This window comes from Galleria mellonella, unplaced genomic scaffold (genome assembly GCF_026898425.1).
Source record: "Galleria mellonella isolate WM207_F2 unplaced genomic scaffold, CSIRO_AGI_GalMel_v1 utg63, whole genome shotgun sequence".
In the NCBI taxonomy this organism is placed as follows: domain Eukaryota; kingdom Metazoa; phylum Arthropoda; class Insecta; order Lepidoptera; family Pyralidae; genus Galleria; species Galleria mellonella.
The window spans coordinates 12,992,034-13,064,122 of NW_026442130.1; the positions used below are offsets into that span (position 1 = coordinate 12,992,034).

General features: G+C 34.5%; 3 protein-coding genes across 3 annotated transcripts; all 3 read right to left on the bottom strand.

Moving 5' to 3' along the window:
* Positions 1-16,658: 16,658 nt before the first annotated feature.
* LOC116413062 (uncharacterized) lies at positions 16,659-21,254 on the bottom strand. Its single transcript, XM_031909894.2, has 2 exons — positions 19,385-21,254; positions 16,659-19,248 (listed from the first exon to the last, which is right to left on the bottom strand). Exons 1-2 carry the CDS (start codon positions 20,991-20,993, stop codon positions 16,697-16,699), a joined length of 4,161 nt encoding a protein of 1,386 aa, XP_031765754.2. The 5' UTR covers positions 20,994-21,254; the 3' UTR covers positions 16,659-16,696.
* An 11,315-nt stretch (positions 21,255-32,569) lies between these two features.
* On the bottom strand, positions 32,570-40,094 carry LOC113521882 (pupal cuticle protein 36a-like). The gene is made up of 4 exons (XM_031909934.2): positions 39,663-40,094; positions 37,114-37,616; positions 33,844-33,974; positions 32,570-32,910 (listed from the first exon to the last, which is right to left on the bottom strand). Exons 1-4 carry the CDS (start codon positions 39,669-39,671, stop codon positions 32,570-32,572), a joined length of 984 nt encoding a protein of 327 aa, XP_031765794.2. The 5' UTR covers positions 39,672-40,094.
* Positions 40,095-55,818: 15,724 nt separating this feature from the next.
* LOC113521883 (hornerin-like) lies at positions 55,819-60,135 on the bottom strand. The gene is made up of 3 exons (XM_026907539.3): positions 60,080-60,135; positions 58,076-58,895; positions 55,819-57,786 (listed from the first exon to the last, which is right to left on the bottom strand). Exons 1-3 carry the CDS (start codon positions 60,086-60,088, stop codon positions 56,003-56,005), a joined length of 2,613 nt encoding a protein of 870 aa, XP_026763340.2. The 5' UTR covers positions 60,089-60,135; the 3' UTR covers positions 55,819-56,002.
* Between the last annotated feature and the right edge of the window lie 11,954 nt (positions 60,136-72,089).

A 72,089-nucleotide genomic window follows, 5' to 3' on the forward strand; every position in this document is an offset into this window, starting at 1 on the left:
TCCACTATTCCATTAAAATATATAATATGTGACGATCATCATCATCATCATATCAGCCTTTAACTGTCCACTGCTGAATATAAGCCTCGCCCATAGGTTTCGCCAGTAGTTGCCACGCTTAGCAGGTGGACTAACAACCGCAGTTAGGCTTCCTAGATGTTTTAAGGAGGACGCTGCTGCCCATCCCTCGCCTTCCCGTAGTCGCCTCTTACAACACCAACGGGAAAGGAAGAGATGGCTTATTCTATGCCGGGACCACACAGCCATATTTAAGAGACATTAGAGAAAAAAATCTACATGTGTCTACAAAATATGAAGTCGATTATTGATCTGTTCACGACTGAAATAACTTTTATTTGTCTACATATCTACCTTTGTATACTTATTTACCTTTTTATTATTTTAATATTTACTATTTTTTTTTTGTAAAAATATTAAATTTCCCTCATAGATAGAACTGCTAAGTTGATGCTAACGTTTTCGATTCCACTGTAAATATTCATTAATCACATACAATTTTATAATAAACGTTTTAAATCTCTAATACTTGTAAAGGTATTGCACCTAGATGATAAATCTTGGTCCAAAGAAGATCAGGCTCAAGGTTGTACGAGAGATCGCATAAAATGAACTACAAGAACGGTCACTAATGCGATATCATTAGATAAATAGTACCTATCACATTTTGCTTTGCGGTTTTGATTTAATATAATTAAAATATATGAAAATAATCATTTTGTAAAAATAAATGTATTCAATATTCTTCTTGATATTTTTTAGTTTGCTTTTTAAATTTTAAATAAGCAATTGAATAAAAATCGTTTTTAACGACTATTCAATTTTCAGACATAGTATGTACATTTATATAAATACTTACATATAATGTTCACAGAGATTTAAAAGAGTAACAGTTCTTGCCGGCTCTTCTCAACAGATAACAACCTTCCGAACCCTGCAGTAGATTAAAAAATAAAACGATTTAAAATTGCTTATAAAAAAGTCTATTTAAATAAAGATGATTTGAATTTGAAACTTTTGTATTTATTTGTAGATATGTTAGGCTTTATGTTTTATTTTTTCTTATTTTACTAGTTTTTTTTTTTTTTTTGTTTATAATCATACCTCCTTATTCATAAAAACTAAAATCTTTCCATAAATCTATTTTTACTATTAAACTGTTTTGACGCTTTCTTTTAAATTGGGAATATAACTCAAAAGACAGGGACAAAACAGTTCAATATTTTAAAATAGGTTTGACATTTTTTATGAATATTTTTTTAGTTTTTTATAATACTGTAAAAGACCCAAACGTTTACGTTAATACAAATATAGAACAAAGGCTTTTAATTATGATTGATGTTTCTTAATAAATACTGAGCAATTTTGAATTGTGTCATGTAACTACTCAGCAATATTTACATCGTGCTTTCGAACAAACTGTTTATAATTATTCCTCTCTACTCGTAGCTTGTCTGAAAGAGATCGCTTTTAACGATAAGGCCACCCATTGTTTTCTCACTATGATCATTTCTTGTAATTGTTTGTATCTATAATAAGTTTACTATTGTAATCTTTTGGTGGAAACAATAAAAAATATCTGTCTATTTTCGAAACAGACGAACCAATATGAAATGTTAAAATTAAGAGTGTTCATAACAAAGTATGTTTAAATTTTCAAAAATAGATAAGTACTCTTTATTGTTTCCTCCATTAGATTACAATAGGAAACCTATATATTACCATTAGAGTCAACTACATATGCTTGGCTAAGGCCTGCATCTGGCTCTAAATTATGTGTGAGAATAATGATAGTGACTATAAAAGAAATTATTATTATTATATTTATTTATTTATAAGTATAAATAAATAAATAAAGTTATTATACACAACAATAATACACAAAAATATGACAGAGATAAGCAAATATACAAAGGCAAGTTTAACTCTAAAGAGTTCTCTTCCAACAAACCCAAAGTGGAAAAGATCATCAATGTTAACTTCAATACAAAAATAACTAAACAAACTTAAATTTATACATAACCAGTTATTGTTATCCCCTCGGGTGTTATTCCCCTGTACTCTGTAAATTCACGCCATATCCCACCCATCATACCGAAACACAGCCATGCAACACATGTTCACGAACCGAAGTGAAAAGCCTATGTCATTCTCCATTTTTTTTTTGGTTTTGAGTTTTCAGAATAGTTGATGTACCCAGAAAAATATTTTATAAAATGCTACCTTCCATCTTTTTGGGACATTGGCTCTACTGGAGACTCTAGTTGAAATATAAAAATGAAAATAGAAAAATTACAATAATAGCTTCATATTTTTTAAGTACGTAATTTATTGCCGTGTAGTCCCGGCATAGAATCCTTTTCTTTCCCGTGGGAATTCTAACAGATGACGAGAGGAATTTTGTGGTCGAAGGATGGGTAGCAGCGTCCCTTTTAAAACATCTCCAAAGCCTAACTGAAGTTGCCAATCCGCCTGCCAAGCATGACAAGTACTGGCAAACCTCTCCAAAGGCGTGGCCTATATTTAACAGTGGACAGTTAAAATCTGATATGATAACGATGATGTTACCCATTAGAAGTAATATTTAAAATAATTTAAATGCATCAAAATAGTGTCATTGGTATAGCTGTAGTTGGTGATAAATATTTTAATAGTCGATCGAAAAAACAATCTTTAACAGTAATGTTAGGATTTTAACTAAATTTTGTAGACGATTCCATGTTAATCTAAAACCAATGCATGAGAGCTTTGGCATACTAATTCATTGCAGGAATGCAGACGCATTCGCCTCATAAGTATATACCTATTCATGCTAAGTTAGTCACAATGAATACACTTAAAACTTAAAAGGAAGGATTCTTTAAAAGGACATAACAATATGTAAATTTGGTCAATCAAGACGATTAATTATGTCTGACTTAAGACACGCGATAGCTAATTAGACTAAGTTCATCGGTAACCCAATAACATTTAATATTTTATTTTTATGTATTTATTTATATATCTTATTTACGCATATGGGGTCAGCTAAGTCATTGCACATTGACCCATCGGGATCTTTTTTGCTCCCCCCTACCTTATACCATCATTTCATAATGGTATAAGGCAGGGGAACATAAAAATATACAATGAGAATTGAACAATTCATGTGAAATACAGTAACATAAATTAAACATTAAAATACATACATAAAGTTACAAATGGCGGTCTTATCGCTAGGGCAATCTCTCACAGACGAACTTTGGTTAAAGGAGAACAGGTAGAAGCAGATAGGTGATGTAAGAGTGACAGATATACAGTTGCACATAATATAATGCAGTAAAAGAATTTGTGATTTGACTTGTCTTTTAAACGAAGCTAAGAACTGAGCTCTCCGTATAAAGGGTGGCAACTTAGACCAACAAACAAAGTGATAGCCCTAAAAGTAGTAACCGTCACCTATGAAATAAAAAAAAAAGAGAGGAATTATTTATATTCAAGTATATAATAGTCATTTCTCACGATTTTTGGATGGAAAGTAGTAACCGTCGCCTGTAGACATGAGCAGTACCATGGACATAACAGAGTATACTGTTTCGCCCATGATATGATGATGACGCCCCATGCGTTGCCATTCCTGAGGACCCAGGTGTTATTCCTCTGTACCCTGTAAATTCACGATACATCCTACCCTTCAAACCGAAACACAGCCATCCAAATACAACAGCTTTACGGTTGAATCACGAATGGGACAGAGGTACCAAAGCAAACGACTTTTGTACAAAGTCTCCCTCTGGTAAAATATCTGGTTATATCGCGAAGATGCCTAACATGCATACAGCCTGTCTAATAATAAACAATCACTATAGCCTACGAACGTCTGCAACATGTCACGTACGCGTTACAGAACCCTCCTTTTAGGGGAGGCCCATGTTCAGCAGTGGAGTATACGTCTGATACGGTATACTATCCCACCCTTCAAACCGAAACGCAGCCATGCAAGTATAACTGTTTCATGGCAGAAACACGAGTAGTATATAGGTATTCAATTATAATATTATTATATTTAATCATTTATCTCGCTTTTTATGTATATCAATATATGTTGTAATTTGTGTACTGTAAGTAATGCAAATAAATTATCTATCTATCTATCTATCAAGCAGACGAATTTTGTACAAATTTTTCATCTTCTATATTCCATCTTCTACAGAATTTATCATAGGGAGTGTTCTGAGGAATTGTTCGCATTGATACCTGCTGCTGATTTTCACCACCGTACAACCCGCCACAAACTAAAGTTTCATCCCAAACATCTGGACGAGTGGCGGTCTTCCACCGTGCGTTTTTCAAGGCACTTTCTTCCACACACAACCATTCTTTGGAATCAACTTCCAGCAGCAGTATTTCCGAACCGATACTACAACTTAAGAAGAGAATATATTCCTTTTTAAAAGGCCGGCAGCACACCTGCAATGCCGCTGGTGTTGTGGGTGATCATGGGCGGTGGTAGACACATACCATCAGGTGAGCCGCATGCTCGTTTGCCCCCTGTGTTGTAAAAAATAATATATAGGATTGTGAACCTTGTATCGAGAACTGTTCAAGAAAAATCTTCCATCAGAACCGCACCTATGAACTCGATCGATACAAATGAAATGAAACCCAAAACCGTTCTGACCAAGACGCTACTAATCTCGCATCTTGCATAACACTTATTAGCAACCAAATATAGACAAGCCACCTCTGACCTCGTCTGTGTGTCTGTCTTTAAATACGTTTGTTCTGCATTATAAAATGTAACCTTATTAATCTTGTGTAGTTAATCGATCGAATTGTACGCTATCATACTAATCTGAGATAGTTAAATGTTTTGCAACAAAAGGTTAAATATTGATCACCATTTCGTAAATGTATTTGTGAAATTAATTATATAGATTTATAGTGTCTTATATATATATTATACTTTTATATATATATATATATATATATATATATATATATATATATATATATATATATGTAAAAGAAGAAAGAAAGAAGTGACTGAAAGAACTTAATGGTGGGATAGCAGCAGCGTCCTTCTTAAAGCATTACCATTACTAACTAACTAACTGTGATTGCTAATCCGCCTGCCAAGCAGGGCAGCTACTGGCAAAACCCCCCAATAGGGGGAGATCTATGTTCAGCAGCAGACAGTGAACGGTTGATATAATGATTTAAATGAATGTATTCGATACCTACTTAATGTAAAAAATTAATAATAATAAATACTGCAGCACATATTCTTCAAAAAGGGTATATATACTAACTTAGATAAAAATCAAATGCCGAATGTATGTAAGTACACACTTGAAAATGGCTGCATTTATTTGGCTAATAACAATTAAAAGTAATTTCCCAACGCACCACACCGAGGCAGCGTACCCAAGATACTGGCAGCATTACCTCTTTGGCTAATTCTATTTTGTTGTCTATGTAATTGTTTTAGAACAATTAATAAGTAAAGTAGTAAAGCAAAGGGAAACATTTGAAAAGTTCCCATATAATAAAGTGGGTGACAGTAACTGTAAAAGGAAGATTTGGTCTTGCTTTCTTCACTAGTGTATCCGTGCAAAGCCGGTGCGAGCAGCTTGTTTGTAATAAGGTTTCTTTAGAGTCGGCAACGCGCATATTACAACCCTGGTATTACAGGCGTCCATAGGTTATGGTAACGGTTTGCTATCAGTACCATATGCTTGTATATCACCATAGATAAACCTCAAATAATATACAAGATAACATTAAGATCATGTGTTAATGAAATTTGATATTCCAAAAAAATTCCCACACTCCACAATCCTACATTTCACGGAGCATATTAAAATATATTTTTTTCGAAAAAAAAAGTTTTATTTTTAAAACAAAATAATATGTTCGCCTATATGGGCTATACAAATGGTAACGAATAAGACGTATTGTGAGTGACACAGTATATGCTTCACTGTCGATAGATCTGTTTATTTCTGTAGATGAGAGTTGCCAGATTAGATCAGATGCCGTCAGTTTGTTACTGTCATCATTTCAGGCCGTATAACAAATAAAACTTATTATTAATACTAAAACCATAAAAATTTTTAATTATCCGCTTATTAGATATTTTTTTCTTTTAATTAACTCGGACCAGACTTCCAAAATAAAACATAACTTTTTTTTAATTGTTTATTTCTATATATAAAAAGGAATTTTATTATCTATCCATAATTATACTAAATACAAGATACTATAATAAATTAAAGGACATTTTTTGTCATATTGATTTTGGACTTGTTTATAATAAAACAGACTCGCGACATTTCAAAGACAACGCGTCAGCATCAGTCGCCTGCGGTCTTCTAAAATTTTATTGCTATAATAATCAGGAAATGAATTCGTACAAAAAATCCTTACTCGACCCGTGAGAGACTGGTAATTGTAATGTTCCGAGTACTAGCAAGGATTCGTCGGCTAATACACGAATAACTATGATCTACATAGCATGGCGTAATACTAAAAGATCGATTCATCGAAAATTTGTTCAGGTACGCGTTGCAGACTTGCGACTTTTAATTGCGAGTAAATTATACGAATAAAATAACATACTAGATTTTACTTACAACTTCGTCCATAGGACTGACATTTGATTGACCGAGATAAACGTAGCCTGCGTCATTCTCCATAAAAAATAATACCAAATTATTATGACTCAGCAACTTCAGCAGTTAAAGTTTCATGAGGTAATAAACTCAGTTTTACATTTACAATATTTAAAAGGATAATATTTTTCTTAAAAAACATACATTTTTAATATTACTAAATTAACCATATTTTTATGCGACTCAAAATGGCAAATATTCTAAGGGAATACTGGAAAGTTATCTCTTATAAATATTATAGACATCACTGGGGTACCCATGAAACCCGACATGCGTTGACATTCCCAAGAACTTTTTTTGTTCAAAAAACCTTGAACAAAATAAATCAGCTGAAATTACCTTCTTCTTTTGCTAGTTACACAGATGCTGCGATTTGTATTTCGTATTTATTGCACAAGTATGCTCATATACCTACCTGTGACGATACGTCTATCTTACCTTATAGAGTACGACGTTTTACACTATAAAAAAAAATGAATTATCAATAACTTGCAAAAAATCAAAGCAAATAGATTATATATTTCTTCATCAACATTAGAAAATAATAAAATATAGATAAATTAAATATTTTCTTCGTTCGGAAATTACTTGAAAACTATTTTTTGTATCGCGTGTACATCGCACGGCAACGCTTGCACACTACCTCAGGCGATAACAGTCCACCTTACCTTGCAGCGCACGACCTATTACGCTATAGAAAATACTTGAATTATAACTTGCGTAAAATCGAAGCTCGCTCCTATTGTGTCTTCTTTTAAGCATTTGCGAAACTATAGATAATATGAAACGATAATATCTTGATATGTTATCGGCTTTATATCTTATGTGCCCGATCCATTATTATTGTTGAGTTTATAATTTGGATCGTAAGACAATTGACTGATGAGAACTTAATGCGCAATTGAAATGAAGTGTCAATACGTAAAGTAGTAAAACAGCAAATTAACAAGCTATGTGAACTTTTTGTTGGCCCTTTGTGTTTACAATTGTTATGCATTATGAATTACAGAAGGTTTTTTGTTTTCGTGTAATAAAATAAACAAATAAACTAAATTGTGAGAAAAAAAGTCGTTAACATTATTTCAAAACAATTTCCTACTGAAGAAACTAATTAGTATATATATATATATATATATGTATATAAATTAATGCCACTCTAACTAAACTAACCAACTATTCGTTGTAATTTTATAACTCAAGAACGGGCTCACCTATCCAAACCAAATGTTTAGGCTTTGTTCGGACTATTTAGTAGATGGTTTATGTGAAATTTGCACAAAATCGGTCGAGCGGTTCTTCACTTATCACATTTTTTGTAACAAATGAATTCAATAAATGGCGGATCATTTTGTTAATGGGGATATTTGTGTCAAATTAAAATTTTTTTTTAAGATGTGGATTGTGCTGTCAAATTGAATTTTTTTTCAGTGTTGACAATTAAAATAGCTAGCAATTAATAAAATATTTTTTTGTTTGAATAAATGAATTTGATGTTAATATTTTTTTTAATATTATTATTTCACTTTATAAGTGTATATATATATGTATATATATGTGTGTATATATATATATATATATAATTAAGAAATGAAATATATAAATAAAGAAATATCTAAAGGACACTAATGACTTCTATTTTACCTTGTAGTTGTATATATTACACTGATATATTTCCTTCGGTTTGATCATTCCGCGAACGGTTAACCTCTGACCACGCATCATCAACAAACTTGACGAAATCACCTGTTGATTACTTGAACAATAACAGCTGATAGATAGAACGCATTTAAAAATCAAACATGATACAAAATTTATAGCTTGTCGAATTAAATAGATTTGGTATCACTAAAGCGTAGTCTAATGACATTCTGATATGATTACATACATTTATATCTGAATTATTTTCAGTTCGTTACACAATTGCAATATTTTTTTTTTGTTTGAACTGCAAAGTTAATGAAACATATTATAAAATACATTAGCTAAACAATTTTGATGCTTGAGTTTTACTAATGTTCGTTAAATAGTACTTAGAGTTTAGCTACAGTGCTGGAAGTCTGTGGGATAGAATCGCTTTGGATATAGAGGCATAGAAAAAGGCCTAAGCTAAGAGGCATTCAAAATAAGTTACTTTTTTGATAGATGATAATGGAATAGTAACCCCGCCTGCGCTAACGGTATACGCTGGCTGAGAACCAGTGAGAGATGATGAATGAAAAGGCAGGCCAATTAGCCCATCATGACGAGTTTTACAGGAATTAACCACATTGATCTCTAGAGAGAACTGCGTGGAGGTCGACTTGGTAGAATGTACTAATTACTAGCAATTATTAGCAATATACCCTGTCAGGTCGACCTCCACGCATGGTTCCCCCTGGAAACCATCGTGGCTAATTCTAGTAGAATTCGTCAGGATGGGCTAACTGACTTGCTTTCATCCTCATTAGTCATTCACTGGTGCCCCGCCATTGTATACTGTTAGCGCAGACGGGGTTACCATACCATTATCACCCATTAAAAAAATAGCAATGAGGTTGTTAGACCCCATTATAAATAATCCTCTTCCCCCCAACACTATGGTATTATGTCATGGTACCTTGTAACTTCAGTTTCATGTGCCTTCAAACCGAAACATAGCTATGAACGCATAGTATAGAAATACGGGGGGGAGGAAGCATTGTTAATATTGGGGATTAGTATATTAGTAGTAAATTATTGGCAGGTTGACCTCCTCGCGGTTCCCCCTGGAAACCATCATGTTCTAATTCTAAGTGAATCCATCACGATGGGTACACTGACCTGCCTTTTCATTCTCACCTATCATCCCTCACTGGTACTCCGCCAGCGTATACCGTTAGCGCAGACGGGTTTCCCATTCCATTGTCATACATTAAAATCAGCACAGAAATACGAATGTAGTAGAGGTATACATGCAGTCGACTTTTTTACAAAGTCTACCTCTTGCAATTGTAAATAATATATTTTTTTTAATGTCTAAGCTTCTTAATCATGAAAGCACCGAACATCTATTAACCTATTTTAACTATTGAACCGTTTTATCTATTTCTTTTACACTAAACAATTTGAAATGCATCGCAGGGAGTCAGTGGATGCAGATGGCTCGGGACCGTTCCATATGGCAGTTTATCGGGGAGGCCAATGTCCGGCAATGGACAGATTATGGCTGAAATGAAATAAAACAATTTGAATGAAAGTGACGATACAGTGTAATAGTTAAAACAGGTAATAAATTTTACAAAGAAGATTTTAGGTTTTATGAATATTTATTATTTATTTATATAATAAATGAACATGTTGACTCCGTGTGATTTATTTGGCATTTGCCAAAAGGAAGCCGAATGGTAGATTTTATTGGCGTTGCTACCTAATGATAATGACCTATTGAGTGTTTTTATTAATTACATGTAATTACTCAGTAATTAAGCAACTGCATAAAAATGTGGAGTGATTTTTTATTTTATATTTACTTGGCATTTGCAACGGGTTACTAATTATAATAAATTTTATACATTTGCAGACGATTAGATATGACCAATATTGGTGCCCAAAAAATGTGCACACAACGTTATGAGAGTATTATTTGTATATTTTAAAGGTAATCGCCAATCGGCGAGACATTGTGAAGGCTCGATTAATTAATTGTATCTCAGAGAATCTCATCGGAACGAGTTATTAATAATTTAGAAAAAAAATAACCGAATTTTAAACCTCCACCTTTTTTTGAAGTCGGTTAATGGATGATAATGGAATGGTAACCCCGCCTGCGCTAACAGTATACGCTGACGGGGCATCAGTGAGAGATGATAAGTAAGAATGAGAAGGCAGATCAGTTTTTTTTTATGGGTGAAAATGGTATGGTAACCCCGCCTGCGCTAACGGGATACGCTGGCGGAGCACCAGTGAAGGGTGATAGATGAGGATGAAAACAGGCCAGTTAGCCCATCATGATGAATTCATCAGGAATCAACCATGATAGTTTGCAGGGAGAACCGCGAGGAGGTCGACCTGATTGGTTATATTGCTAGCAATGGGATTCTCAGTCTCCATTACTAACAATCCCTTTCCTCCAGGCAGGTCAGTTAGCCTATCGTGATGAAAACACATGGAATTCAGCACGATAGTTCCCAGGAGAACCGCGTGGAGGTTGACTACAGAGTATATTGCTAGCAATGGGACCGGTAGACCGCATTACTTACCCCATCCCCCCCCCCATCGGTTACTAATTTTTATCAATCTATCGTGACCAGATTGTGTCTGCAAACAAAACATTACAAGACGCATGCATAAGGTTAGGGCCGTAGGGTCAAGTGCTCGTCGAAATATTTGTACAATGGCTCGTTACACCGCCAGCCTTGGCATTTCAGTGATATTTTGCTCTAATTTACTTGGAAAAAATGACATGTGATTCTGTTATCTCGACGACCAATTTGTGAAGGTGTAGGTGCAGTCTTTTATTTATTTGTTTCATTGATACGATCTTTCGTTTATGTGTTTTAGAAATAGATAGATAGATAGATAGATACTCTTTATTGTTTCCTCCAAAAGATTACAATAGTAAACTTATTATAAATATAAATAATTACAAGAAATAATCACAATGAGAAAACAATGGGCGACCTTATCGCTAAGAGCGATCTCTTCCAGGCAACCTTTGGATGGAGAGGAGTAATTATAAACAGTTTGGTGGGAGGTACAATGAAAAATTTTGTTAGTTCTAAATATGGGAGATGTGATACATATAATAATATAAATATTATCCCTACTCATTATTATATTTATATACATACACCTACACACACATATACATATATATATATACATATTATACATATACATACATGGACATAAACGCCTACACAAATACATAAAAATATATAAATACTGTTCACGAAAAGTATGCAAGTAATAAATATGTTAACCAGACATATAAACACATTAAGAAGATGACAACTTGCTCAAATAATAGTTCTTCAGTTTTGTATAATAAAAATAAATAAAAAATAATATTATAAAATTAGGTGGCTAAAAATGATATGTCTACTATTACATGTTTTATTTTTCTCTTTACAATTTCATTATTTATTTTCAAAAAAAATTTAACATCTTTTATCACGATGCAACAAACCCTTGTTAATGCAGTTAACATTTTAATCAAGTTCATATTCATTTGTCAACATAGGTAATGTTTTTTATCAAATACATGTTCACTTGTCAACAAAGTTAATATTTTCATCAATTGCGTGTTCAGTTGTCGACATAGCTAACATTTTTACAAGTTCATGTTCACTTGTCAAGAACGTTTATTATATTGTATAAAAAAAGGTAACATTTTTATTAAGTTCATTTGTACACGCAATAAATATACAGACGAATCGAGATTCACCTCAGAAATCGTTTAAAAATTAAGGACAATTCGAAATTTGAAATCGTAAATTATAAAAACAGCTTATCCACTACACCCGACATGAGAGAATGACATAGAATGTCGCAAGGGCACCATCTGTCGGCCAATTACCTCTTGGTCTCGACAAAAACTCTTATAAACGTCTAATAAGCCGTCGGACGGTACAAATCTGTCTATTGCAATATAATAGTTATTCTGAAAATCACATATTCTTACTACTTAATTCATTTTTTCTCTATTGCACAAAGCAATGTACCTTACTCAATATCTCAAGAGCATATCGCAATGGTAGAAATTCGCACGAAGGTAATTTACGAGCTACGGGTGCGTATAAGAAATTTACAAGTTTACTTGACAAGGAAATTAGTTTTCACAGTGAACATAAAAGAAAAATCAAAAGGGAAAAATAGGTAAATAAAGTATGATAGAAAAATAGAAATAAAGATGTAATAAAGAAGGAAAATATCTTTTCAAACCTCGGAATGAAATAAATGAATAAATGAAATAATAAATGAAATGAATGAATTGCGTACATATGTATATGTATGTATATATATATATATATATGTATATATTTGGATGTATGTGTTTATTTATGTATGTGTATATGACTATGCTGTCACAGATATTATTTTTTACAGATCTATTTTTTTTAACGCGCCACCTACCTATTTATGCTTTAATTCCTTCTACCCAAAGGTTGTCTGGAAGAGATTGCTTAGCAATAAGACCGCCTTTTGTACTACACTATACGTATTGAAAATTGTTCTACAAATCCTGTTATGTTGGTGCAATAAAGTGTTAAATTAATAAATAAATAAAAATAAAAATGCTATTGCCGGCTTAGAAAGTCGAAATAATTATAGACGAGATGGGATTTATTCGTAAAAAAACATAACTGTAGTTTCTTAACTAATATTTATATTACAGTTTTATAAGGGTACAGAGGTTGTGGTTTTAGAACTGGACTTCTAAGTAGGTTAATATAATAACCTGTGTTAAGAGTGTCCCACAAAAAAAAAAAAAAAAACAACTTTAATTGTGACATAACCAGTTATTTTAATTTAACTAAACTTCTAAATACTAGAGGGAGACTTTGTACAAAAGTCGATTGTTTGGGCACCTCTGTCCCATTCGTGTTTCTACTGTGTAGCAGTTGTGTTTGCATGGCTGTGTTTCGGTTTGAAGGGTGGGATATGGCGTGAATTTACAGGGTACACAGGAATAACACCTGAGTCCTCAGAAATGACAACACATGAGGGGTATCATGGGTGAAACAGTATACTCTGTTATGTCCATGGTACTGCTTATGTCTATAGGCGACGGTTACCACTTTCCATCAGGTGGGCCGTCAGCTTGTTTGCCATTATAAGTCGTATAAAAAAAAGAAAACTAAATTTATTTTGACAAAATATCTATGGGACCAATATGTAAGTATATCCTTTCAGATAAAAAAAAGTTTTTTTTTTAATCTGTCCACTACTGACAGGGTTATGAGGTAACAAACATAAAAAAAAAAACATATTTGAATTGAGAATCTTATTCATTATGAAGTCCGTTCAAAATGATTACATAATAACTACCTACTAAATATTTCTGACAAATCGTCTATTTTTAATAACTCAAAATTATTCGTAAGACAAATGGCCGGCCCATTAACTAATGGTATACGCTCGTATGGTTCGACCTTGACTTTGACACAATATCCGGATACCGAACGGACCCCTTGACCCGACTCCATTAGGGCCACACAAAAACACAGACATACAAAAAGTGCTATTATATAAACTCATACAAATGGTGAGTAACATTTGTATTGAAACGTATTGATTAGTTTTTATTTTGTAGGCTTTATTTTTAAGTGACTTCCGAAGATGATGATTCCTAATTTTTTGCAGCTATATTACTCGATTGCGTCAGCAATTTTAACATACTAAATGTATATAATAATGTGAAAAAGTGTGTTTTTTTAATGGGTGATAATGGAATGGTAACCCCACCCGCGCTATCGGTATACACCGGCGGGGCACCAGTGAAAGATGATAGGTGAGGATGAAGCAGGTCAGTTAGCCCATCGTGACAAATTCAACAAGAATTGTTCACGATGATTTCCAGGAGGAACCATGTGGAGATCGACCTAATAGGGCGTATTGCTAAAAATGGGGCTGTCAAACTCCATTGCTAACAATCTCTTTCCCCCCCTAAAAAAGGGTGTTTGTTGTTTACTTCTTAGCACCTTAATGACTGAACCAATCTCTACGAAATTTGGTATTCATGTACTATATGGAATGGATAAGGGTATAGGCTTTTGTCACATTAGGTCATGGTCTCTCGGACAAAGTCGCGGGTAAAAACTAGTATTATGGTAAATCTTTTTGTTATTGGCAGCATTTATCTATATATATTGCCCGTATGCAAAAGCTTTGAGTTACTCAGCGAGCTATGGAGACGGTTTTTTTTTTAATGGATGAAAATTGAATGGTCATCCCACCTACCGGGATACGCTAGCGGGGCACCAATGTGGAATGATTGGTGAGGATGAAAAGTTATTTCAGTTAGCCCATCGTGACGATTTCATCAAAAATTAACCACCATGGATTCCAAGGGGAACCGCAAGTAGGTCGACCTGTTAGGGTATATTGCTAGTAATGGGTCTGTTGGATCTCACTACTAACAATCCCTGTCCCCCCTATGGAGATAGTTATGCTCGGAATTTCTTTGCATGATAGAATCCGAAATGAAAATATTTATAGAAGAACCGAAGTGACTGACATAGTCCGAAGGACAAGCGAGCTGAAGTGGCAATGGGCTGGTCATATAGCTATGAAGAACGGACAACCGATGGGGAAGAAAGTTATCGACTGGCGATCCTGTACAGGCAAAACTCAGTATAGGAAGATCCTCCACTAGATGGAATGACGGCCTCAAATAACCTCAAGTCAATGGATGCAGGTGGCTTAGGACCGTTCCTTATGACAGTCTATGAGCAAGGCCCATGTTTAGCAATGGACAGATAAAAGCTGATATTATGATATGATTATGAATAATCGTCATCATCATCATCAACTTCCTACTCTTATTCCAATTATTATTTGAGGTCGGTGTAATATTAAATATTAAATGTTTTTTATCCATATTACAAAAAGATTTGGCTTTTGGTTTTACGACCGGCCGCCTGCCTGACGTCAACCCTCTTTGGGAATGAATAATATACGAGTATATATATATATATATATATATATATATATATATATATATATATATATATATATATATATATATATATATATATATATATATATATATACTTTTTAAAATTTGTATTTGTATTCATCGGAAGTTTACAATTTACTATCAGCCAATCCCTATACTTGTTTGCCACTTTATTTACATAAAAAAAACAAGAAACAGAAGGTATAGGCTTTATATTTTATTTTAAAATATAATTATATCTTTAAAATTTAAATAATAATTTTAAACCAGTATACAATAATAATAAAGCAATCATTTGCACGCCATCTATTGCGTGAGTGTAGCGTTACATTGTTTATGATTATGTGCTTATTGATCGAGAATGTTCAGGCAATTCACTAAAATCATTGATATCTAATGATTAAAAGTTTCATAGAACAATGACTAGATGGAGCTTCTCGAAATGTCAATATGTTGTTTTGTAATATCGTATTATTTTAATAGAATTTCTCTTATCCCATTAATAAATACAATACATATCATAAAATGTGAAAATTTATAAGCGATATCGAACCCTTAAATCTTAGATGAGATTTTGCCTCACTCTGGGTGTGTTATCGCTTATACAACGGACTGTGCTCAGAGGAATTGTTAAATATGATGCCCATAGCGACTTTCTACCATCGTACAGTTCGCCATGGACAAGGAGTTCATTCTCAGTTTTTCCAAGAGATTACGATATAAGGTTCTTCAAAAAAGAGGTAAAGATTTTTTTGGAAAATTCTTTTTTTTTTACTGAAAGGATATACTTTCAGATTGATCACATGGAAATCGGTACAGTAATTTAGTTATGAAATCAAAATAATTGAATTTGCCACAATAAGAGTATGTTTTGTTTTTGTCGAACACAATTTTTTATTTGATTACTTATTTGAGACAGATAATAGGGATATTATCTTAGCTATGTTAATTGAAAATCTGTTTATTATGTAAATAATTACATTTTTATTTCCACTTACGTAAATTATTTTTTTATACAACTTAGAATAGCAAACAAGCTAAAGGCCCACCTGATGGAAAGTGGTAACCGTCGCCTATAGACATATATACAATTGAAGTTAGTTTTTTTATGAGGCAAAAATCTTTAATTATAATATTATATATCTTTAATGTATAATATTATATATAATATATTTACAAAAAATAAATATTTATATATCTCTATCAGAGATTTCGTATCCATAGAACAACATCTGTTTGGTACTAGAAGACGCTGTGCAATATATTATAGAGGTATTAACTTTTTAATAATAAAAAAAAAAACTTTTAATTTCACTATTTTATTTTTATACATTTTCTTTGCTGCTAGAATAAATTAAACTATAATAAATAATATCCATTGAGACTATTAATAATAGTAACCATATTTCGGATCGAACTTTTGAGGTTGTTTGGGGCCACTGAAATCTTCGCCGATGACCTTTTGTGTTGTGGGTTGAGCTCTGTATGGTGTTGTAGTAGATAACCCTTCCTGTGTTGCGGGGAAGGTAGTTGGAGTATCAAATCTACCAAAACCTGGCTTAAATTCTGTAGACATTCTATCATCAGGAGTTTGGTAACCTGGAGTACTTGCAGCTCTGTCTTGACCAGAATACTTTGGTCGATATGTCGTAGTGCGCTCGAATCCTTGATTAGGTTGGAATTTATTTGAAACTGGTCTAAATTCATCAATTACGCTTTCTTGATCAGTATCATCTCTCAACGTAAAAGGAGGTCGATACGTAGTACTAGGAAGTTGTCCTTTAGAGTACGTACTAGGTCTACCAGGTATTTTAGACCCCGGTTTCCGAGATGTTTCAAAACCTGGAGTTCTAGAATAGTCATCTGTTTCAGAAACAGTTGGTCGATATGTGCTTTTAGGTGACTGTGATGGGATATTTCCTATTGACTGTGATTGTGAAGGCATTCTGGTGGTTGACATGTAACCATATTCTTGTGTACCAGGACGCTTACCAATTCCCTCATTATTTACCTGAAAGTCTTGCCCCGGTCTATAAACATCTGTCTTGGCAGTAGTAACAAATGTACCTTCAGCTGGCGTTGACGCAGTTGAAGGAATCAATCCAAAAGAACCACTTGGTCTATCTGGATATTTTTCATCAAAATACTTATTTTTATCTTGGCCGGGTAGTGGCTGTTTTTCAATATCTTGTGATTTTTCATGTTCTAAACCAGGTCTAAATTGTTGGTAAGGTCTACCAGTTGTCTTCGTTTCTTGATATGAAGGTCGGCGTGAAGCAACTGTTTGTGGACTAACTTGTCCAGGAAATCTATTTTGAGTATCTTCATTATCATATCGAGAAGGTGTAGTTTGTTGTACATTGTATTCTGGACCATTATACTGATTTAAATCTTTCTGTTGAGTAAATGGTGGTTGGTTTTGGTTTAAATTAGGTGTATAGCTGGGCTTGGCTGTAATGGATGTTCCGTATTGTTCATCTTCCGGAACATGTTCGTAATCATTATCTACTGTTTCATCACGAGTCACACTGGGTGTTGTGAAGGGTTTTGCATTTATTCCGTTATCTTTACTATCATAATATTTTGAAGGAATTTTTGTAGATTGTAATATTTCTTGTGATTTTGATGGAAATTTAGATGTACCCTGTTCAAATTTCTTTTGTGGCGGTAGATACTGATAACCACTTTCTTTTTGAATTGTAGGTAAGTTGGTTAATTTGTTTCCAGCAATAGGTTGTTGCTTAAATGTTGATTGCTTTCCACTTTGACTAGTATATGGAGATCCAGTAGCAAGATTTTCTTCAAATTGATCATAGGATACAGTTTCAGGTGTAAGTGTAGTCTGCGTTTGTGACTTATCTCTATTTTGATTATATCTATCAACGAAACTTGGGCGCTTCGTTGTAAATGGTGTTGTAGTCACTGTTTTCTGTGTGTATGGTTTCCTAGTCTGTGATACTGATTTATAAGTAGTATCATCGGAATCTACGAATTTATTACCTGATATTTCTGAAGGTATACGACCACGTACTATTGGAATATTTGAATTTTGAGCAGCATCACCAGAAACTTCTGTTTGATCTTCATATTCTACAGTATCGTCTTTTGGATGACTTAACGAATACTTATCAGCATTTGGATAAAATTTATCAGGTATTTGAGACTTACTTATTCCAGCTTCAATCGGTTGGGTCTTCCCTTGTTTTACATATTTCAATTCATTGTTTACTTTTATACGGTCATCTGATGTGCTAGATGGGATTTTAGTTGTAGGTCGTCTCTGACTACTGTATTTTTGGAAATTATCTTTTTCATCATCTACATCAGTACCTGGAAACTGATTAGAGGGACGCTGAAAGTTTATATTTCCAATGGATACTTTTCCATTATCTGCAAAGTCTTCTTCATAAGTAGGTGTATTAACATCAGTGGGTTGTTTCTTGAAGAAAGGTTTGGTAGGTACATTTTCAATAGGATACTTTTTACTGTCACTTCTTAAATCATCATAAAATTCCTGATTATTCTCATTATTACTATCTTCTGGTATACGATTTGCAGGATATCTTTCGGGAATTTTATTAATTGGTCGACGACGATCATATTCATTTTTAGGTAAACCTTCATAACGATCCTGATCTTCTTCATTACCATTTTCAGTCGATAATTGACCAACAGGACGTTTTGAAGAAATCATACTACCGGGTCGACGTCTGTTACCTACGGTAGTATCTTTTAAATCATCACCACTTTCTTCTTCACTAGGAATGTATTTTCCTTCACTTCCAACTGATACTATCTCGCCGTCATCATTGTAACGATTCTTAGGTAATTTGGTGACATCCCTATCTTTATTAACATCTTGGCTTGATCCTATAGGGCGGTAACCACTCATAATACCTTGATATTTCTTATGCCCATATTTATCGTCATTGTAAGTACCTGAAAGAAATTAAAATATTAAAATTGTTGCTTTCTAAGATAAACTAAAATTTTACGCCTATTAAAATTTGTTAACTTATTTATGTAACTTTGATCTAAATCTTAAAATATCTAATTATAATGTTCAAATGTTTACCATCATCAGATATACCAGCTTCTTTATCTCTGATAGCTTGTTCTATAACCTTTTGTATAGCTTCAGGTACTGGTGGAGGTGTAGGTAAATGATCTCCACGAGGTTGGAAACCATTTTCATCTGCTGAGTATACAATACTATATAGTTTGCCATCGTCACCAATATATGAATATGCTCCTTTTGCTTTCACACCGTCGACTGATGTTCCATTCTCTTCTGCATGTATGCCATTGGAAGTATCAAAACTGTATGCGAATTCTCCTTCAGGAGTTATGGTATTTTCATAATTAAGGATAACAGCATTTCTATCTGATTCTGCTTGTGGTCTTTCAGGACGATTTACTGGTCTACTTGGAATAATTCCTCGATTAATATCTGTATAAATTGGAGTTGATGCTAAAATATTCTCATCAGGCAATGCTGAAGTCTGTAAATTAGGCGTACGGGGGAAATCTGATGCCTGAATAGCAGGAGAAATAGTAGAAGATGGTGTATAAACATTTTGTGAATCTTCGAAGCCAGGTTGTCCAAATTTTGTGTCTGTTTGGGAGAGAACTTGTTGTGATGGAATCCTCCCTGCTGCATTACCTTGGTATTGCTGCTGTCCTGGTTGCTGAATAAATTGTGAACCAGGGCTAATCATATCACTTTGAGTTGTTACAGACTGCTGGTTAGGAGTCAGATTCAGTGGAGGAACATTTTTGCCAGGAAATGTTTGCCCTTGTGTGCGATCAAAATTATTAACATAAGAGGCAGTAATATCAGGCGATATAGAGGTTGGGACATTAGATGTAACAAGACCAGGCTGATCTACAGTTTGAACACTTGTCGGGAATCCTTGATATTGACCTACATTTTGTCCTTCTGATTGGGGGAACTGGGATACGAAATCAGATACTTGCATCTTAGATCCAGAGGGAACATTTGAAACTGGTTGTTGTACATGTTGGTATTGATTACGCTGTTCTACGGAATAGCCAGGACGATTCTGATCTATGGCGGATTGACTAACAGGTGTAATGGATGGAGACACAGCGTCTTTAAAAGGAGGTACCTGTCCAGGTTGTTGAATATTACCAGATGGTTGATATCCAGAAATATTTTCCTGTCCCTGTTCCAAATGAGGTGCCGTAAATAAACCAGGTGAAGTAGTTGAGAAATCAGGGAAATAGGTTGTTGGGAACCCAGAAGTTATGAGACCGAATGGGCCAACTGTATTATCTAAGCCTTCTACGGGAGGGTGCGTGGTAGTTTGAGAGAAAGCGTATGACGTCGTCGTTGTTGGTAATTTATAAATATTTTGGAAATCATATGATGGTTTAGAACTTGGGGCAAGAGGTCTATAAACTGTAGGCAGGCCTGGTCCTTCAGAAACTGGTGGTAATCCTCTGTTTATTCCAACTTCTATTTGGGAATCATCTGTATGAGTTAACCGATCGTCTGGTCGTGTTGTCGTAGGATAAGTATCTTTAGGGAACTCTAAAGGCGTCTGAATATCTCCTGGGCTTCCTCCAGAAAACTTAGCACCAGGTGGTGGTAAATACGTTCGATCCAATTTCTCCGTACTCACAAGGCCTATGGCCAAGAACAACTGAAAGAGAAATTTCATAATTAATAAACAATCCCAACTTTCACTGGCGAGCACAAGTTTAGTATCACTAAATGCCTAGAATCACTAAAGGCAAGTTAAACTGATATTTTTTTTTTTATTTTCTTTATCCTTTACGGAGCACTTTAATCGTAGCATTTGGCGTTCCATTGTTTCTGCCTACCCTAATGGGAGACAGGCGTGACAGATATGTATGTATGTATGTATATTTTTTTATTTTCTTTGTCCTTTACGGAGCACTTTTATTTAAATATTCACTTTTCACTTTATGTCACTGTATGTTAAACTATACACACCATAAACATCTTCATCTTTGATGTATCCTCTTCAGGACTCGCTTGAGATATGTGTCTTCACTAATCAAAAAATGTTATTTATACTCTAAAATTAACCTCTAATGACTATTTGGGCGTACGTGTGGACGTGACAGACGGACGTACAGCGTGACAAAACCCTAATTGTTGCTGTCAAACGCCTGAACAAGTTATTAAGAGTGTTTATTTTATTATTTCATCATTGTATTGTTGGCCATTGATCATGATATGGAAATTACAAAACCTTGACATTTTTGTATGATCTCCAAAATATAGTTAGGGGAAAACATTAAAATGATATAAAAATATATACAATATTTTCTAAAAAGCAGAAATAATTTTATTCTCTTTCTATTTGTAGATAAATGTAAGGAAATACAATAAAATTATATAATAATAATTCCAGTATTTTCTAGAAAGCATAAATAATTTCGTTTATAAGCATGGGATATGGCGTGAATTTACAGGGTACAGAGGAATAACACCTGAGTCCTCAGGAATGGCAACGCATGGGTGGTATCATGGGCGAAACAGTATACTCTGTTATGTCCATGGCACTGCTCATGTATATAGGCGACGGTTACCACTTTCCATCAGGTGGGCCGTCAGCTTGTTTGCCATTCTAAGTTGCAAAAAAAAAAAAAGTATAATATTAAAAAATAAGATCGATAAAAGATAAATAAAGAGGAAAAATTTTATTATCTTATTAATATTTTATGAATAATCATTCTAGCTCTTTTTGTTTGCTACATTATTAAAGATTAACACGTATAGTATATATATATATATATATATATATATATATATATATATATATATATATATTATATATATATATATATATATATATATATATATATATATATATATATATATATATATATATATATATATATATATATATATATATATATATATATATATATATATATATATATATATATATATATATATATACTTCTACTAATCTACCCGGGGTAGTCCTTACTAATATGGTAAAAGTGAAAGTGAGTTTATTTTCACCTCTCACCGCCTTAATAGCTGAACCAATAGTAAAGAAATTTGGTTTAAAAATGCTATATTTTTTTTTGTTAAAAGTTTCGTAAGCACACATTATATTTTAAAGTACTAACTACCGGTTTAACTTACGTGTTATAACTTATTAGATATCTCGATCTAAGTACAGTTAAGTTAAACTATAAATTATTACATTAAAATATGCTGCATGACGCTACACGATGTTATATGACAGACTACATCATCAGGGATAATAACAGAAAGCATATTTTTTTTGTATTTACATTACATTGAAATAAATCTTCCATTCCTGTGTACGTTAATGAAGGTCAAATTTTGTAATAAAATAACTTTACTTAAATAACAGGTAATGTACAAAAATGTATTTCATTAGTAATATTATACGAATGGCCGAATTCGTCTTCAACGTACTTTTACTGTGCCTCTTTTTAGAAATAATACGAGTATTTCTTTAAATAACCCTATATCGAATATGTGTAGATCATATAATGACGCTCATCAGAATGACCTTGACATATTTGGACTCGGTTGTAATCAATATCGCAGACAATTGTATAGAATAATGTAATATTTAGAAATTTTGTTTTGTTTTTTTTTTTATTTAACTTTCTTTATGTTTATATTTCTTTTTATGTTTATTTTTTTTTTCATTAATAGTTGCAACCTAATGGCTTTGTTGCAGTCGCATTTATTATTGGATCATGCTGTGTGCACATGTTTGTGGCAAGTTTACCTGATCAATACATTAATGTACTTGCATGTTAAGGTAATTTAAGTTTGTAAACTTCTGTTATGTGCGCCTAATAAATAAAATAAAATAAATAAATATTATAAATGTGAAAGTCAATTTGATTGTTGTTACCCCCTAGCAGTTTAAGGGCTTAATTTATAAGAATTTTACGTGTATATTATAGAATAGAATGCATAGAATGCGCCACCCTTTCCTTTCCCATAAGTGTCGTAAGAGGCGACTAAGGGAGGGCGAGGGATGAGCAGTAGCGTCTCTCTTAAAACATCTTCAAAGCCTAACGGAAGTTGCCAATCCGCCTGCCAAGCGTGGCAACTACTGGCAAAACCCCCTTAGAGGGAAACTTGTGCAAACTTATCCAGCAGTGGACAGTTAATGGTCGATACAATAATAATGATAATGTAGATGGTGATGATATTGCAATGAAATTACGGGGTACAGAGGTATAACACTAGTTCCCAAGAAAGGCAACGCATGAAAAGTATCACCTATGGTTGCCAACCCGCCTGCCAAGCATGGCAACTACTGATTAAACTCCGCTTATGGAAAAGACCTATATTCAGCAGTGGATAGTAATCGACGGATATAATAATAATTATTATAAAGCCTAATGTTTGTATTGTACGGGAATTGAATCCACGACCATAGGAAAGTAAAGCGTATGTATTATCCGTTAGATCACCAAGGTAGAGGACTTCTAACGGGGCAGCCTGTGGTTCCATACCTTAATCCTGTATTTAAATTTTTAAATTTAGAACTCCTCAATAAAATGCATTTTAATTTTTTAAATTTATAATCTTTCTTTTTTTAAAACGTCACTTAATCGATACTTCATTCGATGCATCGATATTCCAATTGACAATAGGGTTGGCCACGCGCGCGTAATACTGGTATTGCAGGCGTTCATAGGCTACGGTAACCGCTTACCATCAGGTAGGTCGTTGTTTACCACCTCAGTAATATAAAAAAAATACTGTCATTGTGCAAAAAATATTTATATTAAAAATTTGTCAAATATTTATATATATTCTTTATTGCACTTGTAAATTACATGTAATATAATGCATTTATAAATGTTGTAAGCAAGGGTGGACTTATCTCTGACAGAGATCTCTTCCAGTCAACCCAATACAGTGAGCAAGCATGTCGTTAGCGGGCGGCTGAAGTGCTACAACTATTAATACATAAACAAATATACAGTTGAATAAAATATTAAAATCTATAATGAAATATTATATAAATACATATACTATAAATAAATATAATACCTACCTACTTATATAATAAATGTTAAAATAAATGAATATACTACCTATATTAGAAATTATGAAGTTTTTTTTTTATTTATTTAAAACTTTTAAGGTAATTAGGCGTCCGTGTAATCTGCTAATCGATATGTCGTCCGACGCATCGATAATCGCTTCGACATCTCATTGTTATTATAAAAGAGGTCGAGTCGAACACGACTAGATTCGATATCGTCTCGATTCGAGATGACCGCCATTGTCTTTTGTAATTACTTTTAGAGGTCCCTGAACTGTGAACTTGTTTTAAGGGGCAGTGCTTAAGTGGCAATTTATAAATTATACTGATCGAATATAAAAGTTTATTATACTAGCGATCCAGCCCGGCTTCGCACGTGTAGATAGAGTTTTTAAATTAAAATATATATGTTACTAGCTGATTACTTATTTATTTATTAAACTTTAATACCTATAGATAGGGGGAAAGGGATTATTAGTAATGGGGACTATAAATCCCATTGCTAGCAATGTACCCAACCAGATCGACCTCCTCCTCCTCGTGGTTCCCCCTGAAAACTATCATGGTTAATTCCTGATGAATTCGTCATGATGGGCTAACTGGCCTGTTTTCATTCTCATCGATCACCCTTCACTGGTGCTCCGCCAGGGTATCCTATTAACGCAGGCGGGGTCACCATTACATTTTCACCCATAAAAAAAAATATTTTTAATATGTGCTCAGTAGTTTTTAAGTTTATCTATTACTAACAAACAATAATATATTTCATTTTAAAATATTAGTATAGACTATTTGTATCCCGCTACTTCACCCGTGGTCGTATCGGGATGTTAACTTAATCTTGTTGAATATTAACTATCGTGAGTCATACTGTATTACAAATAATTATTTTACTCAAGCTTTAAATTAGGGAAAGCCTAACTAGTTTTGAATTTAATAGAAGTAAAGTAGATATAAATAAATATTATACAAATTTAATCTTACAGGACTAACTAACACTGTTACAATGTTTTTTAAAAGTATTTCAAGTTACACTCACAATTTACAGAGTAGTTTATTATTAAAACATTTTTATTTTAAATAGATTAAAATACTTAAAAAAAAAAAAACAGAATTTATATTTCTTAATCAATTATATTTTTAAAAGGCAAAATTATTGTAATTGTTTTACAATTATGTTTTTAAGAATGAAACAATTATTTTTTAATTATATTTTTAAATTAACAATTGAAAAATATTAACCGTAAGAACTGCCGCTTAAATAATTTATGAATGAAACATCTTGACATTATAAAAGAATAAAGTGTCTTTACACTTGAGTCATTTGCATTCACGTGTTCGTAACAATTGTACGTTTCTGCATTTGATATGTTTTATACTAGCTTTTACCTGCGGCTTTGTCTGCATGACTGTGATAAGTCCACTGACCGGGATAAAAAATAGCCTATGTCCTTACATACTATTTGTACTGTAGTCCGGGTCAGGTAAATGGAAAAATTCTATGACAATACCAGAGGGATATACCAGAGGGAAGAGGACAATACTTTGTACAAAAGTCATTTGCTTGGGTACCTCTGTCCCACTCGTGTTTCAACCGTAAAGCAGTTGTGCATGGCTGTGTTTCGGTTTGAAGGGTAGGATATGGCGTGAATTTACAGGGTACAGAGGAATAAGACCTGAGTCTTCAGGAATGGCAACGCACGGGGGGTATCATGGGCGAAACAGTATACTCTGTTATGTCCATGGTATTGCTCATGTCTATAGGCGATGGTTACCACTTTCCATCAGGTGGGCCGTTAGCTTGTTTGTCATTCTAAGTTGTATAAAAAAAAACAAATACGCACCTGTATACCAAATCCAAATTTTATAATGATGAGGAAAAGGGATTGTTAGTAATGGAGACTGAGAATCCCATTGCTAGCAATATACCCAACCAGGTCGACCTCCTCGCGGTTCCCCCTGGAAACTATCGTGGTTAATTCCTGATGAATCCATCATGATGGGCTAACTGGCCTGTTTTGATTCTCATCTATCATCCTTCACTGGTGCTCCGCCAGCGTATCCCGTTAGCGCAGGCGGGGTTACCATACCATTTTTACCCATCAAAAAAAAACTGACCTATTTTATCCTCACCTATCTCACAGGTGTCCCCTAATGTAAACCAATAGAGTAGCAGGGGTTACCATTTCATTTTCATTGATTGAAAAAAAAAATTATAGTGAGTGGGTTAAGGTGCAAAGAGGTAACAAACAAACAAATCCACACATTGACTGAATGTAAATATTAAATTGTTTTCAAAAACAAGTTGCAGGATAGGTATTCGTGTCAATTCAGAACCTATTTTCACAATTCTTTTTGCAATCGTTTCAATCGTTGTGTTGGTCTAATTTTAATTTTGTCACGTTCGAAACTGTTTTTGTTCTACATTTGAATACGTAATTCCGCATTCTAAATTCAAATATTTGCAATGTGGGGTGTCCATGAAATATCTTGTTTATCGGTGTGTGTGTGTGTATTAGCCTAAGATCCCATCGCTGATTTTTTCTATGCAACTCAGAACTGCAAACAAACTAACGGTCTGCCTGATTTAATATGGTAACCGTCACCTATAGGAAGGGGGGAGGGGGAGAGATTGTTATCAATGGGGAGGTTAGTCCCTAATGCTATCAATATAGGATATATTCAGGTCGACCTCCAGGCGGTTCCCTTGGAAACTGTCGTGACTAATTTATCGTTGAGTTCATCACGATGGGCTAACTGACCTGCCTTTTCATCCTCACCTATCATCTCTCACTGATAATGCAGACGGGGATACCATTCCATTAGCCTTCGTTAAAAAAAACCGTCATATATAAATATAAACAGTATCGTAGACATAATCCAATATACTGTATATCTCATGATACCCTTCATGCGTTTCATTCCTGAGAACTAAGGTGTTATGTACCCTATAATTTCACTGCCATAACCCCACCCCCCGCCACCCTTAAACCGAAACACAGCCATGTAAACACAACTGCTTCACGGCAGAAACGGAATGGAACAGAGATAACCAAATTTTGTGTAGGTTTTATCAGAAACAACTAATTCCCTATACCTAATTTTCTTTCAAAAACTTTCGATTTAGACATTACTTACTTTACTTACTTACTTACTTTTTTATAGGCAACCAATGTTACCATGTATAAAAAAAATTAAACTGACTTAAAATAATAAACGAATATTAGACTTTTAATTTAAAGGCCAAAATCTTTTCATATTTTTATTATTTGCATGTACTTCATTGCCATTTACCACATTCATATGCTTTCTTTATATAACTTCATTCTACTTTCATCTATACGCAGATGACTTGCAGCTGTACAGTTTTTTTGACATTTGTGATATCGGTACTGCTATAGACTTGATTAATCATGATCTGGTAAACATTTCAAGATGGGCAAATGCATATGGTCTATTAGTGAATCCAACAAAATCACAAGTTATTATTATCGGAAGCAGATACATGACAGATTTATTAGATCGTATGACTGTTCCATCTGTGGTGTATGAGGGGACAATAATATCATATACAAATGTCGTTAAAAATCTGGGCGTACTTTTTGACAGAAATCTTTCCTGGACGTCTCACGTAAACCAGATAAGTAAAAAAGTACATGCGACTGTTCACTCACTCAGACGTCTACAAAATTTTCTACCTATTAAAACAAAGGTCAATTTAGCCCAAACATTATTATTTCCCCTTATGGATTATGCAGATGTATGTTTTCTTGACGCCACTTCAGAGTTATTTTCTAAATTGACCGTCTACAAAATTTATGCATTCGTTTCGTTTATGGTTTGCGTAAGTTTGATCATGTCTCTAAATATCGAAAAGAATTAAAATATAATAAAATAGAAATAAAAAACCTTCACGTTTTCGATTGAATGTCCATATACTGACGCTTCTTTACAATATCTTGCATAATCCCTCCATTCCTTGTTATCTCCGCGAGCGTTATGAATATTTATATTCAAGAGATAAACCACTTCGCCCTCAGACACGATTACTTCTAAGAACTCCACCACATCATACTCAGGCTTTTGGGAATTCCTTTACAGTTATATCCATTCGACTATGGAATAGTCTGCCATCCGAAATAAGGGAATCGGCAAGTATAGGCATGTTTAAGCGTCGTCTAAGAGAGCATTACTTATCACTATGCTGACATATTATGTATATGTGTATGTATATTTATATATGTTTATATGTGTATATATATGTATGTGTATATATGTGTATATGTATGTTTGTGTAAATATATGTGTATGTTTACAGGGTATTTTATGTAATTTATAATGTGTAGTTTGTATTATTCTTTGTGTATACATAACTTATGCGTTTATACAATATATGCAGATCGTATGACTGCCTATTTTTATTTATAAAATAACACAATAACATGGAAAGGTTTTGCTGGAAGAAATCTCTTATTAGAGATAAGATCGCCTTTGTACATTATGTTTATAATGAATTGTAATTAACAGTATGTTTTGTGTACAATAAAGAATAAAGAACTTTATAATTTAACATTGTTTGCCGACTGCTTTAACCGTGCTGTGTGTACACCTGTCTGGGTCTCAATCTAGTTCAAACTTTTATCTGTATATAAATGTTTATAAAGTTATTGGTTGTAACCTGTTGTGTATACCTTTTAAATAAAAAAAAATAATAATAAAAAAAAATCTGTTTGTAGTCGGTACCAACTGATGCGTTGTTAATCTATACTTATAATAAATCTGTAGCGAGGTCAATTCTGTACATGAAATATATCTTCAAAAGAACTATCAGGGGGTGATTAGTGATCGATACTGGTGCCAAAAATGCAATCAGTAAAATTTTTGTCTGTCTGTCTGTATGTTCGTTATAGAAACAAAAAATACTCGACGAATTTTAACGAAACTTGGTACAATTATTCATCATACTCCTGGGCAGGTTATAGTATACTTTTCATCACGCTACGATGAATAGGAGTAGAGCAGTGAAGGGAAATGTTGGGAAAACGGGGGAAGTTACTCCATTTTTAAGCTTCCGTCGCGTGTGCAGCCTTAATGGCCACTTTTTGAAATGTAAAATTGTCCACCCTTGCGACGCCGGGACGGGCCGCTAGCAGATTTATATAATTTAACAATTGTTTACAATTAAGACTTGTTTTTAACTCTTAACAAAAATATTTAAATATTTCATTAAAATTATTAATTTAAATTCTTTATTAATTTAAATTGTTATGTCATAATTAAAGTTCTCCTTCTCTTTAGGCCTCATTTTTTCTTTTTTAAGTTGTTGAGGAATAAACTTACAAACGGACAAATTTTATTAAAATGCACGATGAATTTAGAATTTTTTTTAATACAACTTTGAATGGCAAACAAACTGACGGCCCACTTGATAGAAAGTGGTAACCGTCGCCTATAGATATGAGCAGTACAATGGACATAACAGAGTTTACTGTTTTGCCCATGATACCTCCTATGCATTGTCATTCCTAAGCATTAACGTATTATTCTTCTGTACCCTGTAAATTCACTGCCATACTGCTTCACGGTATAAACACGAATGAAACAGTGGTACCCATGCAAACGACTTTTGTACAAAGACTCCCTAAGGTTACTAAAATTATTACCTATTTTTAACTGACAACCTTTTTTTTTTAAATAAGACTTCCTCCGAAAACCCATCGCAATTGCTAGAGGAGGGGCAGAAGGGATCTGTAGAAGTTTTACCCACGACGTACCTCGGAGCGCAATACCGAATCCCAGGATTCCCGTCTGTACACCACCCAGGATCCAGCGCGAAAAATACCTTTTCAAATTCTAATGCCCCATCTAATGCCTTTGAACCTGCATCACTCTGCTATCCAGGTTGAATGTGTCTCTAGTTATACCACGAAAGATATATTATACCTGGCAACACTAGGCTAAATCAGAGCTAGCAAGTTTAATTAAAAAAAAATACCTGCAGAAATTTGTGACAGGATCTTAGACTATGTATTAGCGATTAAAGTCGCTTTATTTACGGTGCAAATTGTTCATTGAACTTAACAGACTTAACTTGACACAATACTTTTTAAGCGCTTTTTAAAAGTAGGTTGCGCGATATCTATACTAATTTTGAACCTATTTTTTGTGCCTATTTTTTTTAAACCAAAATGTCTTTGTTTTTTTTTTTTAATAGAATCGATATCGGTATACGCTATCGGGGAACTAGTAATAAATTATAGATGATAATGAAAGCAGGTCATTTGGCCCATCGTGACAATGTTCACAAGATTTACCCACGGCTTCTAAGGGGAACCTCTTTTTTTATTATTTTCGTTACAGTATTCAAGGCATCCTGTCCTCGCTATTGGATACGGGTGACGGAACACCTATACAAGAGGGTACATGGTGGGCGCAGTTTAGACGCAATATTTGAAGAGCATTAGGAAGGTAAATGAACGGCCAGATACTGCAATAAATGAGTGAATGGTCGGCCTCCGAACTGGCGGCCTCTGATGTCTACCGGTCTCCAATTCGAGGGACGACCGATCGCCGGCCGTAAGAGAAGACCCAGAACGCCTAAGAAAGCACATCAATCATGTAGTTGCATTACGTTGTGTGAAAATGATTGAAAAAGGCTTGTAAAGAGCGGCAGAAGAGTTAAAAGAATGGTCGACTACCGGGTGTAAAGAATGGTCGACTACCGGGCACGCCCCAGGTATTGTTGTAGTCGCGCGTCCCGCGTGGATGTCGACCAAATATAGTACATTGCTGTCAATGGGATTGTTACATAGCCTTTTCCCCCAATCGATAGACTTTGCTCTCATGTTAGTCCATTATTAATTTATAAGCTATAATTATCATATCAGTTCATTGTTGAACACGGGCCTCCTCATAAGGGGGTTTTTGCCAGTAGTTGCCACGCCTGGTTTTTTTTTTTAATGGGTGAAAATGGATTGGTATCCCCACCCGCGCTATTGGTATACACCGACGAGGCACCAGTGGAAGATGATAGGTGAGAACGAATGCAGGTTAGTTGGCCCACCATGATGAATTCGACAAGAATTAAACATGATGGTTTCCAGGGGAAACCGCGTGGAGGTCAACCTGAGATATTTTGCCAGTAATGGGGCTATTAGACCCCATCACTAACAATCCTTTTCCCCCCGCCACGCCTGGTTAGCAATAGCAGTTCGGTTTTAGTGATGTCTTAAGAAGGACGCTGCTGCCATTAAGTTTCTTTAGTCGCCTCTTGCAATACGCACTGGAAAGGAAGGAGTGGTCCTTTCTATATTGGGACTACACCAAGACTTATTTTATAATTTGTTTCAAACTTAATAATTTAATATAGAAAATACCCTAAATACTACACTACTAAATTCAAATAAATTAGTAATTGAATTAAAATAGATGAAAAAGGCGAAAAGATTTAGATAAGACGAATTTATAAGTAATCGTTCATCAGAGGTATGCTGCTGTCTGATTGTTTGTGTGGAGTTATATCTCGAATTATTGATTTTCATAATTTTTTTCATGATTTTCAGAATTTATAATTTTTATTTTACCTTTTGCTTGAAAATTGATGATTTAATCATTTCACTTAACATAATACTGGGTTGAGTGCCAGGTAATTAATATAATTGTAAGGCACATTTACCTACTATTAAAAGTTTTTTCAGGATCGATAACGCACACGTAAAACCCCTAGTGTTACAGGCGTCCATAAGCTACAGTGACCGTCTACCATCAGGCGGGCTGTATGCTTATTTACAACTTTCGTGGTATAAAAAATAAACTATCATTAATCTATGACTTTGCTCGCATTAATTATGATGAATATTATTCTACAATGTTAGTTTATTGTGTGATCCATTTGCGTACTAAATTTTATTTAAATCTGTTGAGTCGTTTGAACATAGTGACTAACTAGGTTTTTACTGTGGCATTTTACGTGTGACTTAGTACAAAAAGTACTCTATATATAAAGTATATATAATATCTGTCTGTGTACCAAATGTTGTTCAAATCCATTGAAATAATCAAATGTCCATATATCCAAACATCTATCAAACTCACACACACATTTATAGTATTAATAGAATAGGTAGAACAATTTATATTGTAGAGGTTTACATAAATAAAAAAAAAATTATAAAATTAAGTTTTTTTCAATAATTTTATATAACAATAATCGATTAAAATCTATAGCCGTCTCGTTCATTGTAAGTGGGCTGACGATTCCTGCTACCGAAACCGTTTCCGTTACGCCCGTTTCCGTTATTTGCCACAGGCGGCAAATAAGCGTTGTTGACACCGTTTGAACCACCAATACCACTGTTGGGAGAGTTAGCACCAAAGTTTCTCGAGTTTTGGTTTCTTGGGCTGTTGCGGAACAAAGCAGATGTTGTGACTACGCTGTCATCATCGCCTTGGTCATAGTTGTTTTGGTTGTTGTAAGCGTTTCCGTTAAAACTGTTTCCGTTATAGTTTCCGTTGTATTGGTCACCGCTGCCGTATTTCGCTTCGTTGTAAGATCCTGTAATTTATAAAATTGATGTTATATGACATAGACGTTTGAGAATCATTCTTATACAAATAGACTTGTATACAAACTCTTTCAAATTGTCATCCTTTATGATTTTACTGCATAATAAATGACAATGTATTCATAAAAAGAAGCCAGTCACGTATAGCCATATATAATAATAATCATTATCATATCAGCCTTTATCTTCACTGCTGAACGTAAGCTTACCCCTTGCCAATAGTTTTTAGGTTAGGTTTTTAGGTTTAATAGGTTTTGCCAATAGTTGCCATGCTTAGTAGACGGATTGGCAACTGCAATCAGGCTTTAGAGATGTTTTAAGAGGGACGCTGCTGCCCATCCCTCGCCCTCCTTAGTCGATCGACTCTTACAACACTCACGGGAAAGATAGGGATGGCCTATTGTATGCCGGGACCACATGACGCATATTTTTATAAGAATGTAATTGTAATATACTTAAATGTTTTTTACAATAAGAGAGAAAGAAAGAGAGAGAGAATATGCTTGATATTAACTATAAATTTTGGATATGGATAGTAGTAACTGTATTTATTATTTTTCTTTTTACTAGGTGAAATAAAGTCTAAAATAAATAAATAAATAACAGGACATAGGTAATTAATATGAATGCAACATAGCGGCTTTATTGCTGTAAGCAATCTTTTCAAGGCAACGTTTAGGTAACGTAGTGGATAATAATTGTAAACATCAAATGTTACATCCGGGTCGGATTGTGTTCTGATGATGTCCACAACTACTTGCCAGCCCCATATCCTAGTACCTAGTTGGTCCACTCCAGTTGATCCAAGTTACTTAGACTAAATTCCCAATTTGACGTGAATTTATTTTATTAAATATATGAATATTATTCATATTTCGCTTAAAGTGAATGTATATAAATAAATCAAATAAAAGTATGCTCACCGTCATCAAAAATACCAGCGGCCTCATCACGCTCATTCTGCTCCAAGGCTCTCAAGATCTCCTCAGGGATTGGAGGAGGAGTGGGAAGATGATCTCCTTGAGGGACGAATCCATTTTGATCGGCAGTGTATCTGTTTCAAAATAAATAAATAAATTTGTGGCAAATAAATCTATTAAAAACTACTTATCTAATACTACATGTATCTATATAATACTTGTAGTTAGTACCTATATATTGTTCTACACTTACACAGGTATACTATAATATAACCTGTATCTATCTATCTATCCATTTAAGAGCTGTGCTCCTGTTGGTGCAGCTCTTGCCACTCACTACGATTTTCAGTGAGTCTCTTCACCTCTTGATACGACACGACACCAACTCCTTCCTTGATCTGCCTGGTCTTAATAACCTGTATACTGTATGATTATTTTATTTACCTTAAATGTCACTATTTTTTTTACATAACTTAGAATGTCAAACAAGCTGACGGCCCACCTGATGGAAAGTAGTAACCGTCGCCTATAGACATGAATAGTACCATGGACATAACAGAGTATACTGTTTCGCCCATGATTTGCTATTATTAAGGACTGAGGTGTTATGCCTCTGTACCCTGTAAATTAACTGCCATATCCCACCCTTCAACCCAAAACATAGCCATCCAAACATAACTGCTTCACGGTAGAAAAAACAAGAATGGAACAGAGGTACCCAATCAAATAACTTTACAGTCCACTGGTCATCCCATGTACTTGAAATCTTCTTCTTTATATACATAGATAGATATAGAAATATTGTTTATATACGTAGTTATAATCTAACACATATTATATAAATAACTAATTAATTATCTTCTAAAATCGTGTTTGAAGTCTAAAATTACTATGTTAAACTTGTTAATAACGATGACCTTGCTATAAAATTTTTTAAATTTTTTTTATTATAACCATATAGATTTTAGTTAATTAGCGCTTTTAACTCTGCACCTTGCTCGTGATTATGTGTGAAGAATACGTTACCCCAAACCTTGGCATATCACTTTGGCCCTAATGTAATGTTGGTTATATATAATTAATCGATTAAATGATGTAGCTTGGATAGATATTAATTATTTTTTTTATATAAATATAGAAACTGACGTTTCGGTCACGTATTTTTCGATATCGACGGTAGAATATTTCTATTACATTTAAACCTTACGATCCGCCTAATCGTAAACGAATACCGTGATTCAAGAATGATTGTTTGGTACATTTGTTGCTTTATTCAATTTCGTTACTCGTCTCTTATATGCAAATCAGTTTCTCAGACTCTTGATTTTACTAATTCTTACCACTTAACCGTCCTATTTTTTTTTTTTCGTTTTTCAAATTGTTTAATAAAAAGAGAATTGTTATTTCCGTAGTGCTTAAAGAAGCAGGTAAAGTTATGGCCTAAAGACCATACTAAACTTTACCAGTATTAATGTGTAACGAAAACAGTTTAGCAACTTACTTTATTCTTTATTCTTTGTTGTACACAAAACATACTGTTAATTACAATTCATTATAAACATAATGTACAAAGGCGAGCTTATCTCTAATAAGAGATTTCTTCCAGCAAAACTTTAACTTAAATCCTTGCAACAAATTGTACCTTTCTCATATATTTTACAGTCCCTAGTAATTTCTATTATTATTTTTTTTATGTTTGTTTTATTCATTTTCCTTTTAATTAGAACACGCAATTAAATAAGTAATTGCTATTCAACAAACATAAGTAAGCAAAACAAAAGTACCAATTCAGATAATTTGTATAAAAACTCTCTCGTATATATTCGATCAATAATGATCGTTTTAGAAATCAACAAGTAATTAGTCAAACTTAACAATATAGAAGATCAAATTGTAATTATCTACAGAATCTAAATGCCAAATGCATTAGTTACAATTGAAGCTTCAGATCGATACATCGATCGATCGAGTACATTTCTATTGTCTTGTTTTAAATTAAGGTTACGATTATTTAGGATCTAGAATGAGTAATAGGTCAAAATGAACAAACAAAGAAGTTGTTAGGGGTTTGTATAATGTAAAGAAATGACCTATTGTGTAAACCAATATTACAATCTAATTCTAATTTCGTGGCATTTGCAGTGATTTGATTAATTTTAATTCCAACATTAGATAATGTTTTATTCGGGAAGGACTTTAATGTTTAAAATTAAGCCTCTATATTTTTAAACCTTTATATTTTTAATTTTGACTTTCATTTCTAGATTAAACAAAAAGCATATTGCTTACTTACTACGCGAAGTAAGTAGTAATATGTTTTTACACGATTGCCAAACAAAAGGAGTGTACATATGTTTGTGTATGAATATGTGAAATATATGAAATAGTCTCATGTTTCAAGTTTTATATGTTTATATTTATGTAAATGTATTCATAAGTTTTACTTTATTTCATTATAACTTTTAAATGCCCAAACAGAATTAGATATGTGGAGTAAAATCTTAACGTTATAATCTTTAAATCATCTCGAATTGTATTGTAGCTGTAAACATTGACTGGGTAGTCTTTTTTAAATTTTTTACAGCTTTGTGTTACATTTCTTCATATTTAAATTAATACACAATAATTACATGTTTAAGCGAATAACTTAAAATTACCAATATTTTTCAAGTGAATTCATAGTTTCATAAATTATAATCAAATAATAACCTCTATATAATTATATTTATATAATGAAAGGAAGCGAGGTTTCGAAACTTTTTTATTTTCAACTAACTTCAAAAAGAACAAGACTCTTAATTTGTATATTTTTGTTTACGTTTGTTATTTCAATACTCTGTTAGTTCTAAATCGATTTGGAAAATCTTGGATTTTGGAGAAGAGATTTTTTTTTTTATCTGAAAGGATATAAAATCGGTTTAGTAGTTTCATTTTTAGACCAATATAACTGGTTTTGTCACAATTGATGTCGGTTTTTTTTCGTGGAACACAATCTTTAATAATTACATTTTAATTGCAACTTTGTGTTCATGATTTCGATATATTTATCAGTTGACCAAAATAAAAAACTTGTATCTTTCTTATCCCAAATACCACAGTATGTGAAATTTCATGACTGGTTGAGTCATTAAGGTGTCAAGAGGTAATAAACAAACTCACGTTCACATTTTATAACGTTAGTAAAGATAAGGATATCGCGGTTGCTAAATTAATTGAGTTAATTGATGTAATATTTTATGGTTACATATTTAAATTACAACCTAATTAACTTACCTAATGCTGTAAACTTGTCCATCGTCACCAGTATAAGAGAATCCACCCTGAGCCTCTACGCCGTTTGTAGCTACACCACTTTCTTCAGCATAAATTCCATTCTCCGTTTCATAGGCGTAGGAATATGTTTCTCCATCGTTAGAATTATCTTGACGAAGAATAGCAGCGTTTCTCTCGAATGCAGCTTGAGGACGTTCCGGTCGGTTCTCAAAATCACCAAAACCGTTATCGTATTGACCAGAATTACCATTCTGGGTAAAACCATTTCCGTTCTGGGAATAGGCATTTCCATTTGGAGCAAATTCGTTATTTCTTGCATAGTTGTTTCCGTTAACACCGTTTCCGTTACCGAAAGGAGCACGGCCCTGGAATTGTGAGGACCCTGATGTTGGTGCTTGCAAGAAGTTTCCAGACCCTCCTGATGACTGAGCGTTAGATGGAGGCAGATAAGTATTGTCCAGTTTGGCAGCACTGGCCCAAGCACATACAGTGAGAAGGATTAACTGAAATTTTTAATTAAAAGTTTTAATTAACGATTACCAAATGAATATCAGGCTAAATGTAACAGACGTAACTTAATCGAGAGTAAGTCACGAAAGTGAATAAATATCTCGTTGGAAATTGAATTGAAATATGAAAACTTTTATTTTACTATTTTTCAGGTTAAATATATCACATAACTGTAGGATTTATCTGTTGTTACAATATGCAATATGTTTACTCAATAACTGATAAGTAGATTTCAGATTAATATATGTTCAATCTGTAACCTATATTTTTAGAAAATTAGAACTTACTAGCTCTATCTCGCGATTTTACCCACGTGAATCAATATATGAAATACTATATGTGCTATGTTAAGCTTTAACCTATGCATATACCAAATTTGATTTAAATCAACGGAATTGATAGAATAGTTTTTGCGTAAAACAGTAACAAACATCCATTCATTCATCATTACAAATTTTGACTAATATTAAAGGATTCATAAGTAGATAACTGAAAAATAACTGAAATATGTCCCTTTAGTTGTAAAAATACATCATTTAAACATTTATTTAATATAATCAAATATATTATTGTTAAATATTGAAATTTATAGGCACCGTATGGAGTTCTTCAAAAAAGGCATATTAAGGTTTCTTTAGAGTCGAAATCGCGTACGTGACACCCCTAATATATGATTGTTTGCCACATTTGTGGTATTAAAAAAAAATTATTGTAAAGTAAAATCTACTGCATACACGAAAATTCAAACGTTTTGATATCTCGTCATTTATTAGCATTTTGTAACAAATGAAGCTGTATTTTTGTACAAAGCAAAATATATTTGTTGGTAACATTTGTTATATTTGTTAATTTAATATACTAACAAGTTAAATTTATTAAAATAACCCAAAACATGACAAAAAATATGAAAAGCTAAGGCACCGATCATTTGTCTCACGTCTACCCATTGAGACCTTCCTAATGTGCCCAAACATGCTATATCTGCTGTAAGTTGCTGAGGAGTTGGTATCCTGCAGACTATTTAATACTGCAGCATCAGATCAAGGTTACTATCTCTTATAAATGCTATCGAACTAACGGTATACCCTATTTTAAATGAATCGAACTTGTGCAAGTTGGTATTATCCCTTCATCAAATAGAAAATGTATCTTAAAACGCATAAATTATAACTAAAAACTATCTCAGTTACGTCAGCTTTCAAACAGAAAAAAAATGTATCAAATCGGTTCATCCATTTGAGGAGCTGTGACGTCGCAGACAAACACACATATATAAATATCAGATACGCAGGTACATACATAGACTTATAAAATTCCTACTTTTTGCATCGGGGATTATGACATGGCAATGACAAAAACAAAAAGACAGCTGTAAATAGTTTAAGCTAATGTACAGTAATTAAAACGATGTTCTCAGGAGTAAGTATTTTATCTTTGTATGCCTGCTTATAACTATTTAACTATTTATTACCGTACCGACCGCTCAAAAAAGGAGTATAATGTTTTCAAGGTTTATGCATGTAGTTTTATTCCACCATAACTTCTAAATGCCTGAACAAACTTGGATTTAATGGAGTATTGACAGAATTTTTACATCTAAACAAGTGTCATTCGCTATACAATCAGATTTTTTTTTATAACACAGGGTTAAATGAGCATGTGGCTCACCTGATGGTAAGCTATTACCCATGACCACCCACTACACCAGAAGCATGCAGCATTTATATTATATTTTAATTTATATTTATTATAAATACATATCACGACGTATTAAATACGACAATAAAAATATATTTAACAATTATATTTTCATTGTCGTATTTTTATTATTATTATTTTTTTGTTTAATTTTTGTGTAAATTTTCTACCGTTTCTCAACTACATACTAATAACTTTCATGAGATACATTGTATCTATTTGTTATTAAAAAATTAAAAATTATTTACTCTACACAACAATAAATTTATTCACTTCACAGATCTATTATAAACTTGATCACTGAATTTTCATCACAATACTGTTTTAATTAAATCACTCACCGATTTCATTTTATTTTTATTTTTTATTTATTTTTTTTTTTTTTCTATAGAGAAGCTACCACACAGTTGGACTAATATGAACTGATAACGTGCCATATTAAGTACAATATTTATACTAATTCATACAAGAGGAACAGATATGTATTAATATTGTAAGATATTATAAGATGCTCTTGTTCAAAAGTCGTGGTTCGGTATTGCTTAATCGGAGTATAATTCACGAACTCGGTCCATCTTATAATTGTAATGGATGATGTTATGCGCTAGTAAACAATGTTGAGTAAGTTTAAACTGCGTCGTTTTGCTTAACAAGTAGTTTTTTTGTTAGGCAAAGAATAGAAAAAGGTAATCCAGTGGCAACATAATGATTCAACGAAAAAAATTGTAGTAAACTAAACATTTATGCCTTTTTTTTCACTTTTAATTCGCTGGAAGAGAATTTTTGCGCAGTTAAGACACACCTTTGTATATTTACATTCCACTGCTATGCTTCTATATGCTTCTTTATGTATTGCTTTTAAATATTTGTACGCCGGAAACAGCAGGATATGATGGGAATTTATTTACTACTTTTTTTTTATTGCAACTTAGAATGGCAAACAAACTGACGGCCCACCTGATGGAAAGGTGATAACCGACGTCTATAGACATGAGCAGTACCGTGGATATAAGACAGTATGTTGTTTCGCCCATGATACTTCCCATGTGTTACCATTCCTGAGGACTCAGGTGTTATTCCTCTGTACCCTGTAAATTCACTGCCATATCCTACCCTTCAAACTGAAACACAGGCATGCAAACACAATTGCTTCACAGTAAAAACATGATTGGGACAGAAGTGCCCAAGCAAACAACTTTTGTACAAACTCTCCCTCCGGCTTTCATATTGTTGTACCATATTCTAACAAATTTATTATTTATCATAAATATATTATAAATAAATTCGTCTTATTTATTTCTAAGTGACTTCCAAAACACTATTAAAAACACTTCACATCATTTTTTTATATCTCCTAAGTTACTTGTGCCTACTGATGGACAGGGTCTCCGAGGCCGGTCCAGGAAGCAATGGTGTATAGACCTAAACCTCTTTTATGAGTAAAAGGGACTGAATTGAGGTGGCGTCAAACAGAAAGTTTTGGAAGAAAATGGGGGAGACCTTTGCCCAGCAATGGGATATCATGATAGAGGAAAGCAATTTAATATTTGTCAATATAATAAAAAAATCTAGTACCATAATGAAAGAAACAATTTTAATTATTGACTCTTTAATTAATTAATTTATGAAACGAAGCCCAAACATGTTTAATATATAACTATGTTTATAACGCAGTTTTTATAAGATTTTAGGTTTTATTTTTTTCTATTTCCGCAATAATGTGCATGTGCAATTAAAATATAGGTACTAGGTCCAGTTATTAATAAACTGCATCTTATACCCGCATTTTTATTTTTGTATATTTTTTGTTCAACATCTCATTAATATGTAAATTGAGAACATATCAAGTACAAATAAGTATTAATAGGGATAAAAAATGTATATTAATTTATGCAACAGGTTTTTTTTATCTAAATATTTAAGTGTTATTCTGAATCTGCATTTAAGAAGATATACTACCTTCTACTAGTATTTTTTTTTTATTGATAGGTTTCGAAATAGCTCTAGAAAATAGTAGCAAATAATTTACAAAGCTATAGTCTGTTGTCATATGAGGGGTATTAATAAAACCAACAGAAGCCAATTTTTTTTTACATTTTGTCTGTCTTTCTGTCCGTATATTTGTTGTGGCATTATGCAAAATTGTGTTTGCCCAATCATCTATTCTAGACCGTACCTAATATGAATTTTCGTTATCTATATATATATATATATATACATACATACATACATACATACATACATACATACATACATATACATATATATATATATATATATATATATATATATATATATATATATATATATATGTATATTATAGCTGTTATAAATAAACAAAAATTGTCTTTCTTACTTTTGAAATTTGCGCCTACAAAGTAGTGTAGAATATATCATAATCATCATCATTTCAGCCATCATCCGTCCATTGCTGGACATAGGCCTCACCTATAGACTCCTATAAGGAACACTAACTCCCTGTATATTCATGCATTGATATAGGTACAGTGCGCTTTACACAATCGCCTCTTATGATGTTAGGGGTACAAAAAAATTATATGTTTCATATTTTTTGTTCCTCAAACTTTCTTCTCCGTTACCACAGGGATATCTGACTGTTACACTATCGCATAACACGTACTCATATGAAATAAATATGAACTGAATGCTCTCATTAATTGCAAGTATGGACACTCAATGTTCCCAAACGGGTGACCTTGCGAGAGAAACGCTTCGTCGACCTTTAAACTTAAGTATATCAGCTTCCTATGATTTTATTACAATTATCTGATAAATGATTTGTAATGGTTAAGGTCATAAGTGTGCTTATATGTTATTATTTTGAAATTAGAGCATATAATTAAATTTGTATGGGGAGGTCTCTGCTGTAAGTAGCTATGACAGTAAACACGTTATAAATCCGATTAGTATTAAATTATATTATTAGATTACTAGCTGACTCGGCAAACGTTGTTTTACCATATACATTATTTCGAGCACTATACATGAAAATGTATCCTACTACAATTATTATATTGGATTGCCATCTTGCAACCTATAAATCTTACCTTATAAATATCGCGATTAAAAAACAGGGGTTGATCGTAAAGGGGTGAAAATTTGAAGCTGTATGTATTTTTCAATGCTAAATCATATTAAAATAAAAATAAAAAAAAATTGTCAAAGAAATAAAAAAAAAATTTTAGAAGTGGGTCACCCTTATCATTGAGGGATATAAAAAATAGATGTTGGCCGATTCTCAGATCTACCCAATATGTACAAAAAATTTCATGAAAATCGGTAAAGCCGTTTCGGAGGAGTTTAGTAACAAACACCGTGACACCAGAATTTTATATATTAGAGAGATATACTACCTATGTTTGACAGATAGAAAATGCCTTAACCTTTCTGTGCATAATAGTAGAAATTTCCATCATAACATTGAATTACCAAAAATTATATAAAAGAACAAGTTCACTTTAAATTGATCGTGTCTGGATACCTTATTATTGTCCATTGCAGAAAGAAAAAACATAGCTTTCAAATTTTATTTTTTTAACCATTTTTCCTTGAATTTTGAACATGAATTATATCACCTTGATTTCTTTCACCAATAAAAAGATCATGCAAAGAAGGGTTAAAGTGTTATGTCTCATCATCATCATTTCACCTGTTATCTATCCATCGCTGAACATAAACCTCCCCCATAGGGGGTTTGTCAGTAGTTGCCAACTTGGTAGGCGGGTAGACAACTGCAGTTAGTCTTTTAGAGATATTTTAAGAGGGACGCTATTGTCCATTCCTCTAACATTAAGCTCCCTTAGTCACCACTTAAGACACCCACGGGAAAGGCAGGGATGGTTTATTCTATGCCGGGACCATACGGCCACATATCTGTATTGCAACATGTCTATCATTGTGCTAATATATTCTATATATTATATAACTGTTTACCACCACTGCCCTTCATACGCTTTCTGTTTTTACCTAATGGGTAGTTGGTAGAGAATGCCATATGGCATTAAGCTCATCATTTGAACTAAATTTTATTGTGCAACAAAGAATAAATAAACAAATTATTGCATTAATGTAATAATAATTAAATCTAAATTACATTCTTGTATATACTGGCTTTTTAATCTCGAGATTAATCTAAAAACGATAACATAATTCCACATACATTTCCAGTTACCAGAGGGAGACTGTACAAAAGTCGTCTGCTTGGCCACCTCTGTCCCATTCGTGTTTCTACCGTGAAGCAGTTGTGTTTGCATGGCTGCGTTTCGGTTTGAAGGGTGGGATATGGCAGTGAATTTGCAGGGTATTTTGCTTATCCTTCAGGCTATGTCGGTTGCTTTGGTCCTTCTGCGGATATTCTCGTTTCGGATTCTATAACGCAAAGAGTCTCCGAGCATAATCCTCTTAATATGGGGGGAAAGGGATTGTTAGCAATGGAGTTTGACAGCCCCATTGCTAGCAATATTTGGTCGACCTCTACGTGGTTTCCCCTGGAAACTATCGTGAACAATTCTTGTTGAATTCCTCACGATGGGCTAACTGACCTACTTCATCCTCATTTATCATCCATCACTGGTACCTCGCTAGTGTATACCGATAGCACAGGCGGGGTAACCATTCCATTATCACCCATTAAAAAAAAAAAACAAAAATCCTCTTAATAGCTTGTTATGTAATTGAAAGCTTTTAGATACAGGTAACAAATAATATATGGCTACATATATATTTCTGATATCATACTTAAATAATTAATATTAATTAGTTTTTGTATATACATTTCCAGCCCTTAATTAGTTTTTTAACAAATACAGAATATTCTTAATAAGTTTCTTTATAAATATCGAATCATACGTTTTCCAAATAAAGAAAAAAAAATTAGGATCCACTTTGGCTGGCAGTGAGTGATGATGAGTGACGGTGAAGTCAGCTCATTCGGTGTATCGTGGCGAAATCTCCCGGGATTAACCATAATGGTTTACAAGGGGACCACGTGGGAAACCAAACAAAGGTGCAAAACGGTATTTAATCTTTTTATGCAACTTAGAATGGCAAACAAGCTGACGGCCCACCTGATGGAAAGTGGTAACCGTCGCCTATAGACATGAGCAGAAAGGCGAAACAGTGTACATAACAGAGTATACTGTTTCGCCCATAATACCTCCCATGGGTTACCATTCCTGAGGACTCAGATCTCTGTAAGTATCCTGTAATTTTATTGCTATATCCCACCCTTCAAACCGAAACATAGCTATACAAATGCAATTACTTTACGACATATTGTTAACAGTGGGGTAGATTCTTTTAATGGGTGGTATGGTAACCCGGTTTGCGCTATCGGTATACACTGGCGGGGCACCAGTGATAGATGACTGACGAGGATGAAAGCAGGTCAGTTAGCCCATCGTGACGAATTCAACAAGTATTGTTCACAATGGTTTCCAGGGGGAACCACGTAGAGGTCGACCTGACAGGGTATATTTTTAGTAATGAGGCTATTTGACCCAGTTACTAACAATCCCTTTCCCCCCAACAGTGGGGTAGTTAGACCCCAGTACTAAGTACCCCACTCCATTTGACCTCTTTAGTCGTTGCAGCTGAATAGACAGGGTATCATATTCCGAAATCCAACGATACAAATGAATCTCAGATATCGAACGAAGGTCAAAGGTCAAATTAGAAAAATAAATTGATCGATTAAATAAACGTTACGTAATTTAAAACGAAATGAAGTGAAATGTATTTATTGCATGAACTAGCTATCTGCTCCGGCTTCGCACGGGTAGATAGAAAGATGAGTTAGTATTTTATATTAACTTTAATAGGCACATTTTTACTACCTTGGCTTATATGTACGTATCAGCAAGGAGGATTTTATCAGTATCTGTTATGTCCATGGTACTGCTCATGTCTATAGGCGATGGTTACCACTTTCCATCAGGTGGACCGTCAGCTTGTTTGCCATTCTAAGTTGTATTAAAAAAAAAATGCCATGCTTGGCAGGCGGGTACACAATATGCAAAGCCACCGCTGCTGTACATGTTACATCTTTACTTGTTTATTTGTAATGAATAAACTCAAAAATTAATTAACGGATTTTAAAAATTCTTTAACACATAATATTATTAGAGAGTACGTTAAATTAAATATTATTTAAAAAATTGAGATTCCTAAAAATTTACAGTAATGTTAGCGAAGGTAGCGCCATGTAGGTCCCGGTATAGAATAGGCCACCCCTTCTTTTTCCGTGGGTGTCGTATGAGGCGACTAAGGTAACTCATGGTGGAGGGATGGGCAGCAGCGTCCCTCTTAAAATATCACCAAAAGCCTAACTGCGGTTGCCTACCTTGCGACACGTGGCAACTACCAGCAAAACTCCCTTTAGTTTAGTGAGATAATGAATGAGGATAAGAACAGGCACATCGTGTCGAATTCAGTAAGATCGCCTTGGATGGTTAATAGGGTATTTTTTTTTAATTGTTGACAATGGAGTGGTAACTCCACCTGCGTTAACAATATACGCTGGCGGTGCACCAGTGAGAGATGATAGGTGACAATGAAAACGCAGGTCAGTTGGCCCATCGTGATGAACACACCTGGAATTCAGCACGATGGTTTCCAGAGGGAACAACGTGGCGGTCGACCTAACAGGGTATATTGGGGGGAAAGGGATTGTTAGTAATGGAGACTGAGAATCCCATTGCCAGCAATATACCCAACCAAGTCGATCTCTTCGCGGTTCTCCCTGGAAACTATCATGGTTAATTCCTGATGAATTCATCATGATGGGCTAACTGGCCTGTTTTCATTCTCATCTGTCACCCTTCACTGGTGCTCCGCCAGCGTATCCCGTTAGCGCAGGCGGGGTTACCATACCATTTTCACCCATTAATAAAAACAGGGTATATTGTTAACAATAGGTAGTCAGCACTATTAACAAACCCTTTTCCCCTATAGGGTATATTCAGGAGGTATCCTATATTCAGGAAGCTGGTTTGATAGGATTTATTGCTAACTGTCCCTCTTCCTTCTACATAAATAATTATTAATATGTATCCTAGTATTGGGTACATATTTAACATATATGCATGGGATTATATTATTTTGTTTGATTGATATGTATATGTATGTGTGTGTGTGTGTATGTATATATGTGTGTGTATATATGTATATAATTTGTATCGTTGTGTTTGTAAATTGCCTTGCATATTTCCTATATTGTATAATGCAAATAAAGTATACTTATTCATTCATAAATAATGAGGTGTCACTGCCTTTGATATTAAGTTTTTTTTTGCTACACGAAACAATATTAGCAGTGCAGGTACTTCGCAGCTGTATTACTGTATAAAGAATTACTATTTTTCTACACTGCGGAAACATACCAAGTTTAATGCCTTTTCACTATTAAGCTACGTAGGTGTTTTTTGTTTATAAGTACAAATACTGTGTACTTACGAGTATATTGGTGAATAAGCAATTTATCTATTTTTTTTTTTAATTAAGTAATTACTAAAATAACATTGTTATATCATCATCATCATAACAAGTCTCCTCTTTGGAAGGTTTTGCCAGTAGTTGCTACGCTTGACAGGCGGATTGGAGTTAGGCTTTGGAGATATTTTAAAAGGGACGCTGCTGTTCATCCCTCAACCACTAAATTTCTTAGTCGCCTCTTACGACACCCCGAAAAAAGGAATTGTTAGCCTATTTTTTGCCAGGACTACACGGCAATATACGGATACGTATGGTGAGTGAGGGAGTCCGGAGGCCCATCCCATACCCATCCCATACCCATCCCTTTCCTATTCCTAAAATCCTTTCCCCAACCCCGTCCCCCTATCTTACAACACGCAACCATGGCAGTGGAATTAAAAAAAAAAATAACATACCCCAGGGAGGTACCAGTAACCATGTTGCTGGAGAATCCTCTCTCGAGCAACCACGCTCGGGCTGCCCTGCGTATTCTGGGGGGGGCAAAATTCCGCTCTTTGGAACCAAGGGCAAACGGAGCAAGATTTCTACGGCATCCCCTTCGCTCAATGTGAGCTTCTGCAATATCAGGGGATTACATTCTAACCTAAACGCTGTCCACCACCACCTAGAAACGGCGCGGCCGGCATTGCTCTTTCTAACGGAGACACAGATATCCTCTCCAAACGAAACTTCATACCTGACGTACCCGGGCTATAAACTTGAACATTGTTTTGTTTCGCGTGCCGGTGTATGCGCGTATGTCAGAGAGGATATCTGCTGTCGCCGCCTTGGAACTCTTGAAGGTACGGACCTGTCTATTTTATGGCTGCGCGTAGACTGCAATGACCATCCTCGCGTCTATGCATGCCTATACAGGTCCCACAGCGGTAACATCGAAACCGACCAACTCATTGAGCACGTCCAAATGGCTACAGATTCCCTGCTCGAACAGATTCCTTCCGCTGAAGTCGTGATTCTTGGCGATTTTAATGCCCACCATACCGAATGGCTTGGTTCACGTACAACCGACTATGCGGGAAGATCTGTTCATGACTTTGCTTTGGCTTATGGTCTGACGCAGCTTGTTTCCTCGCCTACGCGAATACCTGATGTGTTGGACCATTCACCTTCACTGTTGGACCTTCTGCTGACCACCCACCCAGACAACTATGTGATTTCCGTCGAAGCTCCGCTTGGATCGTCGGATCACAGTCTGGTGCGGAGCGAGGTGCCTCTCATGAGTCCGATTCCACCACGTTCCACGGGTAGACGTCGTGTTTGGCACTACAGGTCAGCAGACTGGGATGAGATGCGGATTTTTTTTGCATCTTACCCATGGAGGCAGGTTTGCTTCACACTGGATGATCCCGACGCCATTGCCGATTCCATTGCTGATGTGGTGCTTCAGGGAATGGAATTATTTATTCCTAACTCTGTGGTGCCCGTCGGCGGGAAATCCCAGCCCTGGTATGGAGCCTCTTGTAGAACAGCATCTCGTCTGAAACAGGAGTGCTTCCTAACCTGGGCTAAAGGTGTGGCGTCGCGAGATCCTAACACCAGTGCTCTTAAAAAGAAGTATAACTCTGCCTCTAGGTCTTTCAAAAGAGTTATAGCCACAGCGAAGTCAGAGCATATTAGTAGAATTGGCAAGAGATTGGCTAGTTTGCCCTCTGGAACTCGAGCTTTCTGGTCTCTTGCCAAAGCTGCACAAGGGAATTTCTGTAAGTCATCTTTTCCACCATTGCGCAGGGAGGATGACTCGTTGGCCCAGAACGCTAAGGAAAAGGCCGATCTTCTTGGATCCATCTTTGCGTCAAACTCGACATTGGATGACGGGGAGAAATCACCACCGACCATCACGTGTTGTAGGAGCTCTATGCCTGACATTAAATTCACGCATAGCTCAGTGCGTAGAGCACTTTTCTCCCTCGAAATCCATAAGTCGAGTGGGCCCGATGGTATTCCTCCAATTGTGCTTAGGACGTGCGCACCAGAGTTGGCTCCGGTTCTTACGCGTCTTTTCCGGCTTAGCTACTCATCGGGCATAGTCCCAAAGTTTTGGAAGACTGCTCTGGTGCATCCGATCCCTAAAAAGGGAGATCGCTCAGATCCAGCTAACTATAGGCCCATAGCTATCACTTCCTTATTCTCGAAGGTTATGGAATCCATCATTAACCGTCAACTGCTCCGGTACCTAGAAGAGCACCAGCTGATCTGTGATCGCCAGTACGGCTTTCGACAGGGACGTTCGGCTGGTGATCTTTTAGCTTACTTAACACACCGATGGGCAGTGGCAATCGAGAGTAAGGGAGAGGCCTTAGCAGTTAGTCTGGATATCGCGAAGGCCTTTGATCGGGTGTGGCATAGAGCGCTGCTTTCAAAGCTACCTTCATTTGGGTTGCCTGCGAGACTGTGCATTTGGGTCGCCAGTTTTCTCAAGGATCGTAGCATTAAGGTCGTAGTCGACGGAGCATGCTCTGATTTAAAACCTTTGAATGCTGGTGTCCCGCAAGGCTGTGTACTATCTCCGACTCTGTTTCTTCTGCATATCAATGATATGTTACAGATAAGTAATATTCATTGCTATGCAGACGACAGTACAGGAGATACATTATATACCGGTCATGCAAAGATCTCGCGGGCACATACCGATGAGTGCCGGAATAGACTTGTGTCTGAAATCGAAACTTCACTCCATCAAGTTTCGATCTGGGGTGAACAAAATCTTGTCCAATTTAACCCCAAAAAGACACAAGTCTGCGCGTTTACCGCAAAAAAGACGCCGTTTGTCGTATCTCCTCATTTTCAGGGCACTTCCCTTGATGAAAAGTCGAGTCTAGGAATTCTGGGCGTTGATATATCTTGCGACGTCCAGTTTTGCGGTCATCTGGAGGAGAAGGCTAAGATAGCTTCCAAAAAGTTAGGAGTGCTCAATAGGGTGAGACGATATTTCATGCCAGAACACCGCCTGAAATTATATAAAGCCCAAGTCAGGCCGCATATGGAATACTGTTCTCACCTGTGGGCAGGAGCGCCACAGTACCAACTCCTTCCGTTAGACCGCATTCAGAGTCGGGCGGCTCGAATTATCGATAGTCAACGCCTTACTGTCCGGCTTGATCCACTGAAACTGCGCAGAGATGTTGCATCTCTGTGCATCTTCTACCGAATTTATCATGGGGAGTGTTCTGAGGAATTGTTCGGATTGATACCTGCTGCTGATTTTCACCACCGTACAACCCGCCACAAACTAAAGTTTCATCCCAATCATCTGGACGAGTGGCGGTCTTCCACCGTGCGTTTTTCAAGGCACTTTCTTCCACGCACAACCATTCTTTGGAATCAACTTCCAGCAGCAGTATTTCCGAACCGATACGACAACATAACCTTCAAGAAAAGAGTATATTCCTTTTTAAAAGGCCGGCAGCACACCTGCAATGCCGCTGGTGTTGTGGGTGATCATGGGCGGCGGTAGTCACTTACCATCAGGTGAGCCGCATGCTCGTTTGCCCCCTGTGTTGTAAAAAAAAAAAAAAAAAAAAAAAAATATATATATATTGTCATAGTCGTAGAATACTGGCGGATCTGACATATATTACATATAAAGATCCGTCAGTATTCTACGACTATGACGATATATATAGTACATATAATATATATATATATCTATATGATTTTTAGATATAATATCGCACCGATACTACAACGTCGTACAAATAAAGAGATACTCATTATACGTATAATTTTGTGTAATGGTTGCATACACTCACCGTTGTCTCGTGAACAGGCAATCTAGGCTCACATGCGCCGGCGCAACACGTCACAATCAATATCACGATTACTATCATTAGTGCGCGTTCACACTGATACCGGCTCAATTATCTCTAACTTATTATAGTGCAGCCAATTGGTTGTGGTGTTACTATAAAATATTATTATTTTATACTTATACTCGTATTTCATTATTTCACAATTGTTTGGAAAACGGGTTATTTTTTGCTAGGGAATACCGTTTTCCTAAATATTTAGAGCCAATTACTTCATCGGGATACCAAGTGTAATGGTGAATTTACAGTTAATTTATTTGGTTTGTTTTTTTTTTTAATGGATGATAATGGAATGGTAACCCCACCCGCGCTATCGGTATACACCGACGGGACACCAGTGAAGGATGATAGGTGAGGATGAAGTAGACCAGTTAGCCCATCGTGACGAATTCAACAAGAATTGATCACGATGGTTTCCAGGGGGCCGACGTGGAGGTCGACTTAATAAGGCATATTGCTAGCAATGGGGCTGTCAACCTCCGTTGCTAACAATCCCTTTGCCCCCTATTTGGTTTGGTTTTAAGTTAAAATTTTCTGTTTTCATGTGTATGAACAACATATATATTTTATGGCATGATATGTGGAGTGAACTATATTGATTAGTTTAACCTAATACATATTTATATGATAGTAAGTATATTTATCATTATGATATAAATTAATTCACTATTATAGGCAAAAGGGTTGCCATAAACATTTTTAGTCCAAGAGTGATTACTAATGTGATGCCGGTCAAACACTTATTTCTTGAATATTATTATATATATGAGAATCGTAACCTAACATATATAACCTAACTATATATACAATTTAGAATGGCAAACAAGCTGAAGGCCCACCTGATGGAAAGTGGTAATCGTCGTCTATACACATAAGCAGTACCATGGACATAACAGAGTATACTGTTTCGCTCATGATACCCCCCATGCGTTGCCATTCCTGAGAACTCAGGTGTTATTCCTCTGTACCCAGTAAATTCACGCCATATTCCACCCTTCAAACCGAAACATAGCCATGCAAACACAGCTGCTTCACGGTTGAAACACGAATGGGACAGAGGTACCCAAGCAATCGACCTTTGTAAAAAGTCTCCCTTTTCTAGTAAGTTCGTTTATTTTCATGAAACTCAGAATTCGAAACAATAATAATTAATAATTATCGTCTATGCAAAATTAGTTATTTATTAAAATAAAAACTATAAAATGTTTTAATAACTAAATAATATATTAACACATCAAATACCTAGATAGTGATTAATAAAATATTTCTATAAATTATAATTGTCTGTAAGAATACACGTACCATTAACTGGACTATAATAGCTTCTTCACACGATCCTTACCGTAATAACGTTGCGACATAGCAATGAAATCGTTTCAAAATATTTGTACCGGGCAGGCGTTGTGTACGCACCGTTCGTGCGTTATAAGTAAGCGTAAGTAACTTAATTTGATCCGATAATTACGAATGTGTGTGCAAGCCTTTATTATTATTAGTGAACTAATAATTATCATATCATTGATGTTTACAATAATAAGCGTAACAATATGTAGATGTCTGTACTGTGCTGTCTCGGTCTGTAACAATGGCCAATTAAAAACGTGAACTAGTTTGGAGGAGTTATTGCTCAACGCCATCTAGTTTCATTTTAAGATAAACTTTTACTAGTACTATTACGAGTCATTGGTAGACATATTTAAATACTTTTTTTTAAAGTACATATAAGCTTGTATTATATGTAGAAAATAAAATATGTGTTTATATACAATATGTATTGTGCACGACGCACCTTTTTTTAGTTTCATTTATAATTTTGTTAAAAAGTTTTTGTTAGCGAGTTAAAGTTACAAACATAATTTTGTTTTTCATTTGCCTTTTTGCTACTTTTGTTTGCTCTGTATATATTATATTTTTATGATTATATTACCTTTCTAAAGATACTGTGTTTTCATACTTGCGTACAATCCTTTTACCCACACATAAGTTAAGCTTTACATTTATTTTTTTAACGCACCACCTACCTGTTCATTATTTAATCCCTTCTACCCAAAGGTTGTTAGGAAGAGATTGTTTAACAATAAATTCGCCTTTTGTACTCCACTATGGTTATTGAGAATCCTTCAACAATTTCTGTACTATCGGTGTAATAAAGTGTTAAATAAATTAAATACTCAAACCAATTGAAACAGGCGTACTTATAAATACTAATATTCTATCTTTCCAATTTTGTTTAAATATAAAAAAAATGTTAGAAGACTGTTGTCATTGTGTTTCTATTTGATTCACTCTTTCTATTTGATATATATATATATATATATATATATATATATATATATATATATATATATATATATATATATATATATATATATATATATATATATATATACATCGCCAAGAGCGTTAATCTACATTACAACAAATAAACGTAATATGTAAAAAAAGCTTCGATAATGACAAATTTAATTTCGAATAGTTCACTATACTTTTTTTAAAACTAGTGATCTGGCGCTTCTTAGCTAGTTAATAGCATTTTTAAAAACAATGTATAGCCTGTGTTACTGACTGATAATATAGCTTTCTAAAGGTGGATGAATTTTTAAAATCGATTGAATAGTTTTTGAGTTCTGTATTTATTAACATATTGAAGTTTTGATCCAAACAATCGAACCTTTTATATTTACGATGTCAGTATAGACAAATAAAATTCTAAGTTCAACGTCGACATGTTTCGTAGGCACATTAAAATTAAAAAAAAAAAAAATTTAGAACCCATAATTTCATATCAATAAATAGTGACTAGAAAACCTATTGTTTTTTTTTTAGAGAGAAAAACAAATAATTTTATTGTAACAAACATAACATGAGTTCGACGCTCATAATTGTAATTGAAGATTATATCTTTGAGTAACCATTTGAGCCATGTAACCAATTATATTTATTGGAAAATACATTATTAAAATTTACTCACAATTTGAGAATAGAGTCCTGAGAGTATTTCGACTCTTAAGAGCTATTGAGAGCTTAATGATCGCGGGATGGGCGACCTCTTTAAATATCACCAAAGTCTAATTGCGGTTGTCAGCCCGCCTGCCAAGCATGGCAAGATTAGTTGTTAGCGTATAATAGGCAGGTAGGTAGGTAAATATATAAGACATATGACACCCCTTATGTTTACATTTATCACCTCATTAATCAGTCATAAATGAACCAATTTGAAAAATTCTTTTTTTATCTTAAAGGATATGCTTTCGGATAAAATTTTAACGACAAAACCCCCCAAGGGGAGGCTTACGTTCAGCAGTGGACAGTTAACGGCTGATATGTTGATGATGATTGGGAGTTTAAGACTATACGTGAACTGTTTTTAAAGAACAAATATCAATATAACATAAACTTTTAGTGACCATTACAGGTGATAGACTTTGCACGATCTCAAACAATATGGTAAATGGTAATAGTTATAAATTATGGTTATAATTCTGAGATGAATTACTATTTTTTTTATAGAATATCACTATTGTAATTGTTATTCGATGTTTTTTACTACACATACAGCAAATAATGATGGCCCACCTGGTCGAAATTGATAAAGTAAAAAATAGTAAATCTTTAGTTTTTTTCAACTAGAATTATAAAGGAAGAAGGTTCTATATTCTTATTTATTTATTTATATTTATTTGCATCCCACAATAAATTAGTTGTTAGCGTATAATAGGTAGGTAGGTAAATATATAAGACATATGACACCCCTTATGGTTACATTTATCACCTCATAAATCAGGCATTAATGAACCAATTAGAAAAATTCTTTTTTTATCTTAAAGGATATGCTTTCGGATAAAATTTCAACGAGATTATCGTAGAAATTTTATCAAAATCGGAATTGTAGTATAATTTTTAATACCTAGTACATATAAATATATAGTTAGTATATATAATTTAGTATAATATCTCCATTACTTATATTATGTGATCTTTTACCAAATCCAAAAATTTTGTACTTCATAGAAACAATTTTATGTTCCTAAATACAACAGCTTCGACTATAAAATAATTAGTGTCTTATAAAAACTGTATTACAGTGAATGATTAGTAGTTAGTTTATATTACGCTCACTATATATATATATATATATATATATATATATATACACTCCAACTATCGAATGAGGTTATAATATGAACATAATTTTAAATATTCTTTTGTCAAATATACCTTCCTCTATTCCCTATATTTTAACATTTTGTACTCATGTAGTCGATCCACAGAGAGGTCTGTATAATATTAGGACCTATTACGAGGCTATATCCTCGGGGCTATTAGGAAAGATCCATGTAGGCGACGTTACCGAAGAAACGTTGCTGGTAAAGAGTGAAACGAACGCCAGACACACCTAAAAGTTGCGTGCTATCCATAATTTACGCAGAATACAATGATACCGACTACCAATTTTGTACAAATCGAGTAATTTATATTACACATACAATGTATTAAATATGTAGAAACAATACAGTTATTTAGCATTTGAAAATAATAAATGACTACTATTTCTGAAGATTATTTTTCAATTATTACAAGATTGTTTTTTTTTATACAACTAAGAATGGCAAACAAGCTGATGGCCCGCCTGATGGAAAGTGGTAATCGTCGCCTATAGACATGAGCAGTACCATGGACATAACAGAGTATACTGTTTCGCCCATGCGTTACACCCCATTCCTGAGGACTCAGATGCTATTCTTTTGTACCCTGTAAATTCACTGCCATTGTAGGGTGGGATACCCTTCAAACCGAAACACAGCCGTGCAAACACAACTTTTTCACGGTAGAAACACGAATGGGACAGAGGTGGTCAAGCAAACGACTTTTGTACAAAGTCTTCCTCTGGTAAATTTATTAGCTTATTTGCTATACTAGGCAATAAGTAAATAAAAAATTATTTAGACGAATATTCTAGCTTTAGTTCGCAGCTTTTGTACTTTGAAGTAATGAAGTAAGAAGTTTTGATTTTGAAGTAACGAAGTAGTAATGTACAGTGAAAACATTAGTGTGTTCCACAAGGAACAATTCTAGGACCAAATTATCTGATACTTTTAACTATTAAGTTGAACTCGAATTAAAACATGTACAGTTTTACGAAAAGAAAGGAGGCGTGAAATTGAAAACGTTTTTTTTTTTCTATAAAATCTTGCTTTTATTTATTGCATCAATCACATAGTGATTTCTTATTACAAATTCTATACATAACAAATTCATTATGTACAAAATAAAAATAATAATACTTAACATTTTTTTTGACATTTTCAAAAATGCTCATTTAGTATACCTATCTATAATTTCACTATCAAAAGGCTTTGGTATTAATATACGTATCCTTGTTCAGGGCTGAAGCTTGGTGGTTGCCGAGGGCCTCCGAACTGTTGTCCAGCTGGACCACCGGCGGAGGGTTGAGAGCTGCTTTGTCTTCCAGCAGGACCCTGGCTAAGACCCTGGCTAGGGCTCTGGGAACCAGGTCTGTTGTACTGGTATGGAGCAGAGTCTCCCACTGATGGCCTTGATTGGGATGCTGCTTGGCTTCCCCTACCGATATTTCCAAATGCATTCTGGGAAGGTCCTGCTCCAGTTGATGAAGCCTGGCCAGGTCGCGAACCGGTTCCAAATGGTCCTTGATTACCAGAAGAACCAGCGGGTCCAGTAGAACCTAAAGATTGCCCGGATGGTCTAGGACTAGTCCCAAATTGCCCTTGATTTGCAGCTCCGTTTGTTCCAAATGTTCCTTGACTGCCAGAGCTGGGGGTATTAGACTGAGCTTGTCCCTGGCCGGGCCTGTTAAATTGAGCGCCAGAAGAACCTTGATTTGAGCCAAAAGGAGATCCACCCTGTGGGCGATTGTACTGATATCCAGCATCATCTTGACTCTGAGATCCACGAGCCGCAGCTCCCTGTGCACCTTGACTTGCTTGATTGAATTGACCAAATGGTCTATCAGCTCCAGTAGAAACTGAAGCAATACCAGGAGCACCATATTGTTGAGATGGGCGTTGCCCTTGAGGCTGGTTGAAATTACTACCAGTTCGTTGAGCTGCAAGCTGACCTTGGTTTGATGGAGATCCAGCATTAGGTGCTCCATATTGTTGAGATGGACCTTGAGCAGATCCTTGAGGTTGGTTGAAGTTACCACCGGTTCGTTGACCTGCACCCTGAGCTTGGTTGAACGGAGATCCGGCATTAGGCGCCCCGTATTGTTGAGATGGACCTTGAGCAGATCCTTGTGGCTGATTAAAGCTACCGCTAGTTCGTTGACCTGCACCCTGAGCTTGGTTGAATGAAGATCCGGCACTAGGCGCACCATATTGTTGAGATGAACTTTGAGCAGATCCTTGAGGCTGGTTAAAGTTACCGCTAGTTCGCTGACCTGCACCCTGAGCTTGGTTGAATGAAGATCCGGCACTAGGTGCACCATATTGTTGAGATGGACTTTGAGCAGATCCTTGGGGCTGGTTAAAGTTACTACCAGTTCGTTGACCTGCACCCTGACCTTGGTTGAATGGAGATCCGGCACTTGGTGCTCCATATTGTTGAGATGGACTTTGAGCAGATCCTTGTGGTTGATTGAAGGTGCCACCATTCCGTTGTCCTGCACTCTGGCCTTGGTTAAATGCAGATCCACTGCTAGGAGCTCCATATTGTGAAGATGGGCCTTGTCCGCTGCCAGGAGCACCATATTGTTGAGACGGACCTTGTCTGCTGCTAGGAGCTCCATACTGTTGGGACGGTGCTTGACCGGATCCTTGTGGTTGGTTGAAGGTATTACCTTGAGTTCCCTGAGGTTGGTTGAAAGCACCGCCTGTCCTCTGTCCAGCTCCCTGATTATATTGTGAAGAAGCACCACTAGGTGCACCGTACTGTTGAGAAGGACTTTGAATTCTTTGAGGTTGATTATAGGAGCTACCAGATTGACCAGCGCCCTGATTGTATGATGGAGAAGAGCCAGTTGGAGCACCGTATTGCTGAGATGGACCTTGGCCAGATCCTTGTCGCTGATTGTAAGCAGCGCCTTGTCCAGAGCCTTGCCCCTGAGTAAATGGTGAAGATCCAGTGTATTGTTGAGGCTCATTTTCATATTCTTCAGGGCGGTAAGCACCTAAAAAGTGACAATCAATTATTTGCAAAATAGTACTGGCAAATGTATAAAAACTGTCGATGTATCTAATGGAATGTGTAATTACCCTATATACATACGAACAATATTTTGAAAAATATGAATATTCTCAACTTGTTGGCAACAGACCTCTTTTGAAGAATGAAATTACATAAATTGCATATATACATATAACTATGGGTTTAGAATAGAAATTTTTAAGAACAATTTAGTATTATCGAGAATTTTTTCTCAAGTTTTTATTAAAATTATTTTACAAAAAATCTATTACCTTCTTGAGTTCCGGCAGCGGCGGCTCTGGCATTCTCCTCAATAGACCTCAAGATCTCATCGGGAATTGGTGGAGAAGTAGGAAGGTGGTCACCCTGAGGCTGGTAGCCGTTCTCATCAGCTGTATATGTCACTCTGTATACTTCACCGTCATCACCAGTGTATGCAAAACCGCCTTGAGCCTGAACACCGTTTGTAGCTACACCTGATTCTTCAGCAGTAATACCATTGGAAGTTTCAAAACTATAGGAGAAGGTTTCACCATCGTTTTGGTTGTCGTATCTCAATATTTCGGCATTTCTATCGGCGGCTGCCTGAGCACGTTCAGGCTGTTGGTATGCCTGTCCCGCTCCCTGACCTCCTTGTCCAAAACCAGATTGTCCAAATCCGGGACCCGATTGACCGGAAGGTCCTGACTGTCCAAAACCTGGGGCACCTGCAGTTTGTCCGTATTGCGAAGGTGCAGATGATTTACCAAAATCTGTGCCAGCAGACTGCTGACCAAATCCAGACTGCCCAGATGGCCTGCCGAATCCAGCCTGCCCTGACGGTCCTGATGGTTGGCCGAATCCAGATTGACCTGAGGGACCCGAACCTTGAACATAAGCAGAAGATGAGGCACTTGGCTGCCCAAATCCAGCCGAACCAGATGGTTGAGCAACTCCTGCTGGTCCTTGGCCGGCGGGGCCTGAAGGTCCAGAACCAAAAGGTGTATTCAGAGACCCAGGACTTCCACCAGCACTAGCAGCGCTAGCAGGTGGTAAATATGTCCTGTCTAACTTAGCAGCATAGCCACAGGCTATAACTGACAAGACTATAATCTGAAAAAAAAAGAAAATAATTGCCAATGTAAAAAAAAGTTAAAAATGCCTATATTTATCTATATTTTATATATGTACCTATATTTTAAAATCAAATTACTACTACGAGATTATTTGTTACAAATGTATGAACTCATTTTACGTACTAAATAAATAAATATTTGTTTAATTATTTACAATAGATGAGACATTTAGAAGTTGCTATACATTTAAAAAATAAAATAATTTATTGAAATTTAGAAATATATACAAACTATTTTATACTGAAACAAGAAAACTTATAATATTTAAAATTATAATAGACTAAATCAAAAAGTGGATATTATATTAAAATCGTATATTGTTTAAACAAAAACAAAAGAAACTAGTCGCAAACTTGAAGTTTGAAGTACCTCTTTATCTATATTTTTGAGATACTGAAGCCTAAAAATAATGAATCTTTAATTGCAAGCTAGTCTAGTTTGCTTTAGTTACGAGTATATTCCAAAAAAAAACTAACAAACCATATCAAAATGTTCTTTTTTATATACTTTCTTGTTTTAATATAATTAAATTGTTCGTAAAAAGAATAATGTTAATACACATATATCCCATTAATATATGCCATTAATATGTTTACACCATAAAACTCTAATTTGTTTATTTATTTACGCTTTATTTCACTATTTATTAAAATAATAAGTATAATAATCTTTAAAGTGAAATGAAAATAAAGGAACAGTAATGAATGTTAAAAAAAAATTTATGTACTTTGATGGCACTTTTCACGGTATATATTTTTATAACGAGGGTAATATAGAAGCATACGTTCGGCCTGATAGGAAACGGCTACTACAGAGAGCTTGTAGCTGTCTGCCTTACCAATATTTTTTTTATAAATAAATTAAGTCACAGTAACCGATAATTTCACTGCCCTATACCCTTAAGTCACAAATTAACACTTAATTCCTTCATTTATTATGTTGTTACATTAAATGTAACTAGATTAAAAGTTAATAAACTTTTAGACAAAATAATATCAATAAAAAAACACTTCGTTATAACAAAAAAAAAATTAATTTGTGGATATAAAAAAATATAGATATAAAAATAGATTGTTGCACTTTTCAATATGGATCAATTGTAAATTTTTCGAATAAATAATTTATATATTTTTAATAGGAAAAATAAACAAAACAAATTACCAGCTTCATATCGAAAGCTGTTGATTTGCCAGAAAGTGAATACGGAATGTGGCATCTTGCAGATTGCACCCTATTTATATGTATCTATATTCGCTCTCGTATTTCACAGACTCACGGTCCTAACCTTTGACTCGTCGTAGCGGATTCACTAGTTTGTGTGTGTCTATATGTTGCTCAACGAACGATCGATTTTACCAATACACTAATTATTCTGTACGGTGTGTGTATGTGTGTGTGTGTGTGTGTGTGAGCCCAAGATGGACGGATTTACTTTGTTAGCTTCAGTTTTTAGGGGTCCGTTGCACAATAACAAATGGCCATTCAATGTTATATCTAATTCAGTAATTTAGACAAATATTGTGCTGTTAATTTAAATGTAACTCCGTCTATTTGATTTATACGGCTGGACAGATGGGTTTGGATGATATTTGATTCTCGGATAGCTTTGGTGCTTCTTCATTTCTTCTTATGCTCGCCGTTTTGTATTGTTTTAATGTTTTATTTTTTATTTAATCTAAATTTAATTCAAGTAATTTGAATTTTTGGGTGTCATCAAATGAATGAAAATTATTAATGTTTTTATTCATTTGATGACATTTAATAGTTAAATATTTTAAATATTAAACTATTAAATTATATTTAAATTATTAATTATTATTTTAAATATTAAAAATATAACTAAATTATTATATATTTTTTAAACACAGCATGCATTTAGTGGCAATCACACCACTAAATGTAAGAACAGTTAGATGTAATCCACTAGTGTATTGTATTGAAATGTTTCACTGAATCTTATATTGGTGATCCTAAATAAATAAATATTTACAAAAATTATATGATCTTTTTTTAATAAGTATAAAATAAGTAAGTATAAGTGTGTTCGAAAAAGTCATCAATTCGGTTATAAAGGTAATTAGAAATGTATATTGCTCTGTTTAGAATATAACTTGAGGTTGTTTCTGAAAAGAAAGGTCATAGAAATACTAGATTGAAATAGTATAAAAAATATATGCAATTAATTTACTAATTATTTTATGTACTATTTTTGGAAAATATTTTTTTTTTAAATACATTTTAGAATTCTACGTCTGCCTGCCATTTTTCCAAATTATATAATCTTTGGAAATGGGGTAATACGGTTTTATTTATATTACCAAAGTTTTGATTTTTTTTTATTTATATGCTTAAATATTTATTTCAGTAATTAAACTTATTTATTTATGCATTTAATACTTTATTGTGCACACTAAAATTTAATTTACCTCTGTCATGTTTTTATGTAAATGTACAAAGGTGAGCTTAACTCTAAAAGAGTTCTCTTCCAGCAAACCCAAGGTGAAAAGGAGCATCAATGTCGGTGGATAGAGCGCTGTACCTTGTGAAAATTTTTTAACAAAGGAACTAAACAAAAAGAAATTTATGACTTGCTGACCCGTCAGACTTATCCTCTTATTATTTTTTTTCTTTCGATATATATATATTATTATTATTTCAGCCGTTAACTGTCCACTGCTGGTCATAAGCCTTCCCCTAAGTGGAATTCTGCCAGTAGTTGCCACGCTTGTTTTTTTTTATACAACTTAGAATGGCAAACAAGCTGACAGCCCACCTGATGGAAAGTGGTAACCGTCGCCTATAGACATGAGCAGTACCATGGACATAACAGAGTATACTGTTTCGCCCACGATACCCCCCATACGTTGCCATTCCTGAGGACTCAGGTGTTATTCCTCTGCACCCAGTAAATTCACGCTATATCCCACCCTTCAAACCGAAACAGCCATGCAAACACAAGGTAGGTGGATTGGCAGCCTTTGGTGATGTTTTAAGAGGGACGCTGCTGCCTATCCCTCGCCCTCCCTAAGTCGCCTGTTATGAAACCTACGGAAAAGGGATGGGTGGACCATTCTATGCCGGGACCACACGGCATTTCGATATATGCTTATATATAATACTATAAAATAAATATTAGCCAAATCGGTCCAGCTATTCTCATGTAATGCGCTTTTAGCAGCAACGGCGGACGCTTTGCCAATAAATAGCAATTAATTTTTATTTATATATCTTAAAATAGCATAAAATAAAGTCATTGTTTGCTGTTATGTCTGTTTCTTCACTTATTACTTGTAAACTACGCAACGGACTTTGATATGGGTTTCACCGTTTTTTTTTCGAATTATTTGTAAGTGCAAAATATCTGTATTAATTTTTTTTTATAAATAAACTAGCTTAAGCCCCCAACTTTGCTAATGTGTAATATTCGATTTCGCCCGGGAGTCATTTTTCTCTCTCAGTCTTATGAAATAAGCTATTGGATGCGAGGGAGACTTTGTACAAAAGCCGTTTGCTTGGGCACCTCTGTTCCATTCGTATTTCTACCGTGAAACAGTTGTGTTTGCATGGCTGTGTTTCGGTTTGAAGGGTGGGATATGGCGTGAATTTACTGGGTACAGAGGAATAACACCTGAGTCCTCAGAAATGGCAACGTATGGGGGGCATCATGGGCGAATCAGTATAGTCTGTTATGTTCATAGTACTGCTCGTGTCTATAGGCGACGGTTACCAGTTTCCATCAGGTGGGCCGTCAGCTTGTTTGACATTCTAAGTTGTATAAAAAAAAAGACTTCGCATGTAGTTCGTTTATATTTATATATGTATACCCCCATTTTTTTCTATATAGATCGTCGGTCAGTCAGTCAGTCAGTCAGTCATATTTGTAAGATGATCAGTTCGCAAGATGAGAGAGAGTTTATTTTCATATTTTTAATTTTTTAAGCAATAAACTGACCATTTTGTATTACTATGGCACACGCATGAAGGAATGGTAACAAAGGAGAATGTTAGATTATGTATTTTATTTTTGTATTTTTTTTTTTTTATTTGTGCTTTTTTTTATTTTTATTCTTTTGTCTCTTTTGCTGGGTATTACGTGTATGTTTTTTTTATTGTAATTTGTGTGCTGTAAGTAATGTAAATAAATTGTCTATCTATCTATCTATCTATCTACCATTACATTTTGTATGTGATGATATTTAATAGAATATTCTTATGTTATTACCATTGATTGCAACACTATACAAAATTATACCATTTGTCTGTTACTAAATCACGATTACAGGTAAGCAGATGCTTTTCCGTAACTTATAATACATTATTAACTTTTATACTTTCACATTGCACGGTTTATGGCTTAACTTAAGGGACAGGAATTAACCTAAACATTTAGGTCATCGCCATCTCAGCCTTTAACTGTCCACTGCTTAACATAAGCCTCCTTAGGAGGTTTTGCCAGTAATTGCCACGCTTGGCATACGAATTGGTAACTGCAGTTTGACTCTTGATGTTTAAAGAGGGACGCTGCTGTCCTTTTTTTTATACCACTGAGGTGGCAAACAAGCATACGGCCCACCTGATGGTAAGTGGTTACCGTAGCCTATGAACACCTGCAATACCAGAGGTATTACGCGTGCGTTGCCGACCCTAAGGAAACCCCTTCACCCCCCTTTTGGAGAACCCCATGCTGTAGTCTCTTGGGAAAACCTCGGCAGGGAGCTCATTCCACAACCTGAGTGTTCGTGGGAGGAAACATCTCTGAAACCGCGCAGTACGCGACCATTGAGGCTGTAGGACATGAGGATGAACTCTCTGTCGATGGGGAGCCGTACGATGGTAGATAGTGGCTGTGGGCATCATATTGAACAATTTCTCTGAGCACAATCCATTGTCCTTCCTTTCTCTCACATAGTCGCCTCTTACGACGCTCACGGTAAAGGTAGGGGTGGCCTATTCTATGCTGGGACCATACGGGAATATTTAGGTAAATGATAATAATTTACCTGGGTTCTTTATGGTAACCCCATCTGAGCTATCGGTAAACACTGGCGGGGCACGAGTGAGGGATGATAGGTGAGGATGAAACAGGTTACTGGATGACAATGGAAGAATGAAAAGGCAGGGCAGTTAGCCCGTCATGATGAATACTCTTGGAATTCAGCACGATGGTTTCCAGGAGGGACCATGGGGAGGTCGACCTGTTAGAGTATATTGTTAGCAATGGGAGTGGTAATCCGCATTACTAACAATCCCTTCCCCCCCCCCCCTGATGGAACAAGTTAGTTAGCCTTTCATGATGGAAATCAACATTAAATGAATCACAATGGTATCCAGAAGGAACCGCGAGGAGATAATACTGATAGGGTTTATTGCTAGCAATGGGGCTGTAAGATCTCCGTTACTAACAAGTCTTTCACCCTCTACAGAATTTTGTTAGGTTGCTGTCTATTCTTAAGAATAAACGAGAAGAGAACATTGGTTGAAATAATAAAGAATAGAAGAGGCAAAATGCTGGGCCACCTTATACGACATGACGATTTTTTCAAGAGCATAATAGAAGGAAAAATAGAGGGCAAAAGAGGAAGAGGAAGACCGAGGATTAACTTCATAATATTAACTTCATAATTTCATACCCATTACTAACAATACCTTCCCTCCCCCCTCAAATTTATTTGAATTATCTCGACATTTCGACCAGGTCACTCCATGGGTAGTCATGTCTCCGCTTCCGAAACAGAAATGTTTTCTTCTATCCACTCTTTGTCCCAAGTTAGACTAATTTTGCCACTATACTGAGGATGTCTGCACTCAGCGCTGATCGTGTATTTATCCCACTTTAGTGAAATAATGTTTTTTTGTGTTACTGCGTTCCATGTTTTATTTCTTGATTTCAAATAATAATAATAAGTGACACGCACATTGCCATATTTAAATAATTTTTGAGGGGACATCTGGCTTATTAAAAGGTATATATATATATATTTATATATATATATATATATATATATATATATATATATATATATATATATAAATCACGGCTGATAGGGAAAGGGAAAGAAAAGCTTGATAGTTTTGACCCAATAATTTGTAGTCAAGATGCCTTCGCAATTAAGTTAGAATCTAGGTATTACATTGATAAGAAACCAAGCACTAGATTCATGGTCCTATACAAACATTTTTGTACAGTTTAGAATAGCATACAAGCTGACGGCCCACCTGATGGAATGTAGCAACCTTCACAACAGTACCAAACTACAAAAGTACAAAATTTACACCCAAAAAGTCGCAATTTGAAATAAAAAAGAAATTAGTTATTGTAAGAAAATGAAAGGACATGAATGGCGTAAATTATTTATAAATATATGCAAACTCTTATTTTTATAAAATTGTAAAAAAAAATTTAGCACGTTTAATTAAAAACATCACTGAATTATTAATGAAAATAAATGCACTATTTAGTTGAATGCGCTCTATTTTCAGTGTCGTGTTTGTATTTTAAATTGTCAATATTTCTTATTAAACTGTGTGTATTAAATATTTAAAAACATCTGTATCTATTTTATTTATATATTTACACTTTATTGCTTTATTTATAAGAATAATAAATACAGTAAAATTCTAATGAACAGTGATACAAAAGGCGGCTTTATCCCTAAGTAATCACTTTCAACTAACTTTTGGATAGAGGACATTGAAAAAAAGAAAAAGGGCAGGTGGCGCACAATTATATAGATATTAATGTATACAAATATATCTATAAATATATATCTATTTATATATAGATATAAATATTACTAAAAGGAAAGGTAAACAACCATTTATTAAATATTTAACAGTTATTTTATATTTTTTATCACACTTACAGTCCCGTACACTCAGATTGAGCATCTAAAGTGTTTTGTATATCGATGACTTAGTTATTATAATAAATTCACCACGTCAAGACAAATGGCCGGCAACTCGACTTACATGGATTGCATATATCGCATTGACTGCTATAAATACTCAGAAGTTTATTTATTTAACTTATATACATATAGGTACATATGTATGTTGGATAAGATATTTAAAGGAGTTTTACCAGTCAACCATAGAGCAAGAAGAGATGTTAGTTGATAGTACAGTTAAAATTTTAAAGGAAAAAAAGAACACTAATCCAGACACATATTTTATTAAATTTTTTCGAATCATCAAATCAAATCTTTCCGAATAAACAGGGATTTTGGCAATAATTGCCATGCTTGGCAAGCAGATTGGCAACACCATTTAGACTTTGGTGATATTTTTTTTTTTACAACACAGGGGGGCAAACGAGCATGCGGCTCACCTGATAGTAAGTGACTACCGCCGCCCATGATCACCCACAACACCAGCGGCATTGCAGATGTGCTGCCGACCTTTTAAAAAGGAATATACTCTTTTCTTGAAGGTTATGTTGTCGTATCGGTTCGGAAATACTGCTGCTGGAAGTTGATTCCAAAGAATGGTTTAAACACTGCTAGCCATGCTTCGACCACAAAATTCCTCTCGTCACCTCTTATAATACCCATGGGAAAGGAAAGGATGGCCCATTCTATACCGGGACCATATGGCAATACATTACTTACTTAAAAAAAAGTTAAGCTGTTATTACAATTTTTCTGTTTACATTATTATATTTCAACTACAAGTCTTCAGAGGAGCCAATATCTCAGAAATATGGAAATGAGCATTTTATAAAACACTTTCTGGGTACATCAACTGTTCTGAAAACTTAACCAAAAAAAATGGAGAATGACATAGGTTATTTTTCATTCCGTTCCCTTAAACATGTGTTGCATGGCTGTGTTTCGGTTTGAAGGGTGGGATATGGTAGTGAATTTAAAGGGTACAGAGGTGTAACACCTGATACCTTAGAAATGGCAACGTATGGGGGATAAAATGGACAAAACGTAGATATTTCACCTCTCACTTTCGGACTGGACGCACAGACATGACAGCGACGTTTTTTCTTACATTCATTTTTACTGTCATTCTCCCTATCTCGATCGCTCTCTTCTTGCAGTTCTAATTTCCGTTTTCATATATTATCAAATCAAATCATATTTATTCGCTTGCTACATGGTACAATAAGAAGTTACATATACATGTACATAACATGCAGCACCCCGCAGTGGTATGCAAATGTTGAACTGCATTTAGTCTACATTACGAGTATATTACAATTATACAGTCCAAACATTTTCCAAATTGCAATATTCCTTATGTCAAATTATCATATAAAATTTAAGGTTTACATTTTAAGTAAATTTTAATACATTACATCTTTTATTACATTGTTTTGTCATTTAAATATTCAATAACTGTGTAATAGTATTTTTCTAAAAGATTTATTTTCTATATATTCCTTTGTATATAATATATATAAATAGCAAAAGTTAGTTGAAATATTTATTTTCTACGAAAAACTGCACTCTATTATGTCCACGATTACCACTTTCATCTTTATCAGGATGATTTCACTTGGTATTAAGCGCAACGGTTTCCATGTGGAGGTCGTCGTGACAGGGTATACTCATATTTCTAGCTATGGTGCTGATAGTTGCCATTATTAGTAATCCCTTTCTTTTGTGGTATACAATCTTAATTATCATAACGGTGCACGTATCTGTCGCAATGTGCACATTCGCAAACCCTAATAGGCACTAATAAAGACATATAAAACATTTTGAAGGTCACGTTGTAGGTACCAACAATGTTGCAACTTTATCTCATTAGATTTAGTTATTAAGTACGTGCTTTTGTATTTTGACCCAGAATATTGCTAAACTAATGAGTAACAAATATATGCATACTTTTGTTTAAAACTTTCAGTTTTCAATGTACCTAATTTTAATGCAATAACTACCAGTTTAACTTAAGAAAGCTCGACTAGTTTCAGGATCAATTCATGATCCTTAATCATGAGTGATTGTGACACAAACGCAAGCCTGACAAATTGATCCTTATATCGTTTTAACTATGAAACTAGTTTTTTTTAAAAAAAAAAAAAAAGAATTGTGCTAAGCGTAATATAAAATGGGGTTATTGTAAACTTAACGAAATTTGTTATAATAAGAAAAAAAAGTTTAAAAATATCAATATCCCTAATTTCGCGCCAATTTTTACGAATTAATGAAAACTCTTTATTGTTCCCTTAAAAGAATGATACAAATTGTAAAGATATGTATAAAAACAAAATTTTGTTGGTTAATTTTGATGATTTTTTTTTTAAATCAATAAGTGTTTTCAATCGTGACAAAATTAATATATCTATGTATTCTAATCTAATTAGGTACTTCTCTTTTCATTTAAGAGTTTCCTCTTGTCGGTGCAACTAACTCATGCATCTTCTTCCAGCCAGCTCTATCCCAGGCCATATCCTTGACCTCCCTATACGACATGACACCTAGTGTTTCTTTTATCTGTCCCATGTAATTATTCCTCGGTTTTCCTCTTCCTCTTTTGCCCTCTATTTTTCCTTCTACTATGCTCTTAAAAAGTCGTCATGTGGTATAAGGAGGCCCAGTATTTTGCCTCTTAGGTATACCCGTTATTATTTTCAGTATTGCAAGTACCTAACTTGCAATACTGAAAATAATAACGGGTTGAATTAAAAAAAATAGCCAAATGCCAAATTGGCTGACTAAATTTTGAAATGTTTTCGATTCTCAGTGCTTTATCTATATAGTTCATGTTTTTTTTAATTGGTAGGAATTTTTACCGTATTGAAATCACTGTTTTTTTAAGGAGCAAAATTGTAACTGATTGTAAAGTATAGATACAATTATGTACACACTTACGGTCTACTTAAGAACTTTCACCATTTTTCAAATCGGTAAAAATATCTACATTTTTTTTATTCCACTTCATTATTATTATTTTATCATAAAGAAACAAATTAAAATATTTTGTTATCATTAAATTATGCTAATTACATTGGTTTTACTGCATCCGAGTACCTGCTGGCATAATTGTAATGTTTTGTTTGTTTAAGTCCAAATGTGCTACTAAATATAATAAAATTAAAAAAATAAAATTCCGACGTTTCGACGTTCGAAAAAAAAGAAGAGTATAAAGTAGAAACATTAAAATAATGATGATAATAAACTGGAAGTTTGATAACTATAGTGCTACATATTTTTTTTTTATAAATTTCCACATTTTTTTTATACAACTTCGAATGGCAAACAAGTTGACGGCCCACCTGATGGAAAGTGGTAACCGTCGCCTATAGACATGAGCAGTACCAAGGACATAACAGAGTATACTGTTTCGCCCATGATACTCCTATGCGTTGCTATTCCTGAGGACTCTGGTGTTATACCCAATAAATTCATGCCATATCCCACCTTTCAAACCAAAACACAGCTATGCAAACACAACTACTTCACGGTTGATACATGAATGGGACAAAGGTACCCAAGCAATCGACTTTTGTACAAAGTCTCCCTCTGGTTATTATATTTACTTCAACCAAATTTTATGTGACTCATTAAGTCACATAAAATTTGATCATGATCGTATACACGTATTATGTTCATATTTTAATAAATCCTTTACCTATTTTGTTATTAGTAATTAACAAAAAAAAAGCAAAAAAAAGAATGTGCGATTTCGCGCTATTTTTTTGTAATTAGAAACAGAGTTATTTAAGAGTCGGCACTGCTCCTACGTCTATGAAATTGGAAAATTTATCTGTGCAACCATAAGAAGTACTGTTGGTATTTCTTGTGCTTAACTGAACATAGTGTTGTAAAACGACGATAAGACATGTTTTCCTTTGTCCAAAATATCAATATATATAGATAATAAAATAAAAAGAAAAACAGAAAATGTGTAATAATTATGATTTATAAAAATTGCAAATTTGCTCAATAGATTACTTAGATTTCATACAAACAATATTTTCTTCGAAATGACGTCGGCATTTTTCGAAAATACCTCAGTGAGTATAATTAATAAATTCATCGTATGTATTAAAAATATAATGTAAGTAAATTGGTATTTAATATTTTTCCAAATAGGTATTAATTATGTTTAAAATTTAAACAAAAGTCAGGCTCGAGATTTCTTGACAAAAAATAAATAAATATAAATAAATGATATTTTAAGAGGGACCTTGCTGTTCCCTTAGTCGCCTACGGGCAAGGAAGTAGTACTAGCCCATTCTATGCCGGGACCACACGATGACTGAACTTTATTTGTTTATTTTTTAACTGCTTTATTATTTTTATTTTTATATTTATTTAGTTACTTCTACGATTTTTTAATTATTAATAACAATTACAGATAAGTATCTACCTACCATATTTAGAACTCGACGATGCCTTTAAATATACATGATATGCAAATCAAAATATTTTTAGCACCTTAACACAGCCAATTAATGCTAACTTCTGTAATTATGTGTTTGACCTTAAATATAAAAAAAAAAATGAAAATTATTGTATGATATTTTTTTTTATACAACTTAGAATGGCAAACAAGCTGATCACCCACCTGATTGAAAGTGGTAAACGTCGCTTATAGACATGAGCAGTACCATGGACATAACAGAGTATACTGTTTCGCCCATGATACCCCCCATGCGTTGCCATTCCTGAGGACTCATCTGTTATTCCTCAGTACCCTGTAAAATCACGCCATATCCTACCCTTCAAACCCTATCAGCCTTCAACTGTCCACTGATGAACATAAACCTCCCCCTTGAGAAGGGGGGACGGGGGGTTGCCAGTATTTACTATGTTTGTCAGACGGATTGGCAACCGCAATTAGGCTTTGGAGATGTTTTAAGAAGACCGCTGCTGCCCATCCATCCTTCGTCCTCTTTTATTCGCCTCTTACGACACCTATGTGAAAGGAAGGGACGGCCTATTATATGCCGGGACCACATAGCAAAGAAGAGACGGTTTGAGATGCTTAGTACTTGATAATAAGTCATCACCTTCCTGTCCCAATTATTTGGAGTCGGTGTAGTATGTTTTATTCATATTACACGAGGTTTGGACTGTTGGACTTACGACTGGCCGCTTACCTGTCATCAAACCTCTGTGCTCTTTGAAAATACATTTATTGGTGATATCCCCAATCTACGGTATGTAGGAAAGGATTGAAGAAAAAGCTTTTTTACCAACTTGGGACGTTGGGTTAATCCCAAGTGAAGAAAGTTGGTAAAAATATAAATTAAGGACTGTCAAAAATATTTTTAAATCGTGTACCTTAAAATAATTAATTTCAATTGTAGCAAAACCAATTTATAATGCTGTTTGCTCTGCTGAAATTATTGGTTTATAATTTTTTTTACAACACAGGGGGCAAACGTGCGTGCGGCATCTGATGATAAGTGACTACCGCCGCCCATGATCACCCACAACACCAACGGCATTGCAGGTGTGCTGCCGGCCTTTTAAAAAGGAATATACTCTTTTCTTGAAGGTTATGATGTCGTATCTGTTCGAAAATACTGCTGCTGGAACTCGATTCCAAAGAGTGGCTGTGCGTGGAAAAAAGTCCATGGAAAAACGCACGGTGGAAGACCGTCATTTGTCCCGATGGTTGGGATGGAACTTTAGTTTATGGCGGATTGTACGGTGGTGAAAATCAGCAGCAGCGACAATATACAGCGAGTAATAAAGCGACTTTATGCACTTCTTCAGGTCCTGACATCGGGTATCACGATTTTGATTTGAAAACTAAACTACTAAACTTATTTCTCATAAAATTTCTATATTCTTTTACTGAAATTGCGTGAATTTACTGGGTACAGAGGAATAACACCCGAGTCCTCAGGAATGGCAACGCATAGGGGGTATCATGGGCGAAACAGTATACTCTGTTATGTCCATGGTACTGCTCATGTATATAGGCGACGGTTACCACTTTCCATCAGGTGGGCCGTCAGCTTGTTTGCTATTCTAAGTTGTATAAAAAAAAAAAGAGTTCTCCAAATCACTTTGCAATAACGGAGTTGAGGTAACAAACATTAATATTACAACCGAATTTAGAATCAGCTGCAATTACGGACTAAGTTGTTTTTATTATAGATTTTTATTAAATTTCAAATTAATTTTTCAATACTTTAACCTTCTTCTTTTTGATGTTGGTTAAAAGTCATAACAATATAATGTGAAATGCTTAGTTAAAATATCAA

Coding starts and splice junctions, on each gene's coding strand:
- LOC116413062 (XM_031909894.2), bottom strand. CDS start 20,993: ATGAAATTTCTCTTTCAGTTGTTCTTGGCCATAGGCCTTGTGAGTACG. Junction 19,249..19,384: donor AGCTGGTATATCTGATGATG/GTAAACATTTGA, acceptor AATTTCTTTCAG/GTACTTACAATGACGATAAA.
- LOC113521882 (XM_031909934.2), bottom strand. Junction 33,975..37,113: donor GGACAAGTTTACAGCATTAG/GTAAGTTAATTA, acceptor ATTTTGAAACAG/ATACACTGCCGATCAAAATG. Junction 32,911..33,843: donor CGCTGGTATTTTTGATGACG/GTGAGCATACTT, acceptor TATAAATTACAG/GATCTTACAACGAAGCGAAA.
- LOC113521883 (XM_026907539.3), bottom strand. Junction 57,787..58,075: donor CGCTGCCGGAACTCAAGAAG/GTAATAGATTTT, acceptor GTCACTTTTTAG/GTGCTTACCGCCCTGAAGAA.